General features: G+C 46.2%; 3 protein-coding genes across 3 annotated transcripts; all 3 read right to left on the bottom strand.

Moving 5' to 3' along the window:
* Window positions 1-1,127: 1,127 nt before the first annotated feature.
* LOC127188505 (BPI fold-containing family A member 5-like) lies at window positions 1,128-6,399 on the bottom strand. Its single transcript, XM_051144940.1, has 7 exons — window positions 6,195-6,399; window positions 5,590-5,746; window positions 4,188-4,295; window positions 3,746-3,895; window positions 1,845-1,923; window positions 1,510-1,573; window positions 1,128-1,168 (listed from the first exon to the last, which is right to left on the bottom strand). The coding sequence occupies exons 1-7, from the start codon at window positions 6,397-6,399 to the stop codon at window positions 1,128-1,130; spliced, it is 804 nt and encodes a 267-aa protein (XP_051000897.1).
* An 8,169-nt stretch (window positions 6,400-14,568) lies between these two features.
* Bpifa1 (BPI fold containing family A member 1) lies at window positions 14,569-19,913 on the bottom strand. Its single transcript, XM_051143550.1, has 7 exons — window positions 19,743-19,913; window positions 19,396-19,555; window positions 17,874-17,981; window positions 17,421-17,570; window positions 15,405-15,483; window positions 15,045-15,108; window positions 14,569-14,710 (listed from the first exon to the last, which is right to left on the bottom strand). The coding sequence occupies exons 1-7, from the start codon at window positions 19,903-19,905 to the stop codon at window positions 14,670-14,672; spliced, it is 765 nt and encodes a 254-aa protein (XP_050999507.1). The 5' UTR covers window positions 19,906-19,913; the 3' UTR covers window positions 14,569-14,669.
* A 6,300-nt stretch (window positions 19,914-26,213) lies between these two features.
* On the bottom strand, window positions 26,214-34,309 carry Bpifa3 (BPI fold containing family A member 3). The gene is given in 8 exon segments (XM_051144825.1): window positions 26,214-26,320; window positions 27,278-27,341; window positions 27,681-27,765; window positions 28,629-28,778; window positions 29,539-29,573; window positions 29,575-29,647; window positions 31,388-31,538; window positions 34,195-34,309. Coding segments are annotated over 8 exon segments (780 nt in total).
* Between the last annotated feature and the right edge of the window lie 26,639 nt (window positions 34,310-60,948).

The following is a 60,948-nucleotide window of genomic DNA, read 5'->3' as shown; positions in this document are numbered from 1 at the left end:
CACACACCCTCCTTCCATGCCCAGCTCTTGGACATCTCTCCCATCTGATGCTTCAGTTTTTGTGTGGTAATTCTCTGTCTCTCTCTGTCTCCGTCTCCGTCTCCATCTCCGTCTCTGTCTCTGTCTCTGTCTCTCTGTCTCTGTCTCTGTCTCTCTCTGTCTCTGTCTCTCTCTCTCTCTCTCTCTCTCTTTCTGTGAACATCTATGCCTGAGTCCTTATCTCTTCCCAGCTTCCTCATGCACATGTTGTGAGGACAGCAGAGCAGTTACCTGAACCCTAGACCTGAACCCTGTTCAAAGTCACTCAGTCCTGTGATGTGAGGCCCAGCTCTTGTATTGACCACCTATCTAGGGCTCTCTTGAGCCTCTTAAGTGATGGGAGGAACATAAGATCCCAGTGTCGAAGAAGAGCCAATTTATTTAGTGATGATGGATACAGAATATTTATCAAGCCTGAGGGAGGAGGAGAGCAGGTTCCTTGAGAAGGTGGCCATGCCATTTTCCAGGATCTGGGCGGCCTTCTGTGAGCCATGGGAATCTGGGCAGGAGGGAGTGGACAGATTATCAAGAAGTAGTTCTGTTGGGAGAAGAGTTCAAACAGGAGGGAGACTGAGATCAGTGACTGTCACTGGTACTGTCCTATAATCAGCTGGCCCTCTGAAGGCCAGGAGCATGCTGAGACCCAAGGCTATGCCAGTATGGCTTCTTGTGTTTGCGTGTATGTCTATGCACCCACAGGGACTTAGCTAGTGAATCTGTATGTGTGTGGCCCTGTGAATGAGTGCTTGGCTGTCATGTCTGTGTGCTTCGGTGTGTACCCATGACCACATATGTTTCTCTTTGAAGCTGTACGTGGGTCTAGTCCATCTCCAGATCTGTCAGCTATTCTATGGGTTTCATATATCTCTGTGTATCTATGTGAATGTTTGTCTCTTTCCTTGGGTATTGCTATAACTTGGATCTACCATCTTTCTCCCAAGCCCAGGTGTTAAAGGCCTAGCACCCAGAGTGGTGCTGTCTGGAGAGTTGCTGTGGGTGCTGTTGTCTCAAGATCCTAGTCCACAAAGTCCTGGGGAATGGGGACAGCATTTACCAGCTCAGCAGAGACAGATCTTTTCTTCAAAGGCTTAGGCCTTAATGACAAATTGTACTCCATGCAGCAGATAGTCTAGAGAAAAAAAAATGGCTGAAGTTTATCATCTGGAAGTGAAGGAATCGAAGGAGAACCTGTGTGCTTCCCAGGACTCTGAAACACCAGCCATGCTCACCACGCCCAGACATGTGGGGAAGCACTTGGTCTTCCCCTCCCGTCAGCCCAGCTGCTCTCAGGTCAGGCTAAGGAGGGGGGCAGACATTACCCCCAACTCATTTGGGTCATTCATGGGAACAAAGACAACCCAACTGGGAGGGGTTAATGAGACTTGGTTGTTCCATGGTGTATAGGGGGATAAAACTCGTGGGAAACTCGTGCTTCCTCAGAGGGGGAGAGGACTTGGAAACAGTGCTTACCAGCAACATCATGTGCCAGAGTGACATCCAAGAGGCTGAGAATTCCATTGACAATAGGACACACCTGACGCAGGGCAGAAAGTGGAGTTAGTTACAGGACCTCCTGCAAGGAGGCCCTTAGAGACGCGGCATGCTTATGATGGACTATATTCAGGAATATTTTCTCCAGCCCAGAAAATGCCAACCAATGTGTTTGAGGGAGTAGAAAGAAGCAACACAGACAGCTGGACCACGGGACAGGTAGAGTGATGGATGGATAGTGCTTGTTGCAGAGTAGCTCAGCCCAAGATGCCCCAAGACCCATGGAGCAGGAGACTGTCACTTTGATGTCTTACCACACCCTGCACCAGGCCAGGAATGACTTTCGTTAAGATGTCGGTGAGGCTGTCTATAAGGTTTTGAAGGGGACTAAATCTGAAAGAGAAAAGGCGAGGGTGTGACTCAGAGGCCTGCTGTTGGGCTACAGAAGTTCAGAAGCCAACTGTGCACGCTCAGTCTTGGCACCTCATAACTGAGACCAGCCTTCCCCACCCATGTCCATGGCAGATAAACAGCAAGGATCTCAGATGAAGAGATTTCCACCCAACCCATCTCTGCATGCACAGATGAGTGTAGAATAAGCACACACTTCAGGAACAAGGCTGTGGAACCCATGAGTGCATGAAAAGTACTTAGCATGTACTTGTTGTGGAAACTTGATGAAGTGATACACACAAAGCCAAATGTATGTGCTCAGTACATGTGAGCCATGGTGTGGACAGGTCCTGTATGCTACATATGACTGGGCCTTCCCATGTGACAGGAAACTGGAACAAGCAATCCAAATAGGCTCTACATCTAATACCTCTTAGTAGGATTCTATTAATATTCTCACATGGTTTTGTGTCATAGATAAGTAAGGTGAGATCAAACGGGAGGAACACTGGTGAGGTTCATGTCAGAGGCTCTCTGGAGCTCCTTATCAGGTTATAAAAGCTGCTCTTAAACCATATTTTATATTGCTTATCCAACATAAAATTGGTCATCTTGGTTTAATAAGGGATAACTGAACATTTTATTTATCTATTTAGTTATCTATTCATACATCTGTCTCCCTACCCACCAAACATCTTACCATTCATCCACCCATCCACCCACCCATCCACCCATCCACCCATCCACCCATCCATCCACCCATCCATCCATCCATCCCATCCATCCACCCATCCACCCATCCATCCACCCATCCATCCCATCCATCCATCCATCCACCCATCCCCCCATCCATCCACCCATCCACCCATCCATCCACCCATCCATCCATCCATCCATCCATCCATCCATCCATCCACCCACCCACCCATCCATCCATCCACCCATCCATCCACCCACCCATCCATCCACCAACCCCATCCATCCACCCACCCATCAGCCATCCCACCCATCCATCCACCCTCCACCCACCCATCCATCCCCACCCATCCATCCATCCACCCACCCATCCATCCACCCATCCACCCATCCATCCACCCACCCATCCATCCATCCACCCACCCATCCATCCACCCATCCACCCATCCATCCACCCATCCATCCATCCATCCATCCATCCACCCACTCCATCCATCCACCCACCCATCCATCCACCCATCCATCCACCCACCCATCCATCCACCCATCCATCCATCCACCCATCCATCCACCCACCCATCCATCCACCCATCCATCCATCCATCCATCCATCCATCCATCCATCCATCCACCCACCCATCCATCCACCCACCCATCCATCCACCCATCCATCCACCCACCCATCCATCCATCCATCCATCCATCCATCCATCCACCCACTCCATCCATCCACCCACCCATCCATCCACCCACCCATCCATCCACCCATCCATCCACCCACCCATCCATCCACCCATCCATCCATCCATCCATCCATCCATCCATCCACCCACCCATCCATCCACCCACCCATCCATCCATCCATCCATCCATCACCACCCACCCATCCATCCATCCACCCATCCATCCACCCACCCATCCATCCACCCACCCATCCACCTATTCATCCACCCACCCCATCCATCCACCCACCCATCCATCCACCCACCCATCCATCCACCCACCCATCCACCTATTCATCCACCCACTGTCCATCTACAGTTCCTCCCCCACTGTCTTTCTCCCTGTCTTCTTATTCATTCATCCTCCCTGTGTCCTATCACTTTACCCTGCCCTTTGGGGATACCTATTAAGCAGGGAGATGCGCAAGCTGCCGGGAGAGTGAATACAGTCACCGATGACCAGACGGCTCCTCCCATACATGTCTCTCACAGCATAGACTTCTGCAGTGAGATCCAGCTTCACAGCCAGCCCCAACAGATTGCCATACCCCAGTCTGGAGGAGAAAGCAGAGGCAGCTCTATTGGCATCTGACCTCTTATATTACAAGGTGGAGGGTTTCTTCTCTGCAGGAGCGGTGACCTCGTCTTACTCCATTTTGCCACAGTGGTATTGATCTCTGTTCTCATTAGAGGAAACCAAAGCTCAGAGAGTTGAAGTGTGTTTTTGACATGACCTGATTTTGTTCAGCACAACATCAAATAAGTAAGGTTCAAGGGTCGGGCCTTTGGGAGTCATCCTCTCCCCCCCTGCCGCCCCACCCCCCCCCCGCCTTGGGACCTACTCACGTGTTCACTCTGAGCTCAAAGCCCAGAGGGATGGTGACATAGAGGCGGTGGAAATCATAGCTCTGCACAAGACCAATTTCCAGCAGCTGGGGATTAGTGACTTTTACGCTGGTGGGGGAGAAGCATCAGCATTTTAATCCTCAAACTGGGGGAACCACCTTTAACTAAATTTACTCATCAAAGAGGGAGAGCTGGCCACCTGAGATGAGGAAGACGGGAGGACAGTCTTGGAGTCAGAGCCACCTGGGTTCTGAGTCACATCTCTAATATTTCCAGCTTCCTTCTGGATCAGATATCAACGTACCCAGTCCTCTGTTTACCTCAGGTCCTAAGAGATATTTGAGGAAAGGAACTGGGACTGCTACTTTGGAGCTCTTCAAAGAGTGAGGCTGACTTTTAAGTTGGTAGGAAGATGAGTAATTGAATGTGGGAGGGTGGATGGAAGAGCGAGTGATTAGATGAAAGGAAGAAACAGTGGATACATGGGTGGATGGACTGTCACTGCACAGACAGGAGATGCACTGGCAAGCAGAATAGCTCCTGCAAAGGAGTAGGATGGAAATTACTCATCTCATCATGACCTTTAAGAGGCAGGATGTTGGAAAGAGTGCAAAAGGGTGGGAGGAAGCCCCTGAGCCATCCACGGTGCCAGGCATTTCTCTTTCCCTGGTTTTCACCAGCTCACAGATGGAGAAATCAAGCCAGGGAGAGACCAGGTGCTGACCTGTGTACACCTAGCACAGACAGTTCTTATGGAAATCACACTGAAGTCTGTCTGATGGTCTCTAAGTCAGGAAGCAGAGGCCTGAGAGGCTGGGAGTCCCCGGCAATGGCTTTGGTCCAGTCTTACTAAGGGCTCAGGCTTGGCTATCAGGTCATGGCAACAGGCTCCCCAGTGTGGCTTTGTGTCTAGGAAGCTCTCAAGCGGCTCATGGGAAGCACCACATCAGGTCTCAGGCTCAGGTGATGCAGATGAGGAGGATGGCCTAGTGAGCACTCACGTTCCCCAGGTGGGGCTGAAACACAGTGACTGTGGTGGGTAGAAAAGGCCCAGGTTGGGGCTCTCTGAGTTCTGTTCCTGACTCTGCCTCCCCATCGCCATGTGAGCAGTGCACATCTCTGTGCCTCAGTTTTCCCATCTGGGAACTGGGGATCACGGAGCAGACAGGGAAGGCTTGTCACGGGCATAATAGCTGCTGCTGAGGCCCAGGATGTGCCTCAGGACTGGTGGCAACTGCAGGTGCAAAAGGGCCACTGTTCCTGCCCGAGTGAAGGGAGGCCTGGGGACGAGTCCTGGCTCCATCCCTGCTCAGCCCTTCCCTCTCCCTAGGCAGGGCTGTACTTGGGGCTGGCAGGTCTGCAGTCACTGGCAGGGACCAAGCTCCTACTTTAGGTAACCTACTCAAGGATGTTGTTTAAGATAGGAATTGATGATATCACGTTTCCAAGCACCCCGACCAGGCCGCCAGCACTGCTTCCTGAAGGTCTGATGTAGTTCAGGAGCGGTATGTGTTCCAGAAAGCCCAGAATCCCCCCAGACAGCAGGCCTTGGTGGAAAGCTGCAAAACAGAAAATCTCAGGGGTTATGTCTGCTAACTTTCGAGCAGCATTTCTCAACTTGTGGCTTGCAACACCTTTGGGGATTGAATGACCCTTTCACAGAGGTCACCTAAGACCATCAGAAAACGCAATACTTACGTGACAGTTAGGAAGTAACAATGATAATTTTAGGTCGGGGGTCACTACAACATGGGGAAGTGGATTAAAGGGTCGCAGCATTAGGAAGTTGAGAACCACTGCTCTCAAGCCTTAGACCCTCTACTTCACTGACAATCCCTTCTTTTTATTGAGACGTTGTATAGACTATACCGCATGCATGGAAACACACACATCACAGGCACACCTGCACACGCACGCGCACACACACACACACACACACACACACACACACACACACACACGCACACACGCATGCACGCATCCCTGGAAGAGACTCTAAAGACTCACCATCTCTGAAGTTTCTAGCAAGGTGGCCTGGAGGATATGAGGCCACAACTGGAGTCACTCCATAGGGCAGGCTCTGGCCCACATGCAAGGACCGGCAGTGACCCATCGGCAGGTCCTGACTCAGGGGCAAGGGCAGGCCTGCCAGCTGGGCTGTGCTCTGGGCCAGCAGCCCACAGAGGACAACAAGGCTCCCGACTAGTAACATCTCTCTTGGTGTCTGCAGACAGAATGAAAAGCCACCACAGTGTGCGTATCAGAGGATTCTCTGCACTGCCTGCCCTGCTCCCAGGGCTGGCGCTGTCACTGTTTCCTCCCAGAACCCCAGAGGCTGATAACCAGCAATAATAGTTAACGTTGGCAGAGTGGTCTGTCCCAGGCTGATGCATCCAGTCACCAACTGCATTGTCACCACGTCCTCAGCACAGGCAACCCCTACTGCACAGTTGGGGGGCAGAGGCGTGGTGACTCTAGGCAATTTCCCCCAATGTCACAAGTTATAGCTGTGAGAGGATCTGAGGCCATGCCTGCCTGGCCCGGAGGCTTCTGTTTAATTAAGTGACCATCAGATTTCCTCTGGGTCTGGGGGATGTGATTGTGGTGGCCTGCCCCTTTGCCCTCATGCCTGCTCTTCAGTGTGGATGAAGAAGCTCCAACATGGCAGAGGCTGAAGATCTGGACTGCCCGGCCATCACCTCTGCTAAGGGATGATACTTTGGTCTGTGTTCAGGCCATGATGGTTTGTGGATACCATCAAGAGCCAGGTAATGCCAAAGGTCACATGACCACAGATAGCATCTCAAGGTGTGATGGTAACTTTGTTATCATTTCTTCCCTAGCGCTTTTGCTTAAGGCTCTCTACCAACATTGCCCTCTTTAGGAAATAGCTAATCTTTGCCCTTGGTAAGGGTGGTAGGTTTTGTTTTGGGTTGTTGTTAGGTCTCCAGTGAGTGACAGGACCATCTTGCAGGAGTAGGGGGCCTGGCCTCCTGCTGCCTAGAGAAGCGATGGAGCAGAGAAAGCGTCAGGTCTTACCTGAGTCTCAAGGTCTCAGTAGCTGTCCTGGGCTCTCCTACGTGCTTCTGTTGAGGAGGTGACAATGCCTTTTATAGATCAGGAATCAGGAACCATGATATTAGATGATGAGCTTTTAGATAATTCTGATTTCTGCAACCTGCTAGTGTCAGGGTTCTGCCGAGTGAATAGCTACCAATCATGCCAACAGGTGAGTCAGCTGTTTGGTCCACAAGTTGAGCAAGGAAACGTGAGAAGGCAGGTTATTAAAGACTTCATGGTCCCACTCATGAGGCTTGGCTTGGTGATCCATGTTCATGGGTGGCGGGAAGATCAGGTTTGGAATGTGAGAGGAGCATTCTGGGCAGCTCTGTCAAGAACTTCATTCTGAGCTCTCAGTCCCTACCTTTCCCTGCTCTCATGCCTTTCCTCTTATTTGGTGATACTTTGCTCATACACTGTGTGCGGCCTTCCCAGCTCTAAACTAACCCTCAATTCTGTGCACACGTGTGTGCATATGTGCATGCATTTGTGGCGGTCCTCAAAGGAGTTTTGGTAGGGAGACTGCTTGTTTACAGAGGAGAACACTGAGGTCCAGTTAGGACAAGTGACCCAGGGAGGACAGGGCAGAGGTTGAAGTCAACTCATTGGATGCTAACAGCATGCACACAATGGCAGCGTCGAGCATGTTCCAGGTCCTCAGAGCCCTGTGGGTGTAGACAAGCTTTTACAGAGAGAAGTGGGCCCCGAGTGTGAGGTGGCATGACAGAGAGACATTTGCTCTCTGTCTTCCTTCTAGTCAGTGTGCTGAGAGATGGAGACGGCCCTCTCCCGTTTGCTTGCCCTTTGACTTCCCATATCGTGACTCCCACTTCTAAGAAAGATTTATGGAGGCTGGAGAGATGGGTCAGTGGTTAAGAGAACTGGCTGCTCTTCCAGAGACCTGGGTTCAATTTCCAGTACCCACATGACACCTTACATCTGTCTGTAACTCCAGAACTTCTGACATGCTCTCACTGTGCAAGCATAACACCAATGCACATAAAATAAAAACAAATAATAAAAAACTTAAAAAGTTCTAAAAGATATTTATTTGGGGAGATCACTTATTATCTAGGGTGGTGGCTTGCTGGTTATGAGTGTTTATGGTTCTTTTAGAGGACCCAGGTTTGGATCTTGCACCGACCCTGTAACTCTAGTTCCAGCAGTTCTGATGCCCTATGCTTTCCTCTGTCATATGCATACATGTGATGCACATATCACAGGAACATGCATTTTTATATGTTATTTCATTTATGCTTGTATTTACACATGTCTGTGCATATGTGTTTGTGTGAGTGTATGCACACCCATGTGTTTGAATGCCCACGGAGACCAGAAGAGAGCATCAGAGTGCTTGGAGCTGATGTTACGGAGGTTTGGAAGGTGCCTGCTGTGGGTGCTGTGATCTGAACTCCAGCAGGACAGAGCAGCAAGCACTTGTAACTACTGAGCCTCTCTCTCAAGTGCGAGGCTCATCAGGTGATCACCAGAAACGAATAGATACTAGAAAAAAGCTGGGCTTATTGGCTCGTCTGCGGGCTCTACTTTTCTGTCGTCTGTTCTGCTGTTCTTACTGTTGCGGTCCATCACTTCCATCATAATCAGCGTCGTTAGCCTTCTAAAGTGTCTGAAGACCATTGGCTTCCAGTTCTCTTGTGCTAGATTAGGAAGGCATCGATCTCATGGACTGAGCAGGTCCTAGGCCCTCAGCTTCTTTAGTGTCCAAAGGGCCATTGTTAGATCTACTCAGCCCATGCCATGAAATATCTGCCCTTGTGAGTGTGCAGCTGGGCAGCAAATGGCCCCTTCGGTCCTTGCATCTAGATTAAAAGTGAGCGGACTTTCTGCATTCTCATTCCTTAATATCTTCTCTACTTTTCACAGCAAAACAAACTTTCTTCTTAATTATTGAGGATGGCGGGTCAAGGATCTCTGGACTGGGGCAGGAGAGAAGGCTCAGTAACCACGAGCACCTGCTGCTCCGTCGAGGGACCCCAGGTTCAGTTCCCAGCACTCATCATGTTGGGTTGTTTTCTGGCCTCTGTGGGAGTCTTTACCTATGTGTACGAATGTATACTTCTCATGTACACAATTAAACATTAAAAACATGGCTTGTCTCTCTTGAGTGTGTGGCTCATGTTTTCTTTTTGTTCTAGGTTTCCTCCCTTGGATTTTCTAGCTGGTTCTTGCTTCTGTAACTGCAGCCCAGGGCTGCAAGCCTGTGACACTGCAGGGGGTCCTAAGAGTCACCCTCTCAAGATTTTCTCTTGTTCTTCTACTGCCAATCGAACTATCAGTTCTCAAGAATCTCTCCAGCAGAGTGTCCATGACAACGCTTTCTGTTTAACATTCCTATAGTAATGTCACTCACCTCATTGGAGCCTCAGCCTAGGATTGACCTGGATCTGCCTCTAGATTTTCCCATCTAGTTCTTTCTGCTTAGAAGATGTACGTTGAGGCATTAATGCACAATAGTGGATACATCAAACAACCCAGGGACCAGATATCTGATATCTCATCATAGTAACAAAAGCTCATTTGTTCAGAAGACACGCAGTAAGGGGTGCCAACAGATGTTCAAAAGCCTTACCTTGGTTGAACATTCTAGCTAACCTAGAGTCCCCAAGCCTGATGTGTTTTGCTTGCCATCCAGAAAGACATTGACTGGTGTGGCACAGTGTGAGCAGCTTCCTTTGTGACCTTTTTGCCGGGCCACTGTGAAGCAAGTCATCACCTCAAGATTAAGCTCCTCATCTAGGTATTGTCTTCGGCCCCTTTGTAATTAGACTAGTGAGGTCAATACCTTCCCAATAGTCCGCCACGTTGTACAGGGATGGGGCTGCTTGAAGGCTCACGTACTCAAACACTTGGCACTTAGGGGGTTAAGAGGGATCCTTGTCGGAGGGAATACTTCACTGGAAGCTTCATCTCACTGGCAGTTCATTCTCTTGGTTCCTGCATGCTGATGGAAATGTGATCAGCCAGTTTCCTGCTCCGGCTGTCTGCTGCCATGCCTCCCCTGCCGCCATGGATTCTCCCTCTGCAACCATAAACCAAATCAGACTCTTTGCCTGTGAGTTGATGTCGGTTCGTGGCATTTTATCACAGCAACAGCAAAAGGCCATGTTGTTTCCGTCAGTAATGCTATCATAGTTATCATAGTAATGGGTGACGCACGGGTGTTTCAGCTCATGGAGCAAGTTCACTCTGGAAACAAGCACAGGTCTCAGCATCCATCATGGAGTCATAGTCAAGTCCTTTCCAAACCAGTATCTTGCCATCGATCTTTCTCTGCATCTTCTGGTAGTGGCCACAGGAGCCCATGCCAGTGCTGTCGGGAATCTCACAGTCTTCTCATCGGGGTGGCATGGCAAGCCATCATGGCTGAACCGTCACCATCCTACGCTCTTTCAAACCAAGTTGCCCAAGCCCTTGCTTAATTCACCTCTGAAGAACCACTGAGCCCAGAGTCCAAGGGCAGGAATGCCTCAGTTTTTATTTCCAGCAAAGAGGATGAAACCCAGGGCCTTGGGCCTGTTCAGCACACGCTCTGCTACTGAGTTACACTCTCACCTATGTTTTTTTTTATTGACAAATCTACTGCCCTACTTCAGGGACCAACAATTAATGTAAGGAAATTGATGGGTACCCTAGTAGCCAGTTGGACACTAATCACATTCAAAACAAATTTATTGCAGAAAGTGGGCTGGGCCTTACATAGCTTAGTTGTAGAATGCTTGCCTAGCAGGATTGAAAGCCTGCGTTCAACCTGTAGTGTTGCACAAAACAAGAGTGGTGAGTTGGTACATTTCTGTAATCCCAGGATTTGAGAGATGGAGGCAGGAGGACCGGAAGTTCAAGGTTATCCTTGCTTATGTAGGGAGTTTTGATGTCATCACGTGCCAGAGATCCCTTTTTGTTATTGTTTGTTTGCTTTTTTAAAATTTTTTATTTTATTTTTATTTTTGAGATTATGTTTTTTTTATTAATTTATTCTTGTTACATCTCAATGGTTATCCCATCCCTTGTATCCTCCCATTCTTCCCTCCCTCCCATTTTCCCCTTACTCCCCTCCCCTATGACTGTGACTGAGGGGGACTTCCTCCCCCTTTATATGCTCATAGGGTATCAAGTCTCTTCTTGGTAGTGTTTGTTTGCTTTTTAAAGCACCAGGCTTGCCAGAAGCCCACGGTTTCATTCCTTGAGTGGTGGAGCCTGACTGCTGGCGTCTGATAGGCCCCCTGCTCACAAGGTCTGTGACTTTGGGCTTTGGGGGTCTCATATCTGAGGAGACGAGATGAAGTCCTTGCTGTACAGTGAGGTTACAGACTGGTCCCTGTTGCACGAGGGAAGAGTTGGTCCTCAGGCTTGGAGTGGCACTAGCGTTTCTGTCAGCGCCCTCTGTGGTCGCAGAGCACACTGCACATTGATGCCCAAAGGCCTTCGGATCCCAGCTTCCCGAGACCTGGAGCCGAGTCTGGCTGGGACCCTTCATTACCTGCACTTATGTCATTGTTCCTCTAAATAGTCTCTCTACTTTCAGAAGCAGGAAAGAGTTACACACAAAAATACATTTACACCATCCTCTGTGTCTGTGAATGTATGTTCATGTATGTGCATGTACACATATGTTTATGTGAGTGTGCATGAGTGTGGAGGCCAAAAGACACCCTTGGCCATTGCCCTTCAGAAGCCATTCACATAATTTTTTGAGAGAAAGTATATCATTGATGTAAAACATGCCAAGAAGGTTTAGGCCTGATGGCCAGCGAGATCCAGAGAACCATCTCTGCCTTTTCAGTGCTGGGAGTACAAGTATATGTAATCATGCCAAGCTTTGTGAGTATGTATGTGTGTGTGTGTGTGTGTGTGTGTGTGTGTGTGTGTGTGTGTGTGTGTACGTACATGCATATTGTGGCTTTTGCATATTGTTGCACCATTTTCTGGTCTCCTTAGGAGACAATGGAAACTGGTGGTATCAGGGAATTGGGGGATAATTTGCTGACCGAGGGTGCTTTCCTGTCTGTAGTGCTGTGGGTGAGGCCTCTGGATGGTTTTGAGTGCTGACGACTACGGTTCCTGTTGTTGAGTGCATCACATCCCTGACACAGTGGCTGCACGTGGAGCAGAACGGCGCCAGCACCCGAGGGCATATGCCTGCTCCTAAGAGGAGGATGTGTAAACCACTTGCTTGCCAGCCAGGCTCCAGCGTGTTAGTCAGCAAAGGAGGGCTGTGAGGGATTTCCCTTGGTCATCCAGGAGTTGCTGTGTCAGGAATGTCAGACAGCAGCCTGGCCAGTATGGAAAGACTGCTTTAGCTCACAAGGCTTCCAGGGCATCGAGGCTGGCTGTGGGCATCAACAAGCTAAATGTTTTTGGCCCTGGACTGGCAGATGCTGTAACTATCACTGAGCCAGTGGCACCCCTACTAGAGATTGATATGCTGTTATTGGCTTGGTTATGACATTTTCTCCATCTTTTTGTGAGATAGGAGGTGTGCCCACCTGTCACTGCCTGCAATTTGCTTCTGAAGCCCCACACCTCTGCAGCATGCCACCTATGGGTGAGGCTTGGCATTCAATAAGCCCAGGAACAGGAAAGTTCTAGTCACCTGGTATATTGATGATGCCCTGAGAGTAGGGTACCCTGAAAAAGCAGAATCAATTCCACACAATATCAACATTTTCCCTTCTCTTCTTGTTTCCTTAAAAATCGACTTTTCCCCCTAAACAATAAAACATGGCAACTCCAGTTAGCGTCTTCGTTGCTTTCCACAGCATTTAGCACTTGGACCCTAGTACCTTTCCTCCTACTCCTTTTCTTTGTCATTTCCGTCATTGAGAACAGAAAAGAGGCCCCTATGACAGTGTGATTTAGCTTTCCATGTGTCTCCTTTGGGCCTCCGAAGCATCTCCACACGGAGCAGCCACCATGAAGGCCTGCTCCTTCTGCTATGCTTAGTTTCCTTTTTCATAGCCCTGGTTCTCCTCATCTCCCAGCCTGAGCTGGGAGATGTGGACCAGAGACACCTATGTCCTCACACGCCTTTCTTGCAAGCCCAGCTCCTGCAGTGTATCTGCTATCAGATGCTTTACTTCTTGTGTGGCAACCTGTGTGTGGACATCCGTTTCTGAGTGTTTAGGTGCACCACCTAAGAACAGCAGGGCAGCCGCACTAATCCGCATTCAGTTGACCCCCAGCCTCAGCTGGGCAAGGCCACTCAGGCCTAGGGTGTAAAGCTCTAGGCCCTAGAGTCTAAGGTATGGCCACAGGCTCTTTCTAGCCTCTAAAGTCTTAAGTAACGGTGAAGAACTCAAGACATTAGTGCAGACAAGGAGCTATTTTATTTAGTGATGATCACGGGGTTAATAATGCCTGATGGGAAAGGAAGAGATCAGGGTCTGTTGGGAGAAGGCAGGCGTATCCTTTCCCAGGGCATGGCCCTCTTCTGTGAGCTGTGGGAACCTGGACAAGAAGCAGAAGGCTGAGCAACAAGAAGTGACTCTGTTGGGAGAAGAATTTGAACAGGAGAGGAGCCTGGAGGTCAATGACTCTCACTGGTTTTGCCCCATCATCAAATTGGGCCTCTGAGGGAAGGAGGCATGCTGATCCCCAAGGATACAAGCTCAGCCATAGGAAGCCTGGCTCTTTGTGCACATGTTTGGACATGTGTCTCCACATCTGTGTGGACTTGACTGTATGCGTTTGCACATATGTGTAAGTACAGTGGTGTGAGGCTGCATGCATGTGTATCACATATGTATCTGGCTGGTGTGTGTGTGTGTGTGTGTGTGTGTGTGTATCCATGATGATGCATATTTCTTTTTGCATTTGTGTTGATATGGCACCTCCATTTCTCTACCTCTGTCAGCTTTTCTGTGAGCCTTTGCATGTGTTTCTGTGTGTGTCCTTGCGGATGCTTGTCTCTTTTTAGATATTGCTATAACTTGCATTTCAGGTGTTCCCCTAAGGGTCCGGATGTTAACGGTGTAGTACCTATGGTGGCAATGCTGAGAGACAGTGGAACCTGTGGGAGTCGGGTCTTTAGGTGACTGGGGTGTGTCTTTGGAGTGAACTGTGCAATTCCACCTCTTTCTGTCTCTCATTGTGTTTCTTGGCTATTGAATGAATGGCTTCCCCTACTATAATACCTACCTTATTATGACCACAAAGCAATGAAACTTTAATTGGTCTTGGACTGACTGGGTCTGCAAAACTGTGAGCCAAAAGAAAACCCTTTTTTCTTTATAATTTGATTATCTTAGGTCTTTCATTGCAGCAATGGAAAGCTGACTAATACTGATGACATTGTCCCTAGATCCATGCTTCCTTCTAGAAGGATAATGGCCAATCCTCAAATACTGAGGGATGTGGAGCAGAGCTCACCAGCTCATCCAAGGCAGGTCTTCCTTCCTGGGAAGCCTAGATTTTGACGACAAATTCTAGTCCATGGATCAGTAATTCTAGACAACAAAAACAAACACAAAAGACAGATTAGAGTCATGATCTGGTGGTGAAGGAACTCAGGTGTGGTCGGTAGGCATGTTTGCCACACCCCGGCATGCGGGGAAAGGTTGAGCCTCCTCCAGGCAGCTCTGCTGTTCTCAGGTCAAACTAAGAGGAAGGGGATGGCTTTATCTCAGACTTACCTGCATCATTCATGGGAACAAAGATAAACCCAAAGATGGAGGGATGAGGTTGGTGAAGCCCAGCAGTCACATGATGTGCAGAGACCTAACCCCTTTGGGGAAACTGATGTCTCCTTAGAGGAGGAGAGGACTTGGAAACAACACTTACCAGCAATGTCATGCACCAGGGTGACATCCAAATTGCTGAGAATCTCATTGACCAGAGGACATACCTGACCCAGGCAAGAAAGAGGAGTTAGGTACAGGGCCTCCTGCAAGTAGACCTTTGAAGAGGCAGCATGCCCAAGGTGGAATGTCAGGGATGCTTTCTATAGCCCAGAGAAGCCAATCAGTGTTTTTGGAGGGGTAGAAAGAAGCAACATGGCTAGCTGGATCACATGACAGATGGACTAATGGATAGACTTCATTTCTCATGCAGGGTAGCTCAGTTCTGTTCACTCAAGGTCTCTTTCAGCTAAAGAAGCTTTAATACTCAAGGGACAGGGGATTGGAATTTCTGATCTCTTACCTTGCCTTGGACCAGGTCAGGAAGGACTTTAGTCAATATCCCTGTAAGGTTGTCTAAAACATTTTGAACGGGAGTGACTCTGGGAAGAGAAAAGGCGTAGATGTGACTCAGGGGCTAGGGTTGGACTGGAGGAGTTCAGCAGCCATTGTGCATACTCAGTCTTGATACCGTGTAACTGAGACCAGCCTTCCCCACCCGTGTCCATGGCAGATGAACAACAAGGATCATAGTTGAAGAGATTTTCACCCAACATATTTGTACACGCACAGACCAGTGTAGAATAAGAAAACACTTTCAGGGACATAGTAGATGCACAACAAGACTATGGAATCCATGAATGCAGAATAGTGCTTAGCACGTAGTTGCCTGTGGGACAGTAAGAGGAAGGGTCGAGGAGAGCATCAACCCAGGGTACCTCAGATGAGGATGGCAGGTGTTGGTTCCCTTCTCCAACCCAACCTGGCACCAGAAAGTCAGCTGTCTCACCATCCACATAGTAAGAACTCACTACCCTGACAGTTATTAGACTTCACTCCTTGTTTGACCTTGTAAGATTTTCTTCCCAAGACCTCCCAGCCGTTGAGTATGCAGATGAAGTATCTTCTAAGACCCCTGCCCTGGCCAACAGTGGTGCACAGCCACGTAAACCTTGCCCAGAGACCTTGATCATCTTCCAGGGCCACAGATAGCTCTCCTCCCAATAAACTGAACCAGTTCTCCAAAGCTATTCCCTGCTCTAGGTGTGGGGTGTGTGTGTGTGTGTGTGTGTGTGTGTGTGTGTGTGTTCTTTACCCAAGCACTCACTGCTGACCAAGGACCCGCATTGCACCCACCTGCCTTGGCTGTGCTTCTCTCCCCCCAGCCAGTCGGCAATGCGCTAGCTACCCCAGCGAGAGAAGCAGAAATGGAGTGGAAGTTGTCATGGGGACTCAATGAAGTGATACACACAAAACCGAATGTATGTGCACGGTAAATGTAAGCCGTGGTGTGGACAGGTCCTGTACACCACGTATGGCTGGGCCTTCCCATGTGACAGGAAACTGGAACAAGCAATCCAAATAGGCTCTACATCTATTCACCTCTTAGTAGGATTCTGTCACTATCTTCTATGTAGTTTTGTATTACAAATGAAAAAAGACGAGACAAAATTGGAGACACACAAGTGAAGTTTATAAACCCTGTAGTAGATGGGGCTTAGACTCAAACTATTTATTACCTAGCTCATTAAAAAATTGGCCATACTCCTATAAATATGACTGCATAATAAACAGAATGTTAACACCATGTAGCTTTCTTTATAAACAATTCACAGTAATACAATTTGTCTCTTTGTAATAATTAGATAGGATACTTTTATATGGAATGTCTGTGAAGGTCCATGAAGTTGGCCAAACAGACAAAAAGTATTAATGTCATTTAAAAAAATCACAATGTGAGGGCTGGAGAGATGGCTCAGAGGTTAAGTTCACTGTCTGCTCTTCCGAAGATCCTGAGTTCAATTCCCAACAACCACATGATGGTTCACAACCACCTATAATGAGATCTGGTGCCCTCTTCTGGCCTGCAGGCCTACATGTAGGCTGAACACTGGATATTTAATAAATAAATAAATAAATCTTTACAAAAAATTTGCAATGTGTACACTGTTGCTTCTTCATAGAATTAAAAATGGACTATTCTGCCTAACAAGGGATAAGTATTCATTTACTTCTCTGCCTGTCCAGGTCTGTGTATTTTTTCCTTTACTCACCAAACACACATACAACAATTTAGCCACCCACCCTCCTCTACCCACCCTCCTCCACCCACCCTCCTCCACCCACCCTTCTCCACCCACCCTCCTCCACCCACCCTTCTCCACCCACCCTCCTCCACCCACCCTTCTCCACCCACCCTCCTCCACCCACCCTCCTCCACACACACTTCCTTTCTGTCCTCTTACTTATCCGTCCACCCATTGTCCCGTCATTCCACACTGCTCTTTCTGGGTGGGAGAAGATAATCTTTTGGCCTCACCCATTGAGCAAGGTGATTTGCAGGCTGCCAGGGGAGTGGGTGCAGTCACCAAGAACCAGATGAATCTTCCCTTGATTGTTTTTCACAGCTAAGACTTCTGCGGTGATGTTCAGCTTCACGGCCAGTCCCAAGAGACTTCCAACAACAGGCCTGCCAGAAAAGGAAGAGACAGCCCATGAGCCTCTGTCCCTTCCTTGCATTTCAAGGTGGAGGGTTTCTCATTGTAAGGTGTGCCAGCCTCACCTTACCCTATCTTTTTCATACTTGCTCTCACCTTCCAAGTAGGAGAACGCCAGGTTCAGAGAGGACAAGAGGGTTTCCTACATGGCTAAGTTTGCTTGACATAACAGCAAATGTGCTAGGGTTGGGGACCAGGCATTTGCGGCTTCCTGTAGCCACCGAGCTCTCCATCTGTAAGCCATCTCCTTACCCACCCCCTGGGGACTTACTCACGTGTTCACTTTGAGTCTCAAGCCCAGAGGGATGGTGACGTAGAGACGATGGCCATCAGGGCTCTGCACCAGGCCAAGTTCCAACAGCTGGGGATCAGTGATTTTTATGCTGTCCAGTGGGCAACATTAGAGGGATAAAAATCAGTGTCTCAAGTCTTAAACCTGGAGACCATATTTTTGAAACACAAATTAACCCATCTTGGAGAGAGAGCTGGCCACCTGAGATGAGGAAGACAATCTTTCAGTCGCAGCTCTCTTCCTTAAATTCTGCCTGAATTGAATCCTAATATACAAGGACCTCTATCCATCTTAGGTCTAGAAGGTATTTGAGGAGACTGTGCATGACAGTGCAGAACCTTTTAAAGCAAGCGGATAGACAGTTCTTTAGTGTGTGTGTGTGTGTGTGTGTGTGTGTGTGTGTGTGTATAGAGATAGATATATAGAAGGTTAACTGGATATACAGAAGGTTGGATGGAGGAGGAAATAATTAAATGAAAGGAAAGGTGTGTGTATGTATGTATAATATATGTCTGTCTGTCTGTCTGTCTGTATATATGTATTATGTATGTATAGAATGTCAGTGCACACATAGAAGATGCATGGGCAACTAGAATAAATCCAGCACAGGACTTATGGCAGAAATCACTTGCTCTGTCGTTACCAGCAGTAGCATCCCAGCCGTCAGTGCTTATCACAGCAATTAAAGAGCAGAAGCTGGAAAGAATGCAGATGGGTGGGTGGAGCCTTCTCTGAGCCATTCATTGTGTCCTATTTACCTTCCCTGGTCTTCCTCACAGTCTTCTTCTCCAGCTCACAAATGGAGAAATCAAGCCAGGGAGAGACCAGGTGCTGACCTGTGTACACCTAGCACAGACAGTTCTTATGGAAATCACACTGAAGTCTGTCTGACGGTCTCTAAGTCAGGAAGCAGAGGCCTGAGAGGCTGGGAGTCCCGGCAATGGCTTTGGTCCAGTCTTACTAAGGGCTCAGGCTTGGCTATCAGGTCATGGCAACAGGCTCCTCAGTGTGGCTTTGTGTCTAGGAAGCTCTCAAGCGGCTCATGGGAAGCACCACATCAGGTCTCAGGCTCAGGTGATGCAGATGAGGAGGATGGCCTAGTGAGCACTCACGTTCCCCAGGTGGGCTGAACACAGTGACTGTGGTGGGTAGAAAAGGCCCCAGGTTGGGGCTCCTCTGAGTTCTGTTCCTGACTCTGCCTCCCCATCGCCATGTGAGCAGTGCACATCTCTGTGCCTCAGTTTTCCCATCTGGGAACTGGGGATCACGGAGCAGACAGGGAAGGCTTGTCACGGGCATAATAGCTGCTGCTGAGGCCCAGGATGTGCCTCAGGACTGGTGGCAACTGCAGGTGCAAAAGGGCCACTGTTCCTGCCCGAGTGAAGGGAGGCCTGGGGACGAGTCCTGGCTCCATCCCTGCTCTGCCCATCTCTCTCCCTCGGCAGAGCTGGAAGACCTTCAGTTGTCAGTGGGAACCAAGTCCCTCTTTGGGGCTGGCTACTCACTCAAGGATGCTGTTCAGGAGAGGGAGGGATGACGTCAGTTTTCCAAGCAGGCCCCCAACCAGGCCATTAGAATTGCCTCCTACAGACTTTACAGCATCCAGGAGTGGAATGTTTTCCAGTATGCCCAGCAGTCCCCCTGACAGCAGGCCACGGCTGAGCTCTGCAAAGGAGAAAAGGGAGTCATATCTGCCAACTCCAGGTCCTCACATCCTCTTCTTCTCTCATGTTTCCCTTCTTGGTATTGGGACGTTCGATAAACTAGGGCACAGGTGTGTAAACACACACACACACACACACACACACACACACACACGCATATACCCTAAAAGAGACTGTGATAGACTCACCGTTTGTGAAGCTTCCAGCAAGATGATTTGTGGGATTTGAAGGCAGTTCTGGAGTCACAGCCAAAGGCAGGCCCTGGTTCTGTGACAAGGGCAGGCCTGCCAGCTGGGCTGTGCTCTGGGCCAGCAGCCCACAGAGGACAACAAGGCTCCCGACTAGTAACATCTCTCTTGGTGTCTGCAGACAGAATGAAAAGCCACCACAGTGTGCGTATCAGAGGATTCTCTGCACTGCCTGCCCTGCTCCCAGGGCTGGCGCTGTCACTGTTTCCTCCCAGAACCCCAGAGGCTGATAACCAGCAATAATAGTTAACGTTGGCAGAGTGGTCTGTCCCAGGCTGATGCATCCAGTCACCAACTGCATTGTCACCACGTCCTCAGCACAGGCAACCCCTACTGCACAGTTGGGGGGCAGAGGCGTGGTGACTCTAGGCAATTTCCCCCAATGTCACAAGTTATAGCTGTGAGAGGATCTGAGGCCATGCCTGCCTGGCCCGGAGGCTTCTGTTTAATTAAGTGACCATCAGATTTCCTCTGGGTCTGGGGGATGTGATTGTGGTGGCCTGCCCCTTTGCCCTCATGCCTGCTCTTCAGTGTGAATGAAGAAGCTCCAACATGGCAGAGGCTGAAGATCTGGACTGCCCGGCCATCACCTCTGCTAAGGGATGATACTTTGGTCTGTGTTCAGGTCATGATGGTTTGTGGATACCATCAAGAGCCAGGTAATGCCAAAGGTCACATGACCACAGATAGCATCTCAAGGCGTGATGGTAACTTTGTTAACATTTCTTCCCTAGAGCGTTTGCTTAAGGCAGATGGAGAGAGCTAGCACTGTTGCCCCTCTGTTGTAAAGGTGAGCGAATGATCAGTCCCTGCCCCTGACCATGGCCAGGCCCAGTTAGTGACAGTGTAATCTGCCATCACCAGCCTGCAGTGAGGGGCTTGGCCTCCTGCTACCCAGAGCATCTGTGGAGAGGAAGTGTCGGCGGGTCTCACCTGAGTCTCAAGGTCTCAGTGGTTGTGCTGGGCTGCTTTTCTTCCAGCTTCTGCCACAGAGGAATCAACCTCTTTTATAGAATGGAAACTGGGAAACTTGATATTGGACAATGGGTTTCGAGATAATTCCAACTTCTGCAGTGTGGAAGCGTCTTTCAGGGCCCTCCAAAGTAAATAATTGTCGATCACCTTAATAGGTGTGTCAGTTAAGCTGTTTGGTCCACAGGTCAAACAAGAAACTTTGAGATGTCTGCTTACTCAAGACTTCATGGTTTCATGCACAAGGCAAAGGTTGGAGACCCATGTTTACGAGTGGCTGGAGGATCAGATTTTCAGTCTTGAAAGGAAGGGTCCAGTCAGAGCCCTCAGGAACCTTTACCTTGCTTTTGTATCTGTAGCCTCTTGTCCCCTGGTCCCATTCTTTCTGCAGTTGGCAAATTCTTGTGCCCACAGCTACATTTGCCCTTACTATCTTGAGCTACCCATCGATTTCATTTGTGCATGTGTACAGGTGGGTCTTTTGTTTTCCAAGCCCCTGGTGCATGGCAGGTTCATACTTGTAGGTCCTCATAAGATCTTGGGATAGAAAGGCCACTGCTGTTTTGATTAGAGGAGGAAGCTGAGGCCCAGTTAGCACAAATGTTCCAGACAGGAAGTGGCAGAGTTAGAAGTCACCTCATTGGGTAATAATGGTAAAGAATCCTTGCCAGGCATGAATGGTTGGCAGGCGTCAGGCTGTGCCAGGTCCACTCTGGGGTCTGGGTTTCTACTGTGAGACACTGGGGTTCAAGCCTTCCCCACACTCGCTCTCCAGTTTGAGTTCCCACAGTGCACGCCCCACTTCTGTGTTCTGAGAACACCTTTTTGCATTGCCAGGCTTGAGGGGTCCTGCAGCCTCCCCGCATCTCCTCTTAACCAGATTTGTTCCTCAGATAAAGTACTCAGGCACTGTTCCATCCTATGTAGGCCTGTGAGGACTGTTTTAGAGGGAACCACTGAGTCATGGATAGGCCGAGGTCTTGCACTGTGAGTGTGACCAGGCCATGCTAGGTAGCATAGATTGCCTTGACATCACTTTGAAGCCCAGGCTGACTTATCCTCTTGCTTCAGACTCCTGGGTGCTGGGGTTACAGGCATGCTCCTGTGCCTGGTCTGAGAGGAAGTCTTGCTCTGCACAGGCTCCTACTCTGGGTAAAATGGAGATAGGTAAGGCCTGGGAAAGAGCTGGGAGCATGTGTTCAGTTAATGGAAATCTTTGAAATCTGGAGGCTGGGAGTGGGTTATGGCAGAAAACAGGGCAGGTTGGGTCCTAGCTGTATGCTGACCTCAGCGGGCCACTCCAGTTGTGGAAGCTCTTTTCTCCTGTGTAAGATGGAGACAGCCTCATCACCTCAGGGATTTGGGGCGTGCACTGTCGGGGAGCTGGTGAAGTAAGCGCCCACACATTCTTCCGATTTACCTACCACCAGCTGATTCTGACGGCATTTTGCTCAGCTGCAGAAATGTCTTCATTTCCCACTGAGATCTCATTTCTGTCCCAGGGGCTTTACCCATCCCAAGGTTCTCAGAGGAGGCTTGTCCTGGAAAAACAGGGACACCACGGGTCACCTGGTTTCCTCAGATTTAGCATTTAGCATTTAATGTCTCCTCCTGGGACACTCAGCATCGTCTATGGCCCTCCCCCTTTCAAGGTCACAGGCAGGACTGTGGGCAGCTGTTAGCTCAGCTGCTGGCTCCCATCTAAGCCCTCTGGTTCATCGTCTGTCCTTGGGTCACTCACTGTCTTGGCCCTGGACAGAGGAGTGGGCATAGGCTTTCTCTGTTCCCCACTCAGCTTGTGTGTGGGGTTTCCTGAGTCCACCGTGCTGAGTTCTGTCTTGGAGGGAGTGTGTGATGTCTTTTGGACTCTCTGGGCTGTGCATTCTCTTCAGTCTCTCTTGCATTCCTCCCCACTCCTACTCCACCATAGGGAACTCTCTAGTCTTGAGGGTGGGAACTCTTGTTTCGCCCCCTGAGATGTTCATTTTTGACACTTTGCCGAGTTTAAAAAGTCCCAGAACAAGCAAACACACCAAAGTAACGTTCAGTAAAGGTTGTCTCTTTGTTCAGTGTGAACTTGTATGGATTCTAACCTGGTATGGCTTTTTGTAGCCATCACAATATGGGCCGGGGTATTTGAATCAGAACGCCCCCATCCGTACTGCAATTGGTACCCACCCTCCTGTTCTCACTACCTTGGCCCAAGCCCCAGACTTAGGAAACTTAATGCCCCATCTCTGCTTTTGCTGGAATTGCTCCTGGAGACATCCCATGGGCTGTGTGCTTGGTGCCCCAGCAGGGATGCTTCTGAGCAGGCACCCAGCAGCAGCAGGACACACAGCTAATGTTGCTGACCCAGCGTTTCCACTGATGAGGCCCCTTATGTTTCAGAGAAACTGTGGGTGGTGTTCTGCCCCCACCCTTCCCAGATAGTGACTGTATTCAGGAGCCTGTACTGGTGATGTGTGCGAATCACAATTTTGTTTGGGTTTTTACATTAGCCAAGTCAGAAAGGCATAATTTGTCAAGGCTTCAGAAAAATCTGCCTCACAGAAAATAACCCGCCGAGCTGTAGCCACAACCCACACAGGTTTCATGTTTAAAGAACAGAGATGGGTTTCTCCTTAACATATTACAGCTTATCCCAGGTTCATTTTCTAGAAACTTAGGAATGGGATGGAGGGGCAAATTTAAGGAGGTTTTCAGATGGGCTTGGAAACTCCAGAGGGTAGAGAGAGAAGGGGGAGGGGAAGGGTTAGAGGGAGGGAGCTGGGGAGAGAGAGAGAGAGAGAGAGAGAGAGAGAGAGAGAGAGAGAGAGAGAGAGAGAGAGAGAGAGAGAGAGAGAGGGTCAGTTTGGTGGGAAAATAGATCTAAAGGGTCTTCTTCAGCAGGGTTAGCCACAGGCAAACTTCCCTTGCCTCAAGACCAATCTCTCCAGCATCAAGAATAAACAGTAACAAAATCCTCTTAGGAGACACTGGGGACTATAACGCTTGTTAAAATCCTTCGAGGGAAACCGAGGTTAAGAGAACTCTGTGACCTACCTGAGGTTGCCTCAGCTAGAGAGAAGTGACAACAGGCTATCTTTGTTTAGGGACATATCATTAAAGTGCCCTTCAAGGACAATTTTGCAGAGTCTTCAGTTCTGAAAGAACCGACCATGTCCTCTGGACGTGTCCTCTTTCGGGCCACGGTGCCAGTAGGCTCAGAGATGCAGACCTGACAGGGCTCAGTAGCAGCTAAATGACTCTGCAAAGGATGTTTCACCCCACACCCTTTTCCTTCTCTTTCTCTTTCTTTTCTGTTTCATTCATTTTTTGAATTAAAAAAATTGTAGTGATAACTCAAGCTAAAGTCTACCCCCTTAGTGGACTGTAGGTTATGAGCTACACCACTGTTAATTATAGAAACCATAAAGGTAATCTGTAGAACACTTTCAAGGCTTCGCTTTGAGATAGATTACCTCACCTGTACCATAGTGTTAGCCACAACCACCTCCCAAGGCTGTGATAGGTGAAAATTTTGGGAAAAATGATATAACACCAGTTACATACCTGGATTCAGAGGCTGCTTGGATCCCAAAGGGCAGAGAAGGGTTAAGGCACCAGAGGCAGAGCCTGGACAAAATTTATGGCAATTTGGGGATAGTTTTCTGTTTTAACCACCTGTCATTGTGGACCCCAGGAGCATCAGAGGGGTCCATATTCAAACAAGCTCTTTTTGGGGGGGGGTGGTGTAAGTGTGACAAATCTCTACCTCTCTGAACCTTAATACGAAGACAGACCTGGAGAAGGTCAGGAGGAATGTAGACAAAAACTGTCCCCCAAGGACGCAAGCGGCCTTGTGGCCTGGCCCTCTGTGTTTGCTCTTTGACTCAAGAGCAGGAAGAACCCTGCAAGCCAAAGGCTATCAAATGGAATGTTTGGGAACATGGTGTTTAGGGTTGCAAATCACTGGTGAAGCACTTCGGATTAGGGAGCTTGAATTGAAAGATGGAGACAAGCAGTTCCCTGGCCCTCTTCTCATCGCTGAGCTGTTGACACTTCCTTGTTTGAGCTTGTCAATTCACCCGAACCCGCATTTCATCATGTTCCCCTTGGGTGGGAGGGAAGGCTGGAGGGGGGTGTTAGAAAGGAGGGAGGGAGGGAGGGGGGACTTCAGGGTGAGGGTTCACAATTAAGAGTGTGAACTTTGGGCTCTGGCTGCTTGTGTGTTATTGATGGGGCTAACAGGGCTGGTATGGCCATTTCCTCCCAGTGTGACTTTAGGCAACTGACCTTTTCTTTCAGAACTCTCATGTGTAAACTGGGTGACAGTGTTCTATCTCACAGAGTCACTGTGAGGCATTTAATGAGATGCTGAAGACTTGTCAAGTGTTTATAATATGTGCTACTATTATCTGTTTATTTTTATTTATGTGTATGTCATGTTGTATACCCATGGACGCCTGACGAGGGTGCTGGATTCTCCTGGAGCTAGAGTTTCAGGCAGTTGTGGGCCACCCAACATGGGTGCTGGAATCTGACTTGGGACCTCTGGAACAGCAGTAAGCACTCTTAACCATGGAGCCATCTTTCTAGCCAATGCTAGTACTAATAACATGTGTGTGATATGTATCCTCAACCCTTGATGGACTAGGGGGCCAATCAACATTCAATCATTGAGTAGCCAATAGACTAATAATTAACAATGAATTCAATGGCCTTGAATAAATGTTTTCCACATGGAAAACACCTTGCAAGTGGGCTTTCATATACTCCACACATACATGCTGCATGCCAAGTATTTTATTTTGAAAATTGTTAGAAATACATGTCTCTGAAAAAGGTACATATGCAAATAGCTAAATGAGTTTTGCACAAAAGGGATACTTTCCCCCATAGACAGTACTGAGGTCAAGAAATGGACCGTCTCCAGTTCTCTAGAAGCCTCTCTCTGTTGCTGAGCCTCACCCTGCTGTAATTACCCTAACCCCTAGGCAGTGTGCATTAGCTTTGGTATTTTTGACCTCTGTGTCACTGGATTTGCAGCACATGCTCTTCCGGTTAGGCTTTGCTGATGCAACCTTGGAAGACTGACCTGTCTGGCTGTGTGAAGTGGAGGTCACTTCCATCACTATTGTCAGCACAGTGTGTGACTCTTTCACCTTCCTACCTGTGCACACCACTGCTGTGACACTCTTTTTTTTTTGACAGCTCATGACGAATCTGCCACATTGCTAAGCAGATCTCAGTTTGACCGAATGCTGCCAGTTTCCTGAAGTGACACCAACATTGTGCATGTTTATTCCCACATTGTGGGTGACAAAGCCCAGTGGTGATAGCCTTTGTCTAAGACACATATAGTGAGTCTTCAGGTCAGGATCATCTACTCGGTTTGCATTTGCTGAGCTCACCCTTTATGCCATCTCTAGTGTCGGGACTGGGGACACCAGTTGCTCATGGAGCCATGCCATTATAGAACTGAATCTGGTCTGATCCTTTGCATTTCTGCTCTACTGTGCCTTCTCTGTAACCTCTGGGAGCCCAGCAACAGTAGGTGCTCACTAAACATAGATGAACAAATGAGGAGTGAGATACTTCTGGTTTCTCCCTGCTTTGAGCAAGTTTCCTGGCTGCAAACAACAGGCTAGAGTGGGCATTCCCTACTGTTACTGGGCTGATGGACAAACCAGGAATATTTGCCCTAAAGCTTGAGGCTGGTGTGGAGGGTGGTGTGTGTGTGGTGTGTGTGTGTGTGTGTGTGTGTGTGTGTGTGTGTGTGTGTAGTGCGTTGTGGTATAGAAGGTCTTGGGATGATGTATTCTTCAGAGTTAGAGTTTATTGTTGGAAAGGACAGAATGTCTTGGGACCCAGGGGTCATGTTTCCAGGGGACAGTAGAAACCCCACGTTGAGAGAGACTTAAGGTCTCAACTGGAAGTGCCTCCTTCTGACCAATGGCAGGCAGTGGGAGGCCCCTTGAGCCTGGTGCCAGAGGTTTGATTGATTCAGGCTTGATCATGATTAGAAGCAGCCACCTGTTCTGAAAGGAGAAGGGGAGCCTTGGTTGCTAGGTGACCCTTCTAATCCCCAGGTCCACAGAGAAGGGAGTGCTTCCCCATGCATCCTCCAAGGGCTGGGGCCAGGAGCCTTCCCATCATTCATCAGGATAACATCCCCTTGATAGATGACTTCCTGCCCTCCATCCCAAGACTGTGAGCCCCACCAGGGCAGGCACTGGGGCAGTTCAACTGTCCTTGGAACGGGCATCATCTTGAGTTTAGATAAGGGGGTTTCTCCCTACTGGACTTGCAGAGCTCTTGGGGGAAGCTAGGATCTCTGATCTGGTGACTTGTTAGGGTACAGCCTGGTTGGTTGGGGTCCCTTCTATTCCTCCCACTCTCATGGGAGGCATTGCAATAGAGTACCTATAATATGTTCCCAAAGCCCATGGGAGCTGTGGCTCCTCTCTCAGTGTTTACCAATCCCAAGGAGGCCTCCCAGCTCAGACTGCAACACTCACCCACGAGGCCTTTCAACAGTTTCACATCCAGCTGCCGGAGGATCTCACCAATCAGAGGACATACCTAGGCCCCCAGCACAGGCAGTGCATCAGTCAGGGATGCAGGAGGGACCAGCACCACTGAGTTCCAGCAGGATCCAGCCAACCACTACGACCCATGTGCAGCACACCCATGCCCTCCTCCAGAAGCTCCACAACTCTGTAAGGTGGGAACTTCAACTGTGCCTGGGCTACCCATGAGGACACCGAAACTTAGGGTGTCTGTCCTTTGCCTATGGCAACTGAGGTCTGTTGTCAGGTTCCAAGCCCAGAGTTAGAAGTTCTTTGCTAAATCACCCAATACGTGTGCCTTGATTTTCAGACTTACGGATGCCTGCAGGGCATACTGTTTCCTTAAACTTACCTGACTTTCTACCAGGTTTGGGATAACTTTCCCCAGGCTTTCTCTGAGGTTATGTAGAAAATGTTTCATCTTGGGTGAGAGTGCCCTAGGAGAAGAGGTGGCAACTCAGGACAGAGGGAACCAGTCCAGGCTACCCTACTGGGAGGTATGCGATGAAGACACTCTCAGATCCTCAGTGGGTTCTCTGGGGGGGCGGTATTCTTGTCAGCCATGGTCAACGAGGCCCAGAGAGGTGATGAAACATGGCCGAGGTTAGCACTAGAGAACAGGACCATGTCAGGACCATGGCAAGAAAGCAGTGGAGCCTATGGTCTTCTTCTACACTGTCCATGTCTGCTACAGTCTCAGCTGTTCCCACACACCTAATGCTCACCTGGGCAGGCACTCATGAAGGGTATCATGGCTCAGCACTCAGAAATTACAGAGAGAAATCAGCACACCCCTCACAGTGGCTGGTCAGTCCCCAGAGACCCATGAAATTCTCACTTTTGTCTTGTTCACCCTGGTGTCTCTAGCATTAGGCAGGTTGCCTGGCACTAGGAGATTCTAGGGGAACTTGGGACTGTCTTCATGAGGTGCTTAAAAGGGTCAGAAAGGCATTCTAGAAGAGCGATCACCGTGTGCAGGCACAGGGGCGTGGAGGGTAAATGGCCACAGAACCAGGCAGGGATGAGGACGAAGGCGCTCAAGAGGCATTTCTGAATTTGTTTTTCACCTTAAAGGGGTTTCAGCAGGAAGTTAGTGGGAAAAGCTGAGTTCCACATTAGAAAGTTATTTCTGTGGTGGGTGAAGAGCAAGGGAACACAGGGAGGAGGAAGGGGGGAGGCTTCTGGGAAGGGGGCGGTGCAGAAGGAGCAAATCCTGGCAAAGGAATGACGTCTGCTTTGGACTCATGAGGATGGGTGGGGTATGAAGCTACAGCTGCCCTGGGAGTGCAGAAGGCCTTACTCAGTAGACATGGGTGGACCCTCACTGCTGGGCTCCATGCGGCACCTGCCCATCACCAGCTCCCTCCGGCCAAACTCGTCTTTCTCCAGCCAAGACTCTGCAGCGAGGCCCATGCGGGCATGCGTTTTGATGATGTTCGAGTTGAAGGGCCTGTAGTGAGAGAGAGGAAGAGGCAGGGGGGCACCGAGTGGAAGGAGGTGGGGGCAGCCAGCAAGAAGAGCGGCAAAGTCAGGCACTACCCACTGTCCTCCCAGCAACCCATGCCCACTAAGCCCTAGGTTAATAAGAAGGAAGCAGCCATTGACCATAGTGACTTGTATCCTTGTTTTTAATTTTTTTCTAGAGAGGGAATGTAAAGGCTGGCCGTGCTAGGCGCGAACTCTGCCGCGCCCACTCCTCTACCCATGCCCACTCCTCACTCCCAGACTTAGAATGACTTTTGAAAGTTGCTTAAGGAGATCACTTTATAGTCTTTGGAAATTCAAGAATTGAGAGTTAGTCACTATTTTAAGTGCTTTTTCTGCGTGGTTGAAGCTCCTGGCTCCCTTGCAGGAAGTCTGAACAGGAGGGGAATGAGCAGAGGAGGGGGGAGTAGTCATAGTGGCTCCCCCTTTCTTTTAGGGGACCCAAATGCTGACATCACATGGGTTTGAATGAGCAAATGACCCCCTCCGCCGTGAGTGTCATCTCTGCTTCAGCAGATGAAGCCAAGGTTCAGGGAATAGTTACTCATCCTAGGTCACAGTGAGTCAGTGCAGAGGTCACGATTTGGGTTCAGGTTGGGCTTATGCATGGTCTGGATTGTCCAGTCTGCCACCCCTACCTCCCCCGTAGCTCCCAGGTTCCCAAGGAGGAGGAGGAGGAGGAGGAATAGTGCCCCGAAGACATTGCTTTGTTGGGTGGGACTCACAGTCTGAATTCAATGTCAAATTCAAGTGTGATGTTTTGCGGAGAACCACTCTTTAGGAAAAGCCATCTGGATCCCATCACAGTCCAGCTGCACATTGGTGATTTTGATGCTGCACATGGAGAAAGCAGAGGGACCACAAGGATGAGGGAAGGCCACTCAGGAGCACGGCTGGCCTTGTCGGCAACAAGGGTCAGGTGGTAAGGCTGGCCATCAGAGCCTGGCGGGAATGCTCTGACAGCCTGGGTGGCCAGCTGCTGGAGGGCTCTTGAAGCAATCCTTACAGCTGTGGACTGTGCAGTCCAGGGCCAGATGTTGACAGCAGCCGCCCTAGGACCCTGAGCCTCTTCTCAGACCAAGGCTCCCTTCTTAATAGACAGTCCTATCACCTGTCCGGGAGTCCACAGGAAAGTGCCTTGCCTTTTCCACACACTAGACCCTCAACTTGTTATCTGCAAATCACTTTAGCCCACTTGCAACATACACCCTGAGTTTGACTACCTCTGTTTTTCACACTACCTCTTCTTTCAGTTCCTTCCTGGGCTCTCAGATGCTGTGATTTCGGCCTCTCTTTGGACTATTCTTCATGAAGCAGCCTGGGTGGTCCTCATACTTGCCCTTGTCCCCTGGTTCCTCTATACTTTTGGGATAAGGTACAAACCGTACACCACCATGCCCAAGACTTGCATAGTCTATACACACTTGCCTTGTGGCATTGGTTTCCCTACCTCTGCAGCCCACCCTTTGCTCATCCAGACACCCATCTCTTTTCTACCTCTGGGCCTTTGCACACACAGCCTCTCCTTCCCAGACTGCTCTCTCACATCCCTCATGTCACTTGTCCTCTTGTCTTCATCCAAGGGTCACCTCTTGGACAGGTCCTGATCAGCCCACCTGTTTCTTGAATTTGTTTTCATGGCCTTCCCCTTCACCCGAAATTAGTTATTACTCTCTGAGGCCTGCCTCACTGAGATGCAAGCTCCCCAAAAGGTAAAGGTCACAGGTCTTGCTCATAATTCCATTCTTAATGTGATTTATATGCAGTAGACATTTGGTGATGTTTGTAACACTTGTTAAAGGAAACGACTAAAAGGAGGTGCTTTTTGGTTGCATGTTTCACAGGAAAACCCTGTTAGTGACTATTCAGAAAGAAAGAAATGAGGGGTTTAGGTCAAGAGAAGGAGCTTGGGGGGCAGAGCAGGTAGAACAATGGAGGGCAGAATGCAGACCTGAGAGGTAGAAGGTTCGGGGGAGCAGTCTCAGTGGGTGTGGAAAGGATGCACTTCATTCTTCCGTGGAAGCCCAGCTACTGAAGGTTATGTATCCCCCGTGTTCACAGAAGTTTGCTGTAGGACTGTCAGAGTCCACAGCATCTCCTGTGGCTAGGACCATCCCTGGGACTATTTTTTTTTTTTTGGCGAGAGCTCCAAGGTTTATAGGAAGTGTTCCATTGCTTATGCAAAGCCACAAAGCTATGCCCCACTTGAATGTAGATTCAAGTGTCTAGTTGCAGCCCTGGACTTTCTTGATAATTTGATGTTTATCCAGGCTCTGTTCTGTGCCCGCATTTTACAGATGAGTTTAGAATGGCCAAACATTTCCCCCAAAGTTGGTGGGAAAGTTGGGCTTTAAGTGAAGCTGGTATTTCTAGTTTCCCTGGTGTACAACCCTCCCCAAACAGCTCCGGATAGTGGCCCCCAGTTTGTTCTCATCTTCAGCTTTGTGCCTTGTCTTCCCTAAGTCTGAGTGCCTTCCCTCTTTACAAGCCTTGCTTTCTGTTTTGCCGCTTCCGCCCTCTGACCCAGAAGTCCCTAGAGGCCCTCCAGGGTCTGGAGTAGGCTTTGAGTCTCACCTGATCTCTTGCTGCTGCTTGAAGTTCATGCCACCAATCAGCCAGCCCACCATCCCTGGGGCCACTGTCCGTGAGACGTTCAGACGGTCCAGGAGGCGCATGCTCTGGATCCTGCCTTCGGCGTTGTGTTTCAGGAGGCCCTGCGCAATAACTGGAAACGGAGAAGGCATGGTGATGGGTATATTGCTGTGTAAGAGTGCAGGTACGGAGGCAGCAGGCCTGGGGCGAGCCCTGTGTATCTCTTTCTGTTGAGCACTTATTCATGGCTCCATGTTACCCATAGGAAAGAAACAGATCCATATTAAGAAGTTTCCTAAGTGGAGATTGTGGCTGAAGATCTCTCCCAGTTGTACCAAAAACAAAACAAAACAAAACAAAACACAAAAACCAAACAAACCAAAAAACAAAACAAAACAAAAACAACAACCCAGCTAGAAATATAATTAAAAATAATTTACTCTGTATCAAAAACTATAAATCATCAAGGGATCAACTTGAGAAACAATGCTCAAAACTTCCAATGTGATTTTTACAAGGCGTAGAATAAAATCTGATTAGCAACATGCTGCTAAGCCAATGGGCTTATTGTGAAAGTATTCCTTTCCTCTAAATACACAGACACATTCAATGTGACTGAAGTCAGATGTCCAGAGAAAGTCTTTGAGTGGAACTCAATGCACTTGAAAATTCATGTGGAAGAATGAAATGTCTGTCAGAAGAAGTAGTCTTTCACAAAGAGGCAGCAATTAAAGTATTACGTTACAGAGACAGGTCTGTAAGCCGGCGAGTCCTCATGCTGGGAATGTAGTCATTTGTTACATGGGCCGAGAAACTGACTCATGTGGGCAGGAATGAGGCTGGGTCTTTACTTTCCATGCCCAGATGCACATAGAGATAAATGTCCATTGTGTGGATCAACACCCTCAATGTGGAAGGTAAAACCAGGACACTGTTGAGAAAGACAACTGGAGTAATTCTGGGACGTGACAAGATCTTGGGCCTCCTGGCTGCTGCACCTGGCTCCCCTTTCTCGCCTCTTCTTTCTCCTCCTGCCCCTGTCTCTCCACTTGGCACAGCTCAGCCTGGTCATGACCACTCTGGGCTCTCCTAGATGTCCCTGACCCCGTCTCTGACTATATTCTCTTATATATTTAGAATAAACCCTCTCCTCCACCATAAAATGACCCCAAAACACAAACTATATAATGACATGTTGATGAATTTTAAACTATTCCTGGTTGGCAAGGTCAACAGGTACCATTTGGGGGAGCACTGTCTATTTTCTGTTCCACCTGCCCATTCAATCAACTGTAGATTGGAAACAATTGGGGAAAAATTTTCTGTGTTCTGTACATGCCTAGTATTTTTTCCCATTATTCACCGAGCATGCTGTTACAGTTATTTACATGTCATTTGCATTGTCCTAGGTCTTAGGAGTAATCTAGTAATGCTTTCGAGTATGAGAAAGGCTTTGCACCAGTTCCGTACAGGCACTGTACCATTTTATGTAAAGGGTTGGCACATCCAAAGATGCTAGGATCCAAGGGGAATCTGGAACCAAGCCTCATGGCTACCTAGGCACAGCTGTATTTGAGAGAGTACCTTCAAGGCGGTAGATAGATGTAAACGAGGTCATAGGGTCAGCCCTAATCCAATTGGGCTGGAGTCTTTTTAAGAGGAAGGCATCAGGTGTGTCCTTCTCTGAAAGGCTGTGTGTGTGTGTGTGTGTGTGTGTGTGTGTGTGTGTGTGTGTGTGTGTGTGTGAGAGAGCCATCCACAAGCCAGCAACAGAGGTCCCTCCCCAGACACCAAACCTGTCAGCACCTTCAACTTGGACTTCTAGCTGTCAGACTATGTAAAAAAAAAAACCATCTGTTGTTTACCCTCCACTGCCACCACCCCAGTCTCACCCCATTGATGATACCATCTTCCTTTGGCAGCACTGGCTGAGCAGCATAGGTGGACACTCTCTAGTGGTGGAGAGCAAAGAGAGACAGATACGTCCTCTTACAACAGGAATCAGTGTGCTCCAGCACGTCCATTTAAGGAGGAGCCCAATAGTTTCAGTTAAACTGAGCTTACATCTGTTCTGGATATGTCTATCCCAGAGGGGCTCTCCCACGTGTTCCAATGGGGACACACCCAAAGATGCTCACCTCAGTGATACAGACATCCTACGTGACAGTCCTGAGAGAACAGAGGGCAGCCAATTACATGGAGGCAACAAAATGTATGGACTCCTCTGCCCTAGTTAAAGCGACGGAGAGGAGATGCCAGCAGTATAAAGCGGAGAGTGAAGAGCAGGGTGAGTGATGAGTCAGTTACACAAAACACCTCCTGCAAAGGATGCAAGCATGGTTTGTTGCTGTTGTTGTTGTTGTTGTTGTTACTTTTAGAAAGAGCTCACAATATCAAGCCAGGCTGGCCTTACACTCAGATATTTGTCTGTTTCTGACTACCAAGATCTGGGATTAAAGGTGTGCAGCACCATGCTCAGCTGGATTCACACATAGAAGTACATGCTAAGCACATGTCAGTTCCTGCCAAGGCTGTCAGGGAGTGGGGGTGAATATAAGGGAAAAAGAGAAAATGACACAAGAGTTCATGTGCTATGAACAAGAAAAATTTAACTCAGTCTCAACTTTCTGTATTTAAGATCCAAGGAAGCAACCAACCAACACAACGAATGAATGAACAAATGAATAGATAAGCAGCTCATGCAAGATGGCTCAGTGGTCAGTGGTGGGGTTCAGGCTGTGCCCTCCCCAACCCTACCAACAGCAGGCCAAGCCCAGGGGTAAGCTCACTTCTAGCTAGGGTGGACCTGCCATCCTTGTGGGCCTTGGTCAGTCCAGGCCACGGATGATCGGGCAAGGCTAGTAATCCCAGGAGGAGGACCAGAAACCTCCAGAGTAGATGCATCTCAGGTGCCGGCACCTGAACCTGCAGGTGTCAGGGAGGGTCCAGCAGGGCCTGGCAGCTGGCTGTGAGTATGGTCACCCAGATCGATGGGCTGTCGTCAGACAGGTGGCTCCACGGCTGCCCCCAGCATGCTGTGGGAGGTGGTGCAAATCACTCTGGCAGCTACTCCAAGGGCTGGCTCACATGACCAGCAGATTCAAGAAGCCAGGGCTGCAGAGGCAGGCTTGGTTGCTTGGAGACGCTCACCAGAGCTACTGTTGGGTCATCTAGCAGGAGTCCTCTCCCTGACCCTGGGTAGCAGCTACAGATTGATGGCTCTTCAGTGAGTGAGGATGACCAACCCAGAACAGTCCAATTGGAATAGAACTTTTGTATTCCTTTTTCTTTCTGGGCGGGGGAAGGGAGATTTCCAGAATTTATTCATCTCCTAACTGCAAGGTTGTAGCCCCTGAACCCCATCTCCTCACTTGTCTCTCCCATGTAGCAAGTCCTGTTGTACTGTTTCTCTGCTGTCTACATTTTTAGACTCCACTTTCAAGCGAGATCACACAGTATTTGCCTTTTACCATCTGGCTTGTTTCACAGCATCTGACCCGGTGGCTTTTTCTTCTTTGCAAAGGCTTAATAATATTTCATTCACCCGCTCATAAACACTGCAGTCAGTGTGAACACTGATTCAGTGAACACAGGTGTGTCTCTGATGTGGAACTGTATTTCTCCTGTATAATCAGAAGTAGGATTGCTAGATCATACGATGGTTTAATTTTTTTTTGAGGCACCCCCTGTGTTTTTTTCCATATGACCAATTTACATCCCCATCACCAATGCAAATGGGTCACTTAATGTTCTCTTCAACATTTGATATCTTTCAACTTTATATTTTGTTATTTTTGTTTATTCATTGAAAAGTTCATACAAATATACAGCATGTTTTGATTGATACGACCCCTCACTCTCTCCCAGCTTCCTCCAGGCTCCATAACACATCCTCCTCCCAATAGCAAGTGTTTTTTAATAACCCATTGAGTCCAGTCAGGGCTGCCCAGAGCACACAAGTGTGGGATCACACATTAGACCATGGGCAACCTACCAGCAGCCACATCTCCAAAGAAGAACAACTCTCTCTCTTTCAGAGGACTTGTCTCCTCAGCTAAGGACAAGACATGACATAAACTCTCCATTCCTGTGCTGGAGTTTTAGCTGACTTGATCTTTATGCAGATGCTGTGAGCTCAGGAGTGCAATGGCCATGTTGTGTCCAGAAGACAGAATTTCATAGACTCTTTCTCATCTTCTGGCTCTTACACATCCTTTCCTGCTTTTGCAATGTTCCCTGAGACTTGGGGAGGCGTGGATATAGATGCATCATTTGGAATGACCACTTACAGTGATTTCCAGCATTTTGACAAACTCTTAAGTCTTTGTATTAACTGCTGCCCACTGCAAAATGGGCTTCACTAAGGTGAAGAGTATCACTAACCTATGTCTATAAACATAAATATTTAGAAAGCAGTTTGAGAACATACCCATTTAGCAAAACAATAGTAATTAGTTTCCCTAGGATCTGTGACCACCTCGGCTGTATGCTTTTGACAAGATTTACAGTTACAGGTGTTAATTGCTTCTTGTGAAACAGATATCACATCCAACCAGAGAGTGATTGATTCCTTCTGTAACAGCGATTCCCTTCCTTCACACCATTATTGCACCAGTGGGCACACGTTGCCTGATGGGTTGATATTGTAGCTTTCAGCTCTCAGCATTGCTGTACACCCCCAACCCCAGAAGACTTTAAACTACCTTCCAGAACTATTAAAGCTAGACAATAGGGAAGACGTTTCTTGGTCATTTCCAGATTGATTTGTATCCCACACCCAAGTCTGTGTGTCTTCAAATTTTAGGCCAGCACACAAAGTGTTGGGTCTCATCATGGTATCTTTGCAAATATTGATTATTACACTTTGTTCTTATTTTCTTCCCTCCCCCATTGCTCCGCTCCATGCCTCCTGCCCTGTTTCAGTTGGTTCTGCTTCTTCCTGCTTTCTTGCCACATGCATTCTGTTGCTCTTTACACTCCCCATCTCCTTTAAGATCTCTCCTTCCCCTCCCATGATCTCTTTTCTATCTTCACACACACACACATACACACACACACACACAGACACACACACACACTTTTAAATCTAGTTCCACACCTAAGGGAAAACATGCTGTTTGTCTTTCTAAGTCTGAGTTATTTTGCTTAACATAATGATTTCTAGTTCCATCTATTTTCATACAAATGTCATGATTCCATTCTTCTTTACAAGTGTGTGCACTTCCACTATAGCATGTGACACATTTCCTTTATCCATTCATCTGATGACAGACCTCTAAGCTGGTTATATTTTTTGACTATTATGAGCAAGGCAGCTATAAACACAAATATGCAAGCATGTCTGTGGTATCTTGACTTAGTGTTATTCAGGTAGTGGTAGTTGAGTCATTTGGTAGTTCTATTTTTTTTTAAGGAAAGTTTCATAGTAGTTACTTATCTTAGTTGGTGTTCTATTGCTGTGAAGAGATACCATGAACACAGCAACTCTTACAAAAGAAAGCATCTAATTGGGGCTGGCTTACAGTTTCAGAGATACAGTCAAATTATCATGGTGCGAAGCATGGTGGCACACAAAGCAGACTTGGTGCTGAAGCAGGAGCCTTGAGTTCTACATCTGGATGCACAAACAGGAGGAAGAGAGCCTGGGCTCAAGCTTTTGACCTTAAAGCCCACCCCCCAGTGACACATCATCTAACAAGACGACACCTCCTAATCCTTCTCAAGTAGTATTACTCCCTGATGACTCAGCAGTCATATGTGAGCCTATCAGGACGGTTCTTATTCCCACTACCACACTGCCCAGGCTTACATTCTTACTACAAACAGATCGCTCTTCCTCACACTCCACGCATTGTTGTTACTCTTTCTCAATGGTAACCATTTTCCCTAGGGAGCTATGGAATCTTAATGCAGTTTTGATTTACATTATAGCTATAGGTGCTGAATGCTCTTCCTAGTGTGCATTGGCTGTTTGTATTTTTTCTTTTGAGAGTCATCTTTTTGGTTCATCAGTTCATCTATTGATTGGAGATATTTTGATGTTCAATTTTTGCAGTTACTTAAAAATCATAGAGATTAATTCCCCATCTGATGCATAGTCAGGAAAGATTTTTTTCCAATTCTATGGGTTGCATCTTTGCTCTGGTGATGGCTTCCTTTGATCTCATAAAAATTCTATTTTCCCATTATGGGGATTATTTCCTATGCTGTCAATGTCTTTTTTAAAGAAATCTTTAATAATGCATATATTTTGAAATGCTTTCCCCTGTGTTTTTCTCTATCATCTTCAAAGTTTTGGGTCTTGCATTAAGGTATTTGATCCATTTTTAAATTAATATTTTTGTATGTGATAGTTTATTATTTTTTGTTTTAATTTTTGAGACATAGTCTCTCTATTGTGTAGCTCTGGTGGTCCTGGAACTCACTGGTCCTGTAGAGCAGGCAGGCCTTGAACTCATAGAGATCCACCTGCGTCTGCTTCCCAAGTTCTAGGATTGTAGTCATGTGCCACCATGCCCAGCTTAGTTTCATTCTTCTGCCTGTGGAAATCCAGCTTTTTCAACACTGTTTGTTAAGAGGCTTGGGCTAGTACTTTCTTGAGGGCAAGATGAACTTTAATCTGAACCAACACACATGTTTTCATGACAGTACTAATGAGATTAAGTACCAGTACATTTTGAGTGACTAACTGAGCAGATAAGTGAAGGTGTCTCTGGTACTCAGTTTAAGTCATAGTGGCAAGATACCTAAGACAAACAAAAGGAGTGAGGTTTATTGATGCTTCTGTTTTCTGAGGTCTCAGTCCCTGATTTCTTGTCCTGTTTGCCTTGGGACCTACAATGAGATGGTCTATTATGGGGCGGGGCAGCACATGGCAGAGAAAAGGTGCTTACCAGACTGAAGCCAGGAAGCTAATTTTCATAACAAACCCCCTTGTTTTAGTTGCTATTCTATTTCTGTGAAGAGACACCATGACCAAGTCAACACTTATGAGAAAAACATATAGCTGAAGGATTGCTTACAGTTTCAGAGGTTTAGTCCATTTTATTTATTGTGGGGAGCATGGAGGCTGAAGAAGTAGTTGAGAAATTTACATCCTGATCTTTAGGTAGGCAGAGAGAGAGAGAGAGAGAGAGAGAGAGAGAGAGAGAGAGAGAGAGAGAGAGAGACTGTGGGCTTGGCATGGGCTTTTGAAAACTCAAAGCCCACCCCCAGTGGGCTACATCCCAATATTTTTATTTTTTATTTTTTTTTTATTAATTAATTTATTCTTGTTACATCTCAATGTTTATCCCATCCCTTGTATCCTCCCATTCCTCCCCCCCCCCATTTTCCCATTATTCCCCTCCCCTATGACTGTTCCTGAGGGGGATTACGTCCCCCTATATATTCTCATAGGGTATCAAGTCTCTTCTTGGCTACTTGCTGTCCTTCCTCTGAGTGCCACCAGGTCTCCCCCTCCAGGGGACATGGTCAAATGTGAGGCACCAGAGTATGTGAGAAAGTCATATCACACTCTCCACTCAACTGTGGAGAATATTCTGACCATTGGCTAGATCTGGGAAGGGGTTTAAAGTTTACCTCCTGTATTGTCCTTGGCTGGTGCCTTAGTTTGAGCGGGACCCCTGGGCCCAAATCTGCCTATCATATTGTTCTACTTGTAGATTTCTAGGACCCTCTGGATCCTTTTATTTTGCTGTTCTCCCATGCGTCTCTCATTTAGAGTCCCAATAGGATGCCTTCCGCTCTGTCCCAGTTGCCTGGTAAGTGAAGGCTTTTGTGGGACATGCCCCTTGGGCTAGTATGCAGATATAAGTGAGTATATACCATTTGATTCTTTCTGCTTCTGGGTTAACTCACTCATTATGATCATTTCTAGCTCAATCCATTTATCCACAAATTTCAGGAATTCCTTGTTTTTAATAGCTGAGTAGTATTCCATAGTGTATATGTACCACAGTTTCTTTATCCACTCTTCTACTGAGGGACACTTAGGCTGTTTCCATGTTCTGGCTATTATGAATAAGGCTGCTATGAACATGGTTGAGCAAATTTCTTGTTGTGTGCTGGAGCATCTTCTGGGTATATTCCAAGGAGTGGAATAGCTGGGTCTTGAGGAAGCCCTATTCCCGTTTTTCTGAGATAGCACCAGATAGATTTCCAAAGTGGCTGTACTAGTTTGCATTCCCACCAGCAATGAAGGAGTGTTCCTCTCCCCACATCCTCGCCAGCATGTGGTGTCGCTTGAGTTTTTGATCTTAGCCATTCTGATGGGTGTAAGATGGAATCACAGAGTTGTTTTGATTTGCATTTCCCTGATGACTAAGGAGGTTGAGCATTTCTTTAAGTGTTTCTCAGCCATTTGATACTCCTCTGTTGAGAATTCTTGTTAGTTCCAAGCCCCATTTCTCAATTGGGTTATTCGGTTGGTGGTGTTTAATTTCTTGAGTTCTTTATATATTTGGATATTAGACCTTTGTCAGATGTAGGGTTGGTGAAGATTTTTTCCCAGTCTGTAGGCTGTCGCTTTGTTCTCTTGACAGTGTCTCCTGCCTTACAGAAGCTTCTCAGCCTCATGATGAGGTCCCATTTATTAATGGTTGACATTAAGGCCTGGGCCGTAGGTGTTTCTGTTCAGGAAGTTGTCTCCTGTCCAATATGTTCCAGGCTCTTTCCCACTTTTTCTTCTAAGTGAGTTATGTCTCTGGTTTTATGTTGAGGTCTTTAATCCACTTGGATTGAGTTTTGTGCAAGGTGACAAATATGGGTCCAGTTTGCATTTTTTTTACACATAGACCTCCAGTTAGACCAGCACCATTTGTTGAAGATGCTATCCTTTTTCCATTGAATGGATTTGGCTTCTTTGTCAAAAATCAAGTGACCATATGTGTGTGGATTCATATCTGGGTCCTTCGATTCGATTCCACTGATCAACCGCCTGTTTCCTGTGCCAGTACCATGCTGTTTAAGTACTATTGCTTTATAGTACAGTTGAGATCAGGTATGGAGATTCCTCCGGAGCATCTTTTATTGTACAAGATTGTTTTAGCTATTCTGGGTTTTTTGTTTTTCCATATGAAGTTCAGAATTGAACTTTCAATGTCTTTAAAAAATTGTGTAGTTATTTTGATAGGGATTGCATTGAATCTGTAGATTGCTTTTGGTAGGATGGCCATTTTTACTATGTTAATTCTCCCGATCCATGAGCAAGGAAGATCACGCCATCTTCTCAGGTCATCTTCAATCTCTTTCTTCAGAGTTTTGAAATTTTTTTCATACAAGTCCTTCACTTGCTTAGTTAGGGTAACTCCTAGATATTTTATATTGCTTGTGGCTAATGTGAAGGGTGGTTTTCCTAATTTCTTCTTCTCTGCAAGCTTGTCATTTGTGTATAGGAAGGCTACAGACTTTTTGAGTTAATTTTGTATCCAGCCAATTTGCTGAAGGTGTATCAGCTTTAGGAGTTCTCTGGTGGAGTTTTGAGGGTCACTTATGTACACTCATATCATCTGCAAAGAGGGATAATTTGACTTCCTCCTTTCCCATTTGGATCCCCTTGATCTCCTTTTGTTGTCTTATTGCTCTGGCTAGAACTTCGAGTACTATATTGAAGAGATATGGAGAGAGTGGGGCAGCCTTGCTTGTTCCCGATTTGAGAGGAATTCCTTGAGTATCTCACCATTTACTTGATTTTGGCTATTGGCTTGCTGTATATAGCCTTATTATGTTGAGGAAAGTGCCTGTATCCCCGATCTCTCTAAAACTTTAAACATGAATGGGTGTTGAATTTATCAATGCTTTCTCTGCATCCAAGGAGATAATCATGTGGTTTTTTATTTCAGTTTTTTATATGATGGATTACATTGATGGATTTCCGTATATTAAACCATCCCTGCATGCCTGGCATGAAGCCTACTTGGTCATGATGAATGATATCTTTGATGTGCTCCTGTATTCGCTTTGCAAGTATTTTATTTAGTATTTTTGCATCTATGTTCATAAGAGAAATTGGTCTGAAATTCTCTTTCTTTGTTGAGTCTTTGTGAGGTTTAGGTATCAATGAGACTATGGCCTCATAGAATGAATTTGGTAATTTTCCATCCATTTCTATCTTTTGGAGTAGCTTGAAGAGTATCGGTATTAGCTCGCCCTTAAAGGTCTGGTAGAATTCTGCACTGAAACCATCTGGCCCTGGGCTTTTTTTGGTTGGGAGACCATCGATGATTGCTTCTATTTCTGTCGGGGAAATGGGACTATTTAACTTGTTTATCTGTTCTTCACTCAACTTTGGCAAGTGAACTTGATCAAGAAAATCGTCCATTTCCCTTAGATTTTCAAATTTTGTGGCGTATATGCCTTCAAAGTAGGATCTTATGATTCTTTGAATTTCTTCAGTGTCTGTTGTTATGTCTCCCTTTTCATTTCTGATGTTTGTTGATTTCAATACTGTCTCTCTGCCTTTTAGTTAGTTTGGCTAATGGTCTGTCTATCTTGTTGATTTTCTCAAAGAACCAGCTTTTGGTTTTGTTGATTCTTTGGACTGTGTTCTTAGTTTCTAATTTGTTAATTTCAGCCCTGAGTTTGATAATTTCCAGGCGTCTACTCCTCTTGGGGTGTTTCTGCTTCTTTTTTTTCTAGGGCTTCCAGTTGTGTTGTTAAGATGCTTATGTGCGATGTTTCCAATTTCTTTTTAAAGGCGCTTAGTGCTATGAATTTTCCTCTTAGCACTGCTTTCAATGTATCCCACAAATTTGGTTATGTTGTTTCTTCATTTTCATTGAATTTCAGAAACTCCTTGATTTCTTTCTTTATTTCTTTCTTCCCTGACCCAGGTGTCATTTAGCAGAGAGTTGTTTAGTTTCCACAACGTGTAGGCTTTTGTTATTTCTGTTGTTGTTGAATTGCAGCCTAAGAGCATGGTGATCTGATAGGATACAAGGTATTATTTCAATCCTCTTGTATCTGTTGAGGCCTTGCTTTGTGACCTACGATGTGATCAATTTTGGAGAAGGTTCCATGGGGTGCAGAGAAGAAGGTGTATTCTTTCTTGTTTGGGTGAAAGGGTTCTATAGTATCTGTTAGATCCATTTGACCCATGGCATTGTTAATGATGTTTATTTCTTCTCGGCTTAGGTTTTTCTGTTTCCATGACTTATCCTTCAGTGAGAGTGGGGTGTTGAAGTCTCCCACTATTATTGTGTGGGGATCGATGTGTGGTTTAAGCTTTTTAGGAGATCTTTTACATATGTGGGTGCCCTTGTATTGGGAGCATAGATGTTCAGAATTGTGATGTCATCTTGGTTGACTTTACCTTTGATGAGTAGAAGTGTCCTTCCTCATCCCTTTTGATTAATTTTGGTTGAAAGTCTATTTTGTTCGATACTAAAATGGGCTACACCTCTGCTTGCTTCTTGTGACCATTTGCTTGGAATATTTTTTTCCAACCTTTTACCCTGAGGTAATGCCTTTCATTATGGGTGAGATGTGTTTTTTTCTTGGATGCAGAAGAATGTTGGGTCTTGTTATGTACCCATTCGGTTAGTCTGTGTCTTTTTATTGGAGAATTGAGGCCATTGATGTTGAGAGATATTAATGACCAGGGACTGTTAAGAGTCCTTAATTTTGATGTTGTTTCCAGTCGAGCGTTTGTGTAGTTGTGTTTTTGCCATGGGATAGTTATCTATTTCCTGGGGTAGTTTTGGTTGTAGCTTGACCCTTGGGATGGAGTTTTCCTTCTAGTACCTTCTGTAAAGCTGGGTTTGTGGATAGGTACTGTTTGAATTTGTTTTTTGTCATGGAATATTTTGTTTTCTCCATCAATGGTTGATTGATAATTTTGCTGGGTAAGTAGTCTGGCCTGGCATCTGTGTTCTCTTAGGGTTTGCAGGATCTCTGTCCAGGACCTTCTGCTTTTATGGTCTCTGCTGAGAAGTCAGGTGTAATTCTGATAGGTTACCATTAAATGTTATTTGGCCCTTTTCCCTTGCAGCTTTTAATATTTTTTCTTTGTTCTGCATGTTTTGTGTTTTGATTATTATGTGGCGGGCAGTTTTTCTTTTCTGGTCAATTCTATTTGGTGTTCTGTAGGCCTCTTGTATGTTTATAGGCATCTCTTTCTTTAGATTGGGGAAATTTTCTTCTATGATTTTGTTGAGAATAGTTTCTGGGCCCTGGAGTCTGATGTCTTCTTCTTTCTTCAATGGCCTATTATCCGCAAATTTTCTTCTTTTCATGGTGTCCTTAATTTCTTGGATGTTTTGTGTCAGGAGTTTCCAGATTTGGCATTTTCTTTAATGGTTGATTCAATATCTGTGATTGTATCTTCTAGCCCTGAGATTCGTTCTTCCATCTCTGGATTCTGTTAGAAAAGCTCACCTCGGTGTTGCTCGCCTTCTTCTCTGAGGTCTCACGTTCTCGTTTTTCTTCTGTCTGTGTGTTATCATTGAATCCATTTCATTTTCAGATCTTGAACTGATTTTTGATTTCTTCTTCATCTGATTTTTTGTATAATTCCTGAGTTTCTTCCAGTGCCTCTTTATAGGTCTTCAGAGCTTGAACCGTTTTAGTTATTTCTTTCATCTGGTTGTTTGCATTTTTCCTGCAATTTTTCCAGTTCCACTCTATGTGCTTCTTTTATGTCTCTCACCTGTTTGTCTGCGTCTTCCTGCATTTGATTACGAATTTATTTGTTCTTCCTCCATTATCATCCTCATTACTAAGGATTTGAGGTCATTTTCTTGTATTTCCGTTGTATTTGAGTTCTCTGGGTGGTTTTCTTTGGATAGCTGGAAACTGGAGACGCCATGTTGTTTTGGGGTTTTTTGCGTATGCTTTTTCGTTGTCCTTTAGACATCTTGCCGTCTTTGTTTTGTTGGGTAGCTTCAGAGTTGAATGGAGGGTGTCTGATGATAGATCACTTGTTTTCTTACGATTTCCTAGGCTGCGAGCTCAAAGCTTCACTGGTGTGGGTGTTAGGAGGTTAGCCCTGTTGTCTGGTCTCTCACAGCCAGTGATCCTCAGTCCCTCTCTGCTGTGGATTCCTGCAATTGTTCTGGGTCTCTGAATGAGCGTTGGGTCAGGCCAAGGTATCCACAGCCTTCTGTGTTCCCTGCCAAGTCCAGCCAGGAGCACTGGGACCGAACCACGGGCAGAACTCAGCTAGATTCTCAGGGCCAGAACCGTCTGCCAAGCTCAGCTAGGGATTTTGGGCCCAAAATGCACACAGGGCCCCCAGCCAGAATTTTTGGGCTGGGACTACGCACCAAGCTCCACTAGGGCCTTTTGGCCCAAAGTGCGTGCTGTGGTCAGTTATTGACTCAGGGCCCGAACTGACCACCAATCTCAGCCAGGAATTCTGGATTCAAACTGTACACTGTGTCCAACCAGAGTCTTAGAGCTGGTGGAACCGAGAGCTCTGTCCAGCCTGTGCCACAGCAGGAGAACTGCGGCTGCTCTGAGTTAGCGCCAGTGGTGGAACAGTGCTCCGCCCGGACTGTGTCACCGCAGGGGAGCTGCCGCTGAGCTGAGGTGGTGCCTAGGATGGAACCGAGCACGTCACCAAGCCTGCGCCACAGCAGGAGAACGGCTGCTCTGAGTTAGCGCCAGTGGTGGAACAAGTGCTCCGCCTGGACTGTGTCCCCGCAGGGGAGCTGCCGCTGAGCTGAGGTGGTGCCTAGGATGGAACCGAGCACGTCACCAAGCCTGCGCCACAGCAGGAGACTGCGGCTGCTCTGAGTTAGCGCCAGTGGTGGGACAAGTGCTCCGCCCAGACTGTGTCCCCGCAGGGGAGCTGCCGCTGAGCTGAGGTGGTGCCTAGGATGGAACCGAGCACGTCACCAAGCCTGCGCCACAGCAGGAGAACTGTGGCTGCTCTGAGTTAGCGCCAGTGGTGGAACAAGTGCTCCGCCCGGACTGTGTCCCCGCAGGGGAGCTGCCGCTGAGCTGAGGTGGTGCCTAGGATGGAACCGAGCACGTCACCAAGCCTGCGCCACAGCAGGAGAACTGCGGCTGCTCTGAGTTAGCGCCTGTGGTGAAACCAAGTGCTCCGCCCAGACTGTGTCCCCGCAGGGGAGCTGCCGCTGAGCTGAGGTAGTGCCTAGTGTGGAGCAGCGTGCTCAACTAAGCCTGCGCCACAGCAGGGGAGCTATGGCCACGCTGAGTTAGTGCCTCAGGCAGAATTGTTTGCTGGGCCGGGCCAATACCCGGGACTCTGGGGCCGAACTGTCCAGCGAGTCCAATCTGGGTCCAAAGGCTCCACGCGACCCAAATCCTGCCCCGAGTCCCCTCTCCCGCAGCAATTCCCACCAGCCACCACACCAATCGCCTCCACCGGAAGGCTATGAGCTGCAAACCTCAGCCGCCGCTGCTGGTACCGCTGGTGCTGCCGCCTCTACCGCTGCCGCTCCGATCAGAGAAAAACCACGCTCCTCCCGTGTGCAGGGGCACGCAGGTCCTCCGCACCCTGGTCCCTCCGAACCGTGGAGCACTCCCGCTGCCGTGATGTTCGGACCTCGGTGTTCCTGGCTCAGAAATCTGTGCAATTCCCTGAATTGTTCACTGGAGCCTCCAAACGCGGTCCACACTGCTCGCCGCCATCTTGGATCCGATCCCCATCCCAATATTTTTAATCCTTTCAAATAGTGACACTCCCTGGTGACTAAGAATTCAAACATATGAGCCTATTGGGGGCATCCTTATTCAAACCACTACACCATTTCTTGAAACCCTGAAACCATGAGTCCATAAAAGGCTCCATCAGTGAGGTGAAAGCCCTTCTGATTCAGTTACCTGCTAGGACCTCTACTTCTGAGTACTGTGGCACCAGGGACCAAGCCCCCAGCATATGAGCTGTGGCTAATATTTAAGGTAAGAACCATAGCAACTCACGGTCTCTGTATTCTCTAAATTGTGAGTAAAGGACATATATCTACTTAGTCCCACCGCATTTGTCACAGAGCAGGTACTAATGATGTTTGCCAAATGGATGGAAGAGTGGGTGGGTTGATGATGGATGCATGGATGGTGGAAGAATGGATGAACTTATCTTTCTGGGTAGGACTCAAAGGAGGAACACAGAGGCTTGATATAAAAGCACCAGGATATCCTTGGAGCCCTAGTATGTGTGTGGGTCAGGGAATTCAGATCACACCCTGCATTCATTTTCTTACAAGTGGTACTTAGTTTACCTAGAAGTCTCAGTTCCAGACTTCAAGCTGCCATTGACTCCTCTGTCAGTTCCAAATCAGGAGATCCTGTCCACGCTTCCAGAGTTTTTCTACCTTAGACCACCCATCACTTTGCCTTGTGTCGTTGCAAAGGTCCTCAGCTTCTGCCTTGCCATTTATCAATTCTTATCTAAACAATTGCCCAAACAATCATCTCAGTCACTCAGACCACGTCATACCTCTGCTCAAAGTTCTACTACTACACACGGCAAACAAGAAACCTTGTGCACCCTCCCCTACAGACCCAGCACGGTCCCTGCATCCTCTCTGCCTTCCCATCCTATCCCATCTGCCTTGTGTACATGTGAATGCACATATAGTGTCTTTATTTGTCTCTCTGGGTGTGCAGGTACACATGTATGCATGTGGAGTGTGGAGTGTGGAGACCAGAGGGTGACCTTGGGTGTTTTCCTCAGTCACTCTCCACTTTGATGTTTGAGACAGAGTCTCTCACAGAACACGATGCTTATCAATTCTGCTAGGCTGGCTTGCCAATGAGCTTCAGGGATCTACCATTTCCCCTCACAGCCCTAGCTGAAGCAATTGACTTTTATGTGGATATTGGGGATCTGAATTCAGGTCCTCCTGTTTTGTCAAATGCACTTTACTGACTGAGCCCTCTCCCTAGCCTTCTTCAGAGGAATTGCTACAGGCTGTGTGCTCTCCCTGACACAAGCTCAGGTAGTGGAAACATTTCACAGAAGCACTAGCTCACTCTGTGCACTCTAGTTTGGTAAGAGATCATATTGAGGGCTTTAGTTAAGGATGTTGGCATTGTACTGTTTGAGGTCCTTTCTCAGAGTTCATGCTCCCCTTAAGGATGTTTGTAGAATATCAGTTACTTCCTAGTGTACTTTTCTGACCTTCCTGGTCTTATGTAACAAATTGGAATTTCATTACTTTTATCAAGAAAAGTGGAGCAAGGTGGGCACTACTGAGGGACAGGCTTGGTGCTTTGGCTCTTAGGTGTTGCCTGGGGCTGGAGGTGGTGGTAGGGATGACAACTGTCCTATCTTCTTTTAACCTTATTTTTCAGGGCCACAGAGTTTCATGACATAATAATGTACAGAGTGCAGTCTTCTAGACCTTGGCATTTGACTGGAGCATAATTAGAGAGATGAGAGAGGGGGGTGTGTTCAGGGTTGTGGCTACTTTTGGATCCAGCTGGGTGTAGAATGACATGCAGGTGAGAGGATGTGTTTCACACATGAAGCCAACATTCAGCTTCTGTCTCTGCCTCATAGCTGAAGGGACAGAGGACCACATTACAGATGCCAGAGATGGATGAGAATGGAAAGGAGAGTGCTCACAGACTTTCATCTCCTGCATCCTTATCAGTATCTATCTGATAAGGAAGCCGAAGCTGAGAGAGAGAGAGAGAGAGAGAGAGAGAGAGAGAGAGAGAGAGAGAGAGAGAGAGAGAGAGAATAAATGACAGAAAGCATGAGTGTTCTGTAAAGGGAACTTTTATTTGCCTGTTTCAATTGTCTGGGAGATTTTCTACTGCCTCCTTCTGCCAACCTAGACCGAGTGCTGGAAGCTTTTAGCTTCCATACACTCCAAACTAGGCCTAGAGTGTTTTCAGCCTCTGAGACTTAACGCTTAATAAGGTCACCCTTTCTTGTTCTTACTGAGCTCTGGGATAGCTAGCTCAACTCAGCTCTTCTGGCTCAAACTTCTTTCACAGCTAATTTTTCAATCTGGCTTCTCTCTTGGGCCTGGAATTGTTCTGCTTAGCCTCAAAACTAACTCCAGCAATCTGCTCTAATTTCCCTGGCTACTTCTCATTATCTGGTTCATTTGGTCTTCGCTTGAGTTCTCTCTTTGCAACTTGTCTTTCTATTACTGTCCTGGTTAAATGGTTCTCTCTCTCTCTCTCTCTCTGCATTGCCTCTTAAGCAGTTTCCTTTTCCTCTCTCTTCCCATGAGAGTTAGGTGTATCCTATTCTGTCAAATCTTTCTTTGATTTGTCACCTTTTCTGCCCTTCAGTAGACATCACTTTCAAACATAGGTGCTTCCTTCTACAAACTAACTACCTTCATTGTTTGGGATTAAAGACATGTACTACCACACCAGACCTAGGCTTTTCTTTACTTGTAATTTGCTCTATACCAGACTAGCTTTGAAATCTCATCTGCTTGCCTCTGTCTCCTGGATGAAAGGCAGATTCCAGCTTGTATTTCAGCTGGATCAGGTAGACCTAGAAGGTCTTTGGATGTGATCTCTTGCCAAAGCAGCCTTATTCTGAATTAAAATTCCTCTACAACTTCCCCCTTTCTGCTTAAGCTAAAAGTTGTACACTAGAAACAATTATCAACCTCACAAATGTAACAGTCCAGATGTCTTTAAGATCCACTTAGCCACTGAGGCAATGACCCTCCATAGTTGCAGTCCTGATCATCTGTTCTTCAGCAACAGCTCTTTTCAGCATCAAGCTTTTCTAGTTTGCCAGTCTGTCCCTCTTGAGCTGGTTTGTGACATCTTTTTTTTTTTTTTAACTAGACTTATGATACTAGACATGAATTTCCTCCTCTTTTTTTGTTTTTTTTTTTTTTTACATTTATTTATTATTTATTACTTATACAGTATTCAGCCTGTATGTGTGCTTCCATGCCGGAAGAGGACACCAGATCTCATTATAGATGGTTGTGAGCTACCAGGTGGATGCTGGGGATTGAACCCAGGACCTTTGGAAGAACAACCAGTGCTCTTAACCTCTGAGCCATCTCTCCAGCCCCGAGCTGGTTTGTTAAGCTGTCTCCGTGCAGGGGAATCTGCTTTCCATGCTATCTCCATTACTGCCTTTTTGTGTCTCTTCCTTGAGTCGTGACTTTCATTTGGAAGCTTCTTTTATTTGGATCAGATCTTTACCAATTTTGATGTAACCCGTAGTTTTCCCTTACCTATGGAAATATAGGCAAAACCTCTTCTTGAACATAACATATTCCTTGAGTTCCATTCTGATGTGAAAACATATTTAAGTGTACAGGTTGATCTAATTCAGTAGTTTTCTCCACCATCCAGTGTCTTTCAGCTAATCTTATTCTTCTTTCTGTTTATCGAGGTACAATTAGATTTTTATGAATCCACACATACAGTAGACATTTAGATACTCTCATTCCATGACCAGCTCCATGCCAGTGAGCTGGGATCCACTCCAGCAAGCCAGGTTTCTTACCTATTATCAATGGGCTGTCTGTCCTGATCCTCAATTTCATTAGTTACCATAGGTTCACAATTAAGCATTTTCTGTTCTCTCAGCTCTTCTCTCTTTTGTTTCTCAAGCCTTTGTATTATCATAGCTATTTTTTCTTGTTGTATAGCTATTTTCAACCTTTTTGTTTTGGAAAAGAAAAATATAAAGATTGCAATTGACAGTAGAGAGATGTTTACTCTGGCAGTCATAATTGCAATAACTACTGCAATGCCTTTTTCAAGTAATGTTTCTATTCCCTCAATTCCTACACTTGTCCTCAAGGAAGCTGAAATAGACTTTCCCACTTTTTAATTAGGTCATGTTATATCCCAATTGTAGCCCCTCCCTAATGACCCCCCAGCCCCACCCTCTCTCCATCATCATCCCCCCGGCCCGGGTCTTCAGAAAGGGGAAGCCCTCCTCCCCTAACATCTGGACTGTTTGTATCTTCCTCTTCAGCCTGGCCAGGCCGCGCCATGAGGGGGAAGTGATCCACAAGTAGGCCACAGTGTCCATGTCAGAAGTAGTCTCTACTCCTCCTGATTAGGGACCAACGAGGAGACTGCTGATTATCTACTACATCTGGGCAGAGGGTCTAGGTCCTCACCATGCATGGTCCTTGGTTTATGCCTCAGTCTTTGCAGAACGCCCCCCTCTGCCTGGATTTGTTGGCTCCATTGGCCTCCTTGTGGAGCTTCTGTTTCCACCAGGTGCTTCTCTCCCTCAACTCTTTCGTAAAACTCTCTGCAATTCCTCCCCGAAGTTTGGCTGTGACCAACTTCCCCATTTAACAAAATTTAAATTTTTTATTTATTATTCACATTACATCCTGATTGTTATCCCCTCTTATCCCCCCATTTCCACCCTTTCTCCATCTTTTCCCCTTATTTCCTTCCCCATGTCCTCTGACAAGGGGGCCCTCCTACTTCACTATCTGATGTTTGTTTATTAGGTTTCATCAGGTTAGCCTGCGTCGACTTCCTCTGTGTGCTCACAAGGCTGCCCCGCCAAGGGGCAGTGATCAAATTGTGGGCATTAGAGTTCATGTCAGAGGCAGCCCCTGCTCTCCCCCATCCCCACCAGCTACATCTGAACACGGGGTCATGGCTTACAACGTCCTTGGTTAGTGTATCAGTTTGTGCAGATGCCCCCTAGGTCCAGATCTGCTGCACTTGATGGTCTTGTGGGGCTTCTGACTCCCCCAAGCATCTTCCATGCCCTGTTTCTTTCATACAACTTTCAGCACTTCACTAAGAATCTGGCTATGAGTCCAAGTATCTGTCCTGATCCTTTACTGGATAGAGTCTCTCAGGGGACATACATGTTGGGATAATATCCACTTATAAGTGAATATATACCATGCCTGCCTTTCTGGGTCCGGGTTACCTCACACAGGATAATCACTTCTAGTTCCATCCATTTGCCTGAAAATTTCAAGATTTTTGTTGTTTTTTGGTAGCTGAGTAGTATTCCATTGTGTAAATGTACCATGGTTTCTTTATCCATTCTTCAGTTGAGGGACATCTAAGTTGTTCCCAGATTCTGGCTATTATGAATAAGGCTGCTACGAACATAGTTGAGCAAATGTTTTTTTTGTATGGTGGAGCATCTTTCTGGCATATGCCCAGGAGTGGTATAACTGGGTTTTGAGGTAGCACTGTTCCCAATTTTCTGATAAAGTGCCGGATTGATTTCCAAAGTGGTTGTACAAGTTTGCAGTCCCACCAGCAATAGAATAGTATTCCCCTTTCTCCACATCCTCTACAGCATATGCTGTCACTTGAGTTTTTGATCTTAGCGATTCTGATAGGTGTAAGATGGAACTTCAGAGTCGTTTTGATTTGCATTTCCCTGATGATTAAGGACATCAAGCATTTCTTCAAGTGTTTCTCAGACATTTGATATTCCTCTGTTGAGAACTCTCTGTTTAGTTCTGTACCCCATTTTAAATTGGGCTATTTGGTTTGTTGGTGTTTAATTTCTTGATTCTTTACATATTTTGTATATCAGTCCTTTGTTGATGTAGGGTTGGTGAAGACATTTTCCCAGTCTGTAGGCTGACATTTTGTTCTGCTGACAGTGTTCTTTGCCTTCCAGAAGCTTTTCCATTTCATGAGGTCCCATTTATTAATCGTTGGTCTTAGAGCCTGAGCTATTGGTGTTCTGTTCACAAAGTTGTTTCTTGTGCCAATGAGCTCAAGGCTCTTCCTCACTTTTTCTTCTAACAAATATAGTGTGTCTGCTTTTTTAATTTTTTATTAAATATTTTTACATATGTATTTATATTATTACACTACCTACAACAAGAGGAACCACAAGACAATCAGGAATTATATATATGTTACATTCATAGTACTTTGGTTATTTGTACCTGGCAGCCTTAAAGAAAACATCTTTTGGTGGTGGCACAGGGCCGCGGGGTTCGAAAGATGAGGTCCTCAACACATTCTGAGGAGGATGATTATGTTCCAGAGCTACACAAAAATGTTCACCCCTGAGAGTGGCCTGATTGGGAGGAAACACTTAGTGCAGTGTATCAGAAGTACCCAAGCCAAGATCATCCAAGATGGTGTTGATCACACACTGTGTCTGATCCTCAGAACAGCAGTGACTGCACAGCCACCAAAGGACCATACTGAGAGCTCCAAAAAAACAGTGCTGGTGTTTCCCAGAGAGAAGGAAATCCTGTCATGTGGCTTGTCCCTGTAAGGGTCCAGAAACAATAGTGTAGACCTCAAACCAGACCCATGACTCGTAACAATGAACATTTGAAAGTAAACATATGTGGACAAAAGGCTATACTGCGTGATACACTACAGCTTCTGTGACAAGATTTTTTTGTCTGTTTAATTTTACTGGGGGGAGGAGAGGGATTTTGGTGCATGATGTAAAAATCAGACATTCAATAAAAGTAATAAAAATGAAAAATAACATCTTTCTTATCTTGTTGAGTCTAAAATTCTGAATGTAAATCAGTATCTATCAAATTTCATCGTTATCAACTTAAAACATCTATCTAGACCTAAAAATATCTTGACCTCTAAGCAACTAGGCTTAATTGCAAAACTAAGCTATCTGCTCTTCAACCTCGTCAGAGATTTGAGAAGGAATAAAATTGATTACCTGAGTATACAGGGAGTGCAGGTTAGAAGCTTCCCAAATGAGAAGATGACAGAGACAGTTTGCTGCTTGAACAGTCACCTAAAGTTTATGATGATGTCTTTAATCCACTTGAAGTGTAATTTTGTGCAGAGTGATAAATATGGATCTATTTGCATTTTTCTACATGTAGACATCCAGGTAGACCAGCACCATTTGTTGAAGATGCTATCCTTTTTCCATTGTATGGTTTTGGCTTCTTTGTCAAAAATCAAGTGTCCATAGGTGTGTAGAATTGTATCTGGGTCTTCAATTCATTTCAATTGGTCAACCAGTCTGTTTCTATGCCAGTACCCCACCATTTCTACTACTGTTGCTCTATAGCTTGAGATCAGGGATGGAGATTCCTCCAGAATATCTTTTATTGTACAGGATTTAAAACAATCCTAGTGTGTTTTTTTTTTTCCATATGAAGTTGAGAATTAGTCTTTCTAGGTCTGTAAAGAATTTTGTAGGTATTTTAATAGAGATTGCATTTAATCTGTAGATTGCTTTTGGTAAAATGGCCAGTTTTACTATGTTGATCCTCCTGATCCACGAACATGGGAGATCTTTCCATCTTCTGATATCTTCTTAAATTTCTTTCTTTAGAGACTTGAAATTTTTTTTCATACAAGTCTTTCACTTGCTTTGTCAGTGTTACACCAAGGGACTTTATACTATTTGTGGCTATTGTTAAGGGTGTGGTTTCCCTAACTTCTTTCTCAGCTTGTTTGTCATTTATATACAGGAGAGCTACTGACTTTTGTTTTGAGTTCATTTTCTATCCAGCCACTTTGCTCAAGGTGTCTATCAGCTGTAGAATTTTCGGGGTCACTTACATAATGCTATCATATCATCTGCAAATAGTTATACTCTGACTTCTTCCTTTCTGATTTGTATTCCTTTGATCTCCTTTAGTTGTCTTATTGCTCTAGCTAGGACTTCAAGTACTATGTTGAAGAGATACTGAGAGAGTGGATAGCCTTGTGTTGTCCCTGATTTCAGTGGAATTGACTTAAATTTCTCTCCATTTAGTGTGATATTGGCTACAGGTTTGCTGAATATTGTGTTTACTGTGTTTAGGTGTGCGCCCTGTATCCTTGATCTCTTCAAGAGTTTTAACATGAATGGGTGTTGGATTTTGTCAAACGCTCTTTCAGCACTTAAAAGATGATCATGTGTTGTTTTTCTTTCAGTTTGTTCATATGATGGATTACATTGATGGATTTCTGTACATTGAACCACCCCAGAAGGCCTGGGATGAAGCCTCCTTGGTCACGATGAATGATATTTTTTATGTGTTCTTGGATTCAGTTTGCAATATTTTATTGAGCATTTTTGCATTAATGTTCATAAGAGAAATTGGTGTGAAATTCTTTTTCTTTGTTGAGTCTTTGTGTGGTTTAGGTATGTATCACGGTGACTGTGGCCTCATAGAATGAGTTTGGTAATGGTCTTTCTGTTTCTATGTTGTGAATAGTTTGAAGAGAATTGCTATTAGCTCTTCTTTGAAGGTCTTGTAGAATTCTACACTGAATCCATCTGGCCCTGGACTATTTTGCTTGGGAGACTTTTGATGACTGCTTCTATTTCATTAGGAGATATAGGACAATTTATTTTGTTTACCTGATGTTGATTCAATTTTGGTAATTGGTAGATATCAAGAAAATTGTCCATTTCTTTTAGATTTTCAAGTTTTGTTGCATATGGGCTTTTGAAGTAAGACCTAATAGTACTTTGGATTTTCTTGGTGTCCCTCATTATGTCTCCTTTTTTTCTGACTTTATTTATTTGAATACTCTCATTATGACTTTTAGTTTGGCTAAAGGTTTGTCTACCTTGTTGATTTTCTCAAAAACCCAGTTGTAGGTTTCGTTGATTCTTTGACTTGTTCTCTTTGTTTCTTATTTATTGATTTCTTCCCTGAGTTTGATTATTTCTAACTGTTCACTCTTTTTGATTGTGTCTGCTTCTTTTTGTTCTAGGGCTTTCAGGTGTGCTGTTAAGTTGCTAGTGTGGGGTTTCTCCAATATCTTTATGAAGGCATTTAGCACTTTGAAGTTTCCTCTTGGCTTTCAATGTGTCCCATAAGTTTGTGTATGTTGTGCCTTCAGTTTCATTGAATTCTAGGAAGTCTTTGATTTCTTCTTTTTTTTAAAAATTTTTAATTTTTATTAATTTATTCTTGTTACATCTCAATGTTTATCCCATCCCTTATATCCTCCCATTCCTCCCCCCCCATTTTCCCATTATTTCCCTCCCCTATGACTGTTCCTGTGGGGGATTACCTCCCCCTACATATTCTCATAGGGTATCAAGTCTCTTCTTGGCTACCTGCTGTCCTTCCTCTGAGTGCCACCAGGTCTCCCCCTCCAGGGAACATGGTCAAATGTGAGGCACCATAGTATGTGAGAAAGTCATATCACACTCTCCACTCAACTGTGGAGAATATTCTGACCATTGGCTAGATCTGGGAAGGGGTTTAAAGTTTACCTCCTGTATTGTCCTTGGCTGGTGCCTTAGTTTGAGCGGGACCCCTGGGCCCAAATCTGCCTATCATATTGTTCTACTTGTAGATTTCTAGGACCCTCTGTATCCTTTTATTTTGCTATTCTCCCATGCGTCTCTCATTTAGAGTCCCAATAGGATGCCTTCCCCTCTGTCCCAGTTTCCTGGTAAGTGAAGGCTTTCGTGGGACATGCCCCTTGGGCTAGTATGCAGATATAAATGAGTATATACCATTTGATTCTTTCTGCTTCTGGGTTAACTCACTCAATATGATCATTTCTAGCTCAATCCATTTATCCACAAATTTCAGGAATTCCTTGTTTTTAATAGCTGAGTAGTATTCCATAGTGTATATGTACCACAGTTTCTTTATCCACTCTTCTACTCAGGGACACTTAGGCTGTTTCCATGTTCTGGCTATTATGAATAAGGCTGCTATGAACATGGTTGAGCAAATTTTCTTGTTGTGTGCTGGAGCATCTTCTGGGTAGATTCCAAGGAGTGGAATAGCTGGGTCTTGAGGAAGCCCTATTCCCATTTTTCTGAGATAGCACCCAGATAGATTTCCAAAGTGGCTGTACTAGTTTGCACTCCCACCAGCAATGAAGGAGTGTTCCTCTCTCCCCACATCCTCGCCAGCATGTGGTGTTGCTTGAGTTTTTGATCTTAGCCATTCTGATGGGTGTAAGATGGAATCTCAGAGTTGTTTTGATTTGCATTTCCCTGATGACTAAGGAGGTTGTAATTTCTTCTTTTATTTAATCTCTGACTCAGAGGAATCAAGTATGGAGCTGTTCAGTTTTCATGAGTTTGTAGGCCTTCTGTTGTTTCTGTTGTTGCTGAGTTCCAGCTTTAATCCATTGTGATCTGATAAGATGCAAGGGGTTATTTTGATCTCTCTGTATAGGTTGAGGTTTGCTTTGTGACCAAGTATATGGTCAACTTTGGAGAAGGTTCCATGAGGTGCTGAGAAAAAGGTATATTCTTTTGTGTTTTGGTGAAATATCCTGTAGATATCTGTTAAGTCCATTTGATTAATAATGTCTATTAGTTTCATTATTTCTTTATTTAGTTTTTGTCTCAATGATCTGTCTATTAAGGAGAATTGGGTGTTGAAGTCTCCCACTATTAATGTGTGTGGTTCAGTGTCTGATTTAAGCTTTATTAATGTTTCTTTTATAAATGTGGGTGCTCCTGCCTTTGGGGAATAGATATTCAGGATTGAGATTTCATCTTGGTGTAATTTTCCTTTGTTGAGTATGAAGTGCCCCTCTCCATCTCTTTTTATTCTTTTTGGTTGAAAGTTTATTTTATTAGATACTAGAATGGCTACTCTAGCTTTCTTCTTGTGTCCTTTGCTTGTAATGCTTTTTCCAGTCCTTTGCCATGAGGTAATATCTATCTTTATTGCTGAGGTGTGTTTCTTGTATGCAACAGAATGATGGGTCCTGTTTTTGCATCCATTCTGTTAGCCTGTGTCTTATTGGGAAGTTGATGCCATTGATGTTAAGATGTTCCCGACCCGCGGGTTCAGTTATTCGTGGAGTGGCGAGGAGGGTCGCGACCTGTGAATAAAGAATGGACGAGAACAGAGACATGGGCCCAGGAAAAACTTGCTTATCAAGGGCCATTTATTATAAGGGGGTATCCAAATTTATAATAAGCTTCTGAAAGGGCAGGGGTGAGAAGGAATGCAGTGGAAAGTTACAAAATCTTCTGGGCCAGGCCCAAGGACAGCAGGTGTGGAGTGGGGCGACTATACAGAAGTCTCGATACACCGAATGTTCTCTTTCTCAAGGTCAGGCTGGATCTTTGTGGTAGCCAGGCAGAATAATTATCTCAAGTATGCAGACAGCTGTGGCTTTCAGCCAGCAGGGCCTCTCAGACACTGGGGCAGGTCAGGCAAGGTTCTATGGCTCCTGACATTAAGAGATATTAATGACCAGTGGTTGTTGATATGGGGTTATTTGTTTTCTTTTTTTTTCTTGGGTAAAGTTAACCTTCTTGGGTTGGAGTTTTCATTTTAGTATCTTCTGTAGGGCTGGATTTGTGGTTAGGTACTGTTTAAACTTGGTTTTGTTGTGGAATATCTTGTTTTATCCATCTTATGGTGATTGAAAGTTTTGCTAGGTATAGTAGTCTGGGTTGGCATCTGTGGTCTCGTAGTGTCTGCATGACATCTGTGCAGGCCCTTCTGGCTTTCATAGCCTCTGTTGAGAAATCATGTGTCATTCTAATCATTGTGCCTTTATATGTGACTTGGCCTTTTTCTCTTGCAGTTTTTAATATTCTTCTTTGTTCTGTACATTTAGTATTTTGATTATTGTGCAGTAGGAAGGTTTCCTTTTCTTGTCCAATCTATTTGGAATTCTGTAGGCTTCTCATATATTTATGGGCATTTCTTTCTTTAGGTTAGGGGAGTTTCTTTTATGATTTTGTTGAAAATATTTTCTGGGTCTCACAGCTGGGAGTCTTCTTTTTCTGTTATCCCTATGATTTTTAGATTTGGCCTTTTCATAGTGTCCCATATTTCTTGTTTTGTATCAGGAGCTTTTTAGATTTAACATTCTGTCCTTGAGATTCTCTCTTTCAACTCTTATATTTCAGTGGTAATGATTGTACCTGTCTTCTTCCCTAGGTTTTCCATTTACAGGATTGTCTCAGATTGTGTTTTCTTCATTAATTTTATTTCCATTTTTAGGTTTTGAACCCTTTCATTCATTTCCTTTTTCTATTTGATTTTAGTTACCTGTCTTTCACTAATTTTTTGGGTGATTTGTTCAATTCTTTCACCTCTTTCTTTGTATAGTCCTGTTCTAGTTTGAGGGATTTATTTTCTTCCTTTAAGGCCTCTATAATTTTCATAACTTCAGATTTGAAATATTTCCCTTGTGTTTTGTGTATGATAGTATCTCCAGGGCTTGCTGTGGTAAGTCTGCTGATTTCTGGTGATGGCACACAGCCCTGGAAATTGTTGCTTGTGTTATTATGCTTACCTCTTCCCATTATGATGTCTCTGGTATTAGCAGGCTTGGGAGTCTCTAATGGTCAGGATGTTTGGGGGTAGGTATAAACAGTGGGGCTTTGGTTGTACACCCTAATCACATGTACTGAGTTCACTGTCTCTGTTGGCTCACTGTTTGTGACCCAGGTAGGCAGGCAGCTATGGAGCAGGCAGAAAGATCTCTGAGCAGTGAATTGCTCTTGTGGCCTCTCAGGCCTCTTTTGGGCAGAGGACAATGACACTTTGTTCCCATACCCAACTCACCTCTGTTGAATTCACTGTCTCTGTTCTGATCGATGCTTCTCACCCAGGTGGGCTAGGCAGTTGGGAAGCAGGCAAAATATCCCTTGGCAGAGGAGCTGCTTTGGTGGCCCCACAGGCCTCCTTGGAGTGAAGGACAATGGGATTTTGTTTCTTCACCCAACTCACCTCCACTGGGTTCACTGTCTCTGCTGGGATCTCTTTTTCCAACCCAGGTGGGCCAGGTAGCTGGGGAGTAGGCAGAAAAATCTTTGAACAGAGAGATGCTGACTTTCCCATTTTTAATGCAAGAAAATCTTCCTATATAATTAAAATTTTCTTTTTGGGGTGGCTTAGTGTGATCACTGTTTCAGAGGCTCCTGCATCATTTCTTGCTCTGGGCTCAAGGCTCCTGCTGCTCTGAGGTTTCCATGTCTCTCTGGCCATCCAGTGGAACTTGAAGAACTGAATCTTCCTCTGGAGATGATCCCAGGTGAATTTCTTTGTAGCTTTCAGTCATATGTCTGCTGTCCTCTGTGATGTTTCTGTCAGATGCCCCTCTGATCCTGTAATGTTTGTGGGCTATTTTCTTCTTCAATCATGTTGGGTTTTCTTATCAACCACACTGAGCACCACCCTGTTTCAGTTGTCATATGAGAAGCTTCCTGTTTCCTTCTACTAACCTAAGCCTGGTCCTGGAAGCTTCTAGCCTCTGTATGCTCTAACCTATGCCTAGAACATTTTTAGCTTCTGCTTAATGGTCACACCATTTCTTATTCTTACTGAGCTCTGGGCAGGTTGGTTCAACTCAGCTGTTCTGGCTCAAACTCTTCCCACAGATGACTTATTCAATTTGGCTCTTCTCTTGGATTTTGAATTGCTCTCTATCAGGCTGGCCTTTAACTCAGATCTGTTGGATTAAAGGTGGATTCCAGTTTGTATTCCAGCCTGGTCACACAGACATAGAGGGTCTTGGGATGTGATCTCTTGCCAGAGCACCTGTGTTACGAATTAAAATTACTCTACAGTGTCCCAAGATAGTGCTGGGGACATGGAAAATTGGTGGCATATATATCTTTTGACTGTCATTGATGAGAACACAACTTCTTAGGTGAAGGTCGTAAAGTCACTGAGTGCTGTTTTCAGTGTTTTAGGGAGAGGCCAGGCAGGGTCCTTGTCCTCATGGGGCTTGCTCACATGAAGACTAACAGTCTTCAAATGTCAGTACTGTTGGGTGGGATTGGAAGTGTGGCCTGTCCCAGAAGGAGGTTGGAATGAGGAGGGAGGGGACAGGAAGTGTATACATCCAGGGAGGATGTTTGGGAAATACTTCTCTGGGGACATGAGTTTGACCTGAAATCCATGGAAAGGCCACATGTTGGCTGACCATTGAAGCATTGCAGTCTGGTTGTTCTAAGAGAAGATGATGTGGGTTGAGTGGTGCTTTTTCCTAAGTAGGCTCCCTCAAAGGTGTTGCTGTATTGGTAGGGAATTGTTCTTTGTGTATAGCCTGCTTTATGTACTACCCCATGTTACACGAGGGGTTGGGAGGCAGAGAAACCAGCTCCAGCTTCCAGCCTAGTCCTGGCCAGACTGCTATCCAAGAGGGCTCTCCTTTCTCCAGAATGGGCAGCTGTAGACCTCACACAGGCAAACTTCTCCAGATTCTAAGTAGATTTCTTCAGCACCAGATTTTTACCCTTTTTAAAACGTGTGGGTGGTGCTTTGAAAATATAATTACTACTTCAGTTTGTCTTTTAAAAACACACTTATTTTGAAATTTAGCTCCTTGTACCAGAATTATTCTGGAACACCGCACCCCCCCGCATCCCCCACCACCCAAGGTTGCCCTTTGATGTGATGCTAAAAATCTTGCCTTCCTAAGGAAGTTGGATTTCAAGTGTTTTGACTAAGATAAAATTGATTCATTATGCTTTTCTCTCTTGTGTTGTCTGGGTGGTGGTGGTGGTGGTGGTGATGGTGGTGGTGGTGGTGGTGGTGGTGGTGGTGGTGGTGGTGGTGGTGGTGATGATGGTGGTGGTGGTGGTGGTGATGGTTGTGGTGGTGGTGGTGGTTGTGGTGATGGTGGTGGTGGTGGTTGTGGTGGTAGTGGTGGTGATGGTGGTGGTGGTGATGGTGGTGGTGGTGGTGATGGTGGTGGTGTTGGTGGTGGTGGTGGTGATGGTGGTGGTGGTGGTGGTGGTGGTGGTGGTGGTGGTGGTGGTGGTG

Source organism: Acomys russatus, chromosome 4 (genome assembly GCF_903995435.1).
Source record: "Acomys russatus chromosome 4, mAcoRus1.1, whole genome shotgun sequence".
Classification (NCBI taxonomy): Eukaryota; Metazoa; Chordata; class Mammalia; order Rodentia; family Muridae; genus Acomys; species Acomys russatus.
Note: the sequence above shows the minus strand (reverse complement) of the source record. Positions and strands in the feature narration are given on the sequence as shown.

Excerpts from the sequence above, each read along its gene's own strand:
- LOC127188505 (XM_051144940.1), bottom strand. The coding sequence starts at position 6,399 with ATGTTACTAGTCGGGAGCCTTGTTGTCCTCTGTGGGCTGCTGGCCCAG. Across the intron at positions 1,924-3,745 it reads CGCATCTCCCTGCTTAATAG|ATTTAGTCCCCTTCAAAACC; the intron begins GTATCCCCAAAG and ends TTTCTCTTTCAG. Across the intron at positions 1,169-1,509 it reads TCTGGCACATGATGTTGCTG|ACTATCTGCTGCATGGAGTA; the intron begins GTAAGCACTGTT and ends TTTTTTCTCTAG.
- Bpifa1 (XM_051143550.1), bottom strand. The coding sequence starts at position 19,905 with ATGTTACTAGTCGGGAGCCTTGTTGTCCTCTGTGGGCTGCTGGCCCAG. Across the intron at positions 19,556-19,742 it reads TGCTGGAAGCTTCACAAACG|AGCTCAGCCGTGGCCTGCTG; the intron begins GTGAGTCTATCA and ends TCTCCTTTGCAG. Across the intron at positions 17,982-19,395 it reads CTCCTGAACAGCATCCTTGA|CATAAAAATCACTGATCCCC; the intron begins GTGAGTAGCCAG and ends CCCACTGGACAG.